The 72089-nt window shown below is 37.2% G+C and overlaps 1 protein-coding gene and 3 pseudogenes across 1 annotated transcript; all 4 read left to right on the forward strand.

The window, feature by feature from the left end:
* Nucleotides 1–342: 342 nt before the first annotated feature.
* Nucleotides 343–9981, forward strand: LOC106800089 (von Willebrand factor A domain-containing protein 5A-like; annotated as a pseudogene).
* A 6465-nt stretch (nucleotides 9982–16446) lies between these two features.
* LOC101399556 (olfactory receptor 10G9-like) lies at nucleotides 16447–17381 on the forward strand (annotated as a pseudogene).
* A 7834-nt stretch (nucleotides 17382–25215) lies between these two features.
* On the forward strand, nucleotides 25216–26147 carry LOC101402595 (putative olfactory receptor 10D4; annotated as a pseudogene).
* Nucleotides 26148–35315: 9168 nt separating this feature from the next.
* Nucleotides 35316–36248, forward strand: LOC101399291 (putative olfactory receptor 10D4). Its single transcript, XM_004427173.2, has one exon. The coding sequence runs from the start codon at nucleotides 35316–35318 to the stop codon at nucleotides 36246–36248; it is 933 nt and encodes a 310-aa protein (XP_004427230.2).
* The last annotated feature ends 35841 nt before the right edge of the window (nucleotides 36249–72089 follow it).

A 72089-nucleotide genomic window follows, 5' to 3' on the forward strand; every position in this document is an offset into this window, starting at 1 on the left:
CTTGCAACGTAAGCTCCAGGTGGGTAAGGATTTTTGTGTCTTGTTATCGCCATAATGCTGATGTCTAGAACAATGCCTTGCATATAGTAGAATCCCAATAAGTATATGTTGATTAAAAGAATGAATTACACATTTATCTTTCAAAAGTTTGATCATTGGGTTCATCAAATAGTTTATATGAAAAGGGTAAAATTATTCATTGTGTTTAAAAAAATATGAATAGACAAATAAATAAAATGCCTTCATATTTTAATAGCTATAAAGATCTGTTTAATTGTGTATATTGTGCCAGGTTCGGAGACTTTTCATATAAGTGTCTTTCCAGTAACCAGCATCATATGTATGTTTCCTGATTCAGTTCCTTCCAACCAAGCCTCCACGTCTGGCCTGTGGCAGACTTCTGGTTCTAGCATCCTTAGTTCAGCTGGAGCAGATGATAAACTCTGCCCACTTTTCCAGCTTCTGCCTGTTGTTGCCCGGATACTTCAGCCAACAGAAAAATTACAGCCAGGAGAAACAATACCAGATAATTTCTACCAAGAAAAAAGAATCATTCCCTCTCACAGTAAGTTTGGTATATGTAAAGAACATGGTCCTAGGACCAAATACTGATAAAATAGAATTTGTGCTTACTTGTGCTTTATTATTTATGTATATATGTGTGTGTGAATATATTTATATACACATCCACTACTTTCACATCCATTAAGATCCATTGGATCTTTAAAAACAACCCAGGGAGGTAGGTATGTCATTATCCTCATTTTACAGATAAGAGAACAAACTCAGAGTGGGTAAATGTGCCAGAATGAATACATCACAGAGACCCAAATCAATCAAGCTGAGTCTTCCATACATATCATATATTCATTACTCTGTATAGATTCTCAACAGCAATATGACTCTTTCTTTAAGCCTCAGATTTAATAGGTCATTTTGAAATAAAGAAAACATAGGAAACTTGATCACTTCTATTGTCCTTTAGCCAGGAAAATGAGCACAAATATTCTCAGTTACTTGCATTGTTACCCACCCCCCCCCAAACTTGGTTTTATGATCTTGATGAAAAATTCCTAAGTGACCCATGAATGGAAGACTTGGCCCCTGTGTGTATTGCCCTGGCTCCTCATCTTCCCTCCACGCTGTAAGGAGGTTACAATCATGTGACAAATGACTCAAATTAGACATGAGGAGTCAATGATATAATGCCCATAAAATTCAGGTCCTGGCAACCAGAATTATCATCAGGGCCTAGTACAGAGTAAGCCCTTGGTAATTAAGTCTATTACAGAAATATGTAGTTTTTGATGTCATTGTCGATGTTACTGTTAAAGCATTTTCACTTGAAAAAAAAATCCCTTTCCATTACCTATCCTCTGATTATTCCTTAGCCAAGACCAGGCAAAGGGAAAAAGCAAAAGTTCCAGGGTAGAAGAATTTGCCTTTGATTCGGAGAACAGTGAATATTAGAATATTTGTTTAAGAATTTCCTGTTGATCTCGTTGTCATATAATGAGTATCTTATAAGGGGTCCCTAGAAGGGGGATGGTCTTCCCAGAAAACTGCAGCTGTTTTCTCTTTGCAGTGACTCAGAGCAGTTAGACCTACAGCAGAAGGTAGGTGACCAGGCTGCGGGCCCTGGGGCTGGATCCCACCCCCTACCTCTGAGGATTAAGACTCACAGATTCTAACTCCCTTTCTCCATCTCCAACTCTGTTGGCGCTTGTTTTAACTGCAAGCCCAAGAGGTGGGGAATTTAGTCCTGGAGTGATATCTTCTGGGATTAGAATCAGGAAAGAAGGCTGTTTCTTTGTAGGAGACACCCCTCTGCTTCTGTCTCCTCACCTGAAAGCCACCCTTGGTGAGTACTGCTGAGCCTTAGAGGTTTGGTAGCCTGACACAATTTCTTCAGCTGTTATACTCCTGCGTCCTGTGTCCTTTTCCTGCTTTAAGCTCCCTGCTGGTGTTCTTAGAAATTCCTCCCTCCCCCAACACCAGCCTGTTCTACCAGACAACTTACCAGTCAAATGTCTGCATGGAAACCCTTTTGCTGAGCATCTTTTCCCCTCCCTACAACCACTACTGCTCTCAATGTCTCTATCAAATGTGAGCTGTTTGCCACACTCAGTTTTGATTCAAATCTTCAAAATAAAAACAGACAGGGAATGAAAAGTCTGATTTATTGGCATTGATTTGTGAGGATGGGGCATGGTGTATAAGACACATTATTTTCATCAAATGGATGAACAATATGGACATTGCTCTGGATTGGGGTGGGGTGTGATGTTCTAAATGGTGATTGGGATTAGCATAGAGGACCAGAAACTAGAAATAGTCTTGCCAAAGGCTTCAGAATCCTTGATGGAAGGCATGTTCTGGGAAGGAAAGTTGCCTTTCTCAAGAGCCCACATGTTTTTCTCGCCTGTAGGATGCTGAGTGCAGGTTGTGATTCCCAGTGACTCATCTGCCCCTGGGACTCTGGATAAGGACATTAGTTTCACTTTTCATCAGCCTTCTTTGTGCACCAGGCAATTCCTTTTTAGCTCTTTAAGGTGTATTTTCAATGAAAATCCCCCTCATTGGTGCTGGAGGTTGCAGCTCAGGTGAGCCTTTGACAGAACAGGGAGAGGCAAGCTCACTAATGATTCAGTTCAGAATGGTCAGAGAGGAGCGTCTAGTGATATTAGGGACAACGACTAGGATGAGACCCACCTGCTGATTCTCTGCATAAAAGCATCATAATGTAAATCATAATCTAAGTACATAAATTTATTGCTTTGTTACCATATCACATGAAATGGTTGTCTAAGACTGTAATAAAATTTGGAAAATATGTTTAGAATGGCCTGATTTAAAGTAGAGGACATGTTGCACATGTGATATTTGTATATATATTAGAATACCTTGGATGGAAGAGGCAAACAGTGGTTTCAATTATGGGCCTCAAAAGAAAAGTCAAAAGGTAGGTGATCTAAGTTGCAGGGTCAGGTAGCTCCTTGTGTGCAGGTCTCTGAATAGCATGATCCAAAGCAACAGCTGAGGTCTATTTAACAACAGTAACAACAATAGCAGGATCAAACTTATATCTGTCATCATTGATTAAATACTTCCTATAGGCCAGGCACTGTTCCTGGGATAGCACATATATTAATTCACATGTGCATATATGACATATAGGTATTCTGGTTTCCATTTTAGAAAGAAAACACTGAGATTCAGAGGGGTTAAGTTAATTACACTTATTCAATATACCTAAGGAGTGGTATATTAAATATACTTTTGAAAAAGTAGAATTGGTGTTTGAACCAGACTCATGGTGTGTCAGAATTCTTGTTTAATGGGTACCTAGTGAATCTTACAGCTTCCCTACCTGGGTTTGGTATTTAAAATGATTCTTATTATTGGCATCTTTGTCCCCTTCTTTTCATCTTCTTTATGCTTGCTAGCTCCATCATTAACCCTCTGAATATATTCTTATGCCGGAGAGAAGCACATAAGGTACTAGTATTTGAATAGATAATCCCTAACATGTCACCTGTTCATGATGTGTCTTTTCCACAGTAACCCTACATCGCCATTGTGCGCCTCTGTGGCCTCCTAACCCACAAAGAGGAGCCAGGTAAGCCTGATTGATGACTCTTACTTGCCATTGCAACTTTGGCACCTAACACAGTGCCTGGTCTGCAGGAGGCATTCTATTAATGTTTGTTGAACTCTTGAACTCTGGTCTATCTCCAGTGCCACTGAAGAGCATCTCTGTGACCTTGTCGATTTGTGAGTTTGTGGCTGGTGTGTCTGCTACCTTAAACTATGAGAATGAGGGGAAAGTTCCCTTGGAGGCCTTCTTTCCCATGGATGGAGACTCAGCTGTCTACAGCATCAAGGCCATGGTGGATGGGAAGAAAATTATGGCAGAATTACAGGACAAGATGAAAGTACTAGGGATGAGTACATTATCTCTTCCCTTCTTATTTCCTTAATGCCTACTCTGTAGCATCCCTAGCAAATGCAGCTTCACAAAAATGCTGATGTTTGAATGCTCTTCCTATTTTCTAACCGCTCTAACCGCTGTTTTCCTAAAATCATTTAGGGGGAGAAATCAATCAGAGGCATTCAGAGTATAGCTGCGAATTTGGCAAGACCAACACGGTCCCTCCCTACCAGTCTTTGTTTTCTGTACCACTCATTTCTTCCTCAGCCATGTTACCTTTAAGACCACCTTTGTTTCCCTGTTCTCCTTAGGCCCACACCAACTATGAGAATGCCATCAGCCAGGGCCACCAGGCCTTCCTATTGGAGGAGGACATGAGCTCCAGGGATGTCTTCTGTTGCAATGTGGGGAACCTTCACCCTGGATCAAAGGTGGCACTCACCCTGAAGTATGTGCAGGAGCTGCCCCTGGAAGCAGATGGGGCCCTGCGCTATGTGCTCCCAGCTATCCTGAACCCTTGATACCGTTACTCTTGTGAGTATCCTCTCCCTTAGAATACTAGTGTTGGATAACTTAATTGGGAAAACCTCATCAAGGTTGTAGGGGAGCTAAAAGATGTGGGAAGGGAAAACAGAACAGGTAACTTTTTGTAGGATGGCCTGAGGACAGTTGCCTTAATATGAAGACTCCTGTAGTCCCTTTGGAGGACCTGCCCTACACACTCAGCCTGGTTGCCACCATCAGTTCCCAGCATCGCATCGAGAGGATCCAATCTGACTGCCCCTTGAGTCCTATTGAGTACCAGGGGGATGATAAGACTTCTGCTCAGGTAATGAGTAAGAGAGCACTGTTGTTGCCAGCACCCCTGTTCTTTGTCCTGACCTTGTTCCTCATTCAGTCTTTCCTAAATGTTCCTTACTTTTCCGTGTTAATCCAGAGGGAATCACACTATGTTCCTTCTTTATCTCTGTTGAATCTCCAGAGCCTTCTCTCCATTCTTGCCCCTGCCCCTGACCATGCTCACTCGTAGAAGATGCCTGTAGCCTCAGCTCTGGCCCCAGCCCCAGGCAGCAAGCGTGATAATTCTAACATGGCTCCTTTGCCTGTTCCCCACTCAGGTTTCCCTGGCTGATGGACACAGATTTCATGGAGATGTGGAGCTCCTGATTTACTACAGTGAGGTGCATAGCCCCAGTGTGGCTGTGGAGATGGGGACGCCTAAAACAAAGCCAGGTGTTTTCTTTCTCCCTTTATGGATACCTCCTAAGCGGCAACTCCTGTCTTGGAATTTCCCTCAGATTACCCTCACTTTTCTTTTTTTTTTATCCAGTAGTGGGTCAAACATTGAAATAGCTTCACTATGGCATGCAAAAATGGTTAGGTTCAATGAATATCATGTAGTTATGTCTGGTAGGCAAATTTAAGTAGATCAGTAGATAATTGGACACAGGACATGAACAAGTAATTCACAAGAGGAAACACAGCTAGCTTACAAACATATGTGACAATGATCAGTCTCCACAAGTGCAAATAAAAATAAAATAAAATAAAAATAATTATGTGACATTTTCACTTAACAAATTATCAAAGATTTCCAAATTTGATAATGCCTCATGCTTTGAAAGATGTGGTGAATTTGGCACTCTCATAGATTGCTTGAAGAAAAATAATCGGTATCAAACTTTTCAGAAGAAATTTGGCGATAGGTGTTAGTCAAATAAATGTTCGTTTTGGTAATTCTAATTTTGAGAATGTTATCTAAGGAAATAAATCTAAATATAAGTAAAAATATGCACTGAAATGTCCTCTGCCATTTTTATTATATTGAAGATTGGTAAACAACCAAAATGTCTTGCAGTAGCTAAATTCACTATGCTAGGTATACTCAATGAGTTATTATGCGGCTCTTAAAATAATGTAGACTACCAGATTGAAGTAATATGGAAAAAAGGCTTGCAATGAATGTTAAGTAGTAAGTTAAAGTTAAAAGAAAAGTAAGTTATACAGACAGATTAACACACACACACACACACAAAACCTATTGCACTGGGGACATTAAAAAACACAGGAAGTATGCAAGTAGTAATTGTGATTAGATTAAGACTAAGCTTATTCTGTTATTTTCTTTTTTGCTTTCTAATAAATAACTTTCATTGATTAATTCTCACACCTGCATGTAATCTCATATGGAGTTCTTTTTTTGTCTTTTTTTTTTACTGTTTTAAAATTTATGTTATATAAAATTTTACATAAATTTTACCACAATAACTAGCTTTAAGTATACAGTTCTATTGCCTTAAGTACATCCACCCTGTTGTGTAACCATCACCACCATCCATCTCCAGAGGTTTTTCATCCTGCCCTCATTGCTTAATTTCTGAGACTAAGTTTAGTTTCTTAATAAGTTTAACTCATTAATTTCTTGAACTTCTCTTATTTTCTAAATTTTCCTTAGTGTATATGTACTTTTCCTTGTAATTGTAACTGGTATATCCCATATCATTCTGTTGCTCTCCTGGGGCCTTCCTGGGCTGCCATGCCCTGGATTGCAGGGACCATGAAGCATAACTGGAGAGATACTGCCCCTTCTGAAGCATTTTTCACATTGGTGGAATGGAAGCATCCTTGAGGACAGTCGTAGTCAAAATTCTATGGCATGGGTTAGGCTCTTATTTCTATAACTACAGCTGCCGTGAAGACAACTCCCTGTAGCTGATCTTTAACAGGCCATTCTTCTCTCTCTTTGTTAATGTTTGGCCAAAGTAGATTCATACTCGAGCTCTCACATTGGAACTCCTTAGTTTGCCCTCACTTGTTCAACCTTTTTTTCTCAGGGCAAGCTGTCCATACTAAAGCTGTTAGAGGGGTTCCCACCATCAACCAGGTTTGCTCCAGCCCCTCTTCCATGAAGCCCCATGCTCTGTCTTGGTACATTAGTTACCTGGTTTTGTCCTTTCCTTCTAGTGTGTTCCTCTCTGAAATTCTCCCACAACAGTGATATGGTCTCCAGTCAGGATTATTTTAAGCCACCAGAGAAAGTTTTATAATGTTGGGTCTTAAAAGATAAGGATTGAGATCTCTGTCCCTTTCCTTCCAAGAAGTTCCTTTGCATTCCGTGCAAATTTCCTTATCTGTTCCCTGGGACCAGCTCTGCAGGCCATAGGGGGACATCAGGGGCAGCCTTTATGAATCTTGTGAATTCCTTCCAGAAGGGCCACTCAAATCTTGCTTTCCAGATCATATGTTTGGTCAAGATGACTTGCTATTCCCATCCATATGAAGAAATAAGAAACAAATGACAAATGGAAGTCTGGCTCACTAAAACTGTTTGGAGTTCTGCTAAATGATGCATACCAAGACATGAAAATACAAAAGATGTTTTTTAAAAACTTAGAATGTACTGACCATATTAAGACCATGATGTTTTTTAAAAATCACATTTATAAATTAATAAAAATAGTTGCATAGAAACAAAGTTTATAAATAATTTTATAAAATTATTATTAAGAGCTTAATCTGAGTTGAGCCCTAGACTGGGTTCCTTAAGTGTGTTATCATCACTTAACCCATAATATAATCTTGAGATATTTCTGCCTTGATTCTTCACATGAGGCAACTGAGGCTAGGAAGCAGAATAGCTTGCTAGGGTTTGAAATGCCTCCTTTAGAAATGAGAAAGCTGAGACTCATGGAATGAAAATAATTTGAGCCAAGCCAAAAGAATTATAGTAGATAATACACATATAGTGGTTAGGATGTGTCTGACAGTGTTCTAAACAGTTTAGATGTATTAACTCATTTCCTTCTCATGGCAGCCTTTCTGCCTTCTCAGCACAGTGCCAGCCCCACCGTAACCAGCTCTCTCAGAATGGAAAGGAATCCACCGTGTGCGTTAGAAAAGCTGCTCTTCTTCCCCCAGGTATCCAGAGATCTGGATTGTGTAGGAGTTATTTTTGAACTAATGTTCTATCAAATATTTGCTGAGCCACACCCATTTTATTTGGAAGCCAGTTTGGTTATTGGGGTGTCCCATGGGTAAAAGACTAAACTGAGCCAAGTCCTGTAATCACTCTGAATCCCAGGGATACAGAAAATTTAAACCTATAATCCTGGCTTTACAAAAATAAGATATTGGAATTTAAATCTGTGTTCTCTTATATTCTCTAAATTGTAAAACTAGGGTTCATATAACCCAGTGATTCTCATTTCATCGCTATCTCAATACTAACATTTCAATTCCTGCATCAGATTTCTCTTGCTCCTCAAAATAAAATGACAGCTATGGGTTTGACAACTTGGTGACAAGGGCCAGGCTCCTGTGGTCTCCTCCATACTATCATTTGAATGATGATATTCGAGTCCAACACACATCCCAGTGCTTCTCTTTCTTTGTTCTGGAGAGCATCGGTAATTGCTTCATACCCAAAGCAGATGGACTTTCCTTGGTGTGTATGACACTTACTACACTCTCAGCTCGTGTAAATTGTAAACATAAGAATTGTCCACATGAGCATCATTTATTTAATTTAATTTAATTTATTTATTTATTTATCCCCCAAAGCCCCAGTAGATATTTGTATGTCATAGCTGCACATCCTTCTAGTTGCTGTATGTGGGACGTGGCCTCAGCATGGCCGGAGAAGCGGTGCGTCAGTGTGCTCCTGGGATCCGAACCCCGGGCCGCCAGCAGCGGAGCGTGTGCACTTAACCACTAAGCCACAGGGCCAGCCCGAGCATCACTTTTTCACAGCTGTAATTAAAGACTTAAACAAGGACCCACATGATAAATTCCCCATTGATTTGTTTTGAAGAGAAGGTATCTCTGCAAATAAAATAGCTTGATTCTTCTGGCAAATGCTGGACCATTTTAACTGAATATATTTCACTCATTTGCCTCACTGCTAGGAAACTAACATTCAATTATGATATTTTAATTATTGCTTGTGCCTGGTAACCTCTACCTTCTTTCTTCTCTTTTTTATGTGTTCCTCTTCTATACCTTTTATATGTTTATAACTCACCTCAAACTCTTTGCCAGCAGATAGGAGTATAAAGATCAAACTCTGTTTTAGATTTGGGTTTTCTCAGCTCCCTATGTAACTCACTACAATTGATTCTTGAGATCTTTAGGATTCTTGAGTTTATTTGTCTTACGGTGTCCTTATCCTTTCTGAGTAGATTGTTTGATGGGAGGTCCATCTGCGACGGTGAGTTTCTACCCAAATATCCCAGAAGCTCAGCCACCAGCTACCTGTGGAGAATTTGTCTTCCTCATGGACCGCTCAGGAAGTATGCAGGGCCCCATGAGTAAATAGGATAAATCTCAGCTGAGCATAGAGGCAGCCAAGGTAAAACTAGTTTCTTTCTTTTTCTGGTCACTTGCTCAAGTGGGGATGAATTTCAGGAGTTAAATCAGGTCCGTCTGTTCCCACCTGAGCTACAGCTAATGTGACCACCTGAGTTTAGCCTTGGGCCACAAGGGCCTGGAGGCACGAAGGAGATGAAGGCCCAAACCTTCAAGAATGAGACGGGCAGGGTCTGTGTGTCTGAGAGGATCCCTCTCACTCTGTCTCCTCATACTCTCTTCCTTCAGGAGACACTGATTTTACTGCTGAAAAGTTTGTCTATAGGTTGTTATTTCAATGTCTATGGATTTGGAACTTCCTATGAGGCGTTCTTTCTGTAAGTTACTAGAAAGGCCATAGAGAATCCACAAGGATACTTTAAAGAAAGGACTAGCTTGTTAAAGGGGTTACTGCAGAATTGACTTTGGCATTGGCGGTTTCAGGTAAGGTTGTTTGCCATGGGCGTATCACAATTCAGGGACTCAATACTGGGGCATGTCCAGTAGCTATCATGTCACTGGCTGTGTTTGTTTTTCTCAGGAACAGTGTGAAGTACAGTCAGTATACCATGGAGGAAGCACTGAGGAGAGTTAAGCTTATGCAGGCTGACCTAAGGGGCACAGAAATCCTGACGCCACTCCAGGCCATTTACAGGGGACCTTTGATCCCAGGTGATCCCCTGCTGGTAAGAATTGAACAGAGCTAATAGAAAGACAGAGAACGAAATCTCTGTTCAAGAATCCATAGCCCTGACAAGAGAAACAATGGAAAGAATAAACAAATGGGAGGACATCAAACTAAAAAGCTTCTGCACAGCAAAGGAAATCATCAACAAAATGAAAAGATAACCTAACAATTGGGAGAAAATATTTGCAAACTGTAAATCTAATAAGGGGTTAATATCCAAAATATGTAAAGAACTCATAAAGCTCAAAAACAAAAAACCTAACAACCCAATTAAAAAATGGGCAAAAGACCTGAACAGACATTTCTCCAAAGAAGATATACAGATGGCCAACAGACACATGAAAAGATGTTCAACATCATTAACTATCAGGGAAATGCAAATCAAAAGTACGAGATATCACTTCACCCCTGTCAGAATGGCTATAATTAACAAGACAGGAAACAACAAGTGTTGGAGAGGATGTGGAGAGAAGGGAACTCATACACTGCTGGTGGGAGTGCAAACTGGTGCAGCCACTATGGAAAACAGTATGGAGATTCCTCAAAAAATTAAGAATAGAACTACCACAGGATCTAGCTATTTCACTGCTAGGTATTTATCCAAAGAACATGAAAACACCAATGCGTAAAGATTCATGCACCCCTGTGTTCATTGCAGCATTATTCACAGTAGCCAAGACTTGGAAGCAACCTAAGTGCCCATCAAGGGCCGAATGGATAAAGAAGATGTGGTATATATACACAATGGAATACTACTCAGCCATAAGAAACAATGAAATCTAGCCATTTGTGACAACATAGGTGGACGTTGAGGGTATTATGGTAAGCAAAATAAGTCAGAGGGAGAAGGTCAAATACCATATGATCTCACTCATAAGTAGAAGATAAAAACAACAACAAACACACAGAGACAGAGATTGGATTGGTGGTTACCAGAGGGGAAGAGAGGAGGGTGGAGGGCCAAAGGGATGACTACACACATGTGCATGGAGATAGATTGTAATTAGTGTTTGGGTGGTGAACATGATGTATGCAGAAGTATGCAGAAATAGAAGTATAATGATGTATACCTGAAATTTATACCATGTTATAAACCAATGTTACTGCAATAAAATTTAAAAAATTAAAAAAAAATAAAATAAAATACCTCAAATATAAAGAGAAAAAGATGTAAATTAAAAAAAAAAAAATCCCTAGTCTTGAGATTCATTGCAGGATTGTTGAAATATGGTATATAATTCAGAATCTTCTTTCATGTAGTAAAAATAAGAAGCATTTTGTAGAATTCTTTTTCCTTAGCTCCATGCTGTAAAGGATGGAAGTTCTTTTTCTGGAGTGCTATGAAAACCTTAGATGAAGCTAGTAGGGGGAGGTGCTGAAAATTCCCAGGTTTCTGAACAGATCATGTGAGGGCGTTAGGGAAGTGGCGTCAGAGTCTCGGGAAAGAAATAGTTGGATTTTTCAGGAGCAAAATCTGATTGTTACTCCTGCCTAAGTCTCAGGCTACCTTGTAAATCACCTGGTGAAAATTTTCATATTTCATCTAATTTGAATGTGAAATTATCCTGGTGATGGAATCCCACTGGTACAGGAGAAATTTCAGAGATATGTTTGTTCCACTGTTTGAGTTCTGATTTCCATGTAGGTGATCATAATAATTCTGTCTCTGCTATTTATTCTTTTCTTTGAAAAAATATAGGTTTAATATAGCCTAAGCCACATTGCCTGGAGATAGGATACATTTTGTCTGGGCTTTGCTAAAAGCAGAGATCCTTGTTTCTGTCACATTGGTGAGCCAGTTTCAGAGTCTTCTCTCATAGATCAATTAATGACAATCCTGAACTTGACAGTATTTTGTATAAAAACAATAATGTCATTTCTGCCTCACTTTTCATTGTACAGATTCCCAACTTCTCTTGACATCTAGCTGACATAGGTTCTTTCCCCATGCATTTATTCCATTTTTCCTGGCTCAGGTAGTAGATGTTACATAAGAAATTTATACTTGATGAAACTGTCTTCTCTAATGAGGAAAAATACAAATTATACCACAGTTGGATACCACCTATTAAACCTACTAAAAGGGCTAAAGTAAAAAAGACAGATGATGCCAAAGGATGGTCATATGTGGAACAACTGGAGACTTCAAGCACTGCTACTGGGAGAAGAAATTGGTGTAAAACTGTGTGGCAGCATCTACTGAAACTGATCATATGCATTCCCTATGATGCAGCAATTCCACTCCTAGGTATATATCTGATAGAAATGTATGTGTGTATGTAAATGCAAATGTGTGTCCAAAAGAAAGGCATATAATATATGGATTTGCCAAAGGAAATTACACACACACATATATACATATATGCAAAATGTGTATTCTAGTTTTTTGCAGCACTATTTTTAACAGGAAAATTTGGAAATTATTCAAATGCCTGTCAACAGTTAAATGAAAAATAAATTGTGGTATAGTCACAAAGTGAATTGCCATACAGCAGTGAGAATGTATGATCTACAACTACATGTAAAAATGGCTCATGCACTTGTAATTTGTGCCCATTTGTTTATGTATGTTTAGATTCAAAGTAAAAAATCAAATACCTATTAAATATCTAGATCAGTGGCTCTCAGCTGTCATTTGACAATGTCTGGAGAAACTGTTGGTTGTCACAAGTACTGGCATCTAGTGGCTAGAGGTAAGGGATGCTGCTAAACATGTCGTAAAGCACAGGACAGCTCCCTTAAGACTTGTCTTGCACTGAATGTCCATAGTGCCAAGGTTGAGAAACGCTGATCTGGATATAAATGTAAGTAAAGATATGTAAGAAAAAAATAATGGAAATTGTAAAACATATTAGAGAGATATATAAATGTTGCTGAGAAAATGGAGGCTTGTAATGTGCTCATGGGTTGAAAGAGTCAATGTTTAAAGATTCTATGTCTCCTCAAGTTGTTTATAGAGTCAATGCAATTCTGAATAATCCCAGCACTTTATTCTGTAGATATGGACACGTGGACCCTAAAGTGAATTTTGAAATAGAACAGGCCCCCCAATGGTCAAGATAATCTTGAAGAAATAAAAACTAGAAGATTCATATACCAGATATCAAAAGTCATTATGAAGGTTTTCCCTACACGCAAGGTTACCAGGTTTACTTATATAATATTTTAGTGGTTGGAGTTTTTCCCCTTTATTTAAATCTTTACTTCATCTGAAAGTAATTTTACTTTAGATATAATGTAAAGTGTTATTATATTCTACATAATTATAATTATAGCTGTAATTACTTCATTAACTGAAGTGGTGTTTAGGAAATTGGTTTAGGTTCCCAATTGCTTTGTCTTCTTTACTTATAATCTGGTTATTAATCTCTAGCTTTGTTAAATATGATTAAGGAAAATTAGCTACAAAATTTATACTTTAAAGTGCAATCAATTTAGTTCAATGTATCATTTCTTATGGTTAGCCTTTTTTGCTTGTTTCTTTTCTTCAAAATATCTTTACCTAACCCCATGACATAAAGATTATCACAATTATATCTATAATTCAGCTGTAGAAAAAAACTGGAAATTTAGATGTTTTAAATCATCTTAAGAAGATGGTGAAAGAGAGACTGATATTGATAAGAGAGTGCAAACAGGTGGTAACTATTTATGGATTCTGGACAATTTTAAGTTGAGAGTAAGCAGTTGTGGACCTGTCTGCATCACTGGTGAGGGAAAAGGGTAACTGAGTCCTTTCGTCTTAGGCATAAATATTAGCTCCAGGAAGAGATCAACAATTCTCAGGAGGGTTCAAATAACAAACACATAGGGAAATATATGCATGATTATTAAAAATCTTTCATTAGACTCTTCCTGTTATTTTTCTGCTCATCAAGGGGCCTGAAGACCCAAGAGTAATCCTATCCCCTGCGACACTAACCACGTTAAGCTCCTACCCATCCAGCCATGTTAATTTCCATTCCTTGTACTTCAACTAGTTGGGTCCTTGACCAGACATGAACTACTCTTTCTCACCAAGAAATCACAGGTGTATCTGTTCTTTGGGTAATAACTTGCAAACTAGTGCCCCGTCATAGTATGCAAAAATTGAAAAATTTGGAGAAAGAAACACCACACATGAGTTTTATACTGAAATGAATCACATATTGTAAGGTAAGTTCTTAGAAAGGTAGATTTCTCTTACTTCCCCCTTCTTTCCTTCTTAAAATTCCATTCAGAGTTAAGATACTTGGGGGTTGTTAAACTTCCTTCTAAATTTGGTTATCTAGTCTCTCTCTCCCTCCGTATACATACACAATTACTAATTGAGGGCCTACAAATAAGGATTAAGTTGTTACAGCACGGACAAACGAGTCAAACATTGACGCCTCTGATTGATACACCTGCCCTAAGTCTCAGGCTACCTTGTTATTCACCTGATAAAATTTTCATATGTCATCTAATCTGAATGTGAGATTATCCTGGTGATGAGATGCCAATGGTACAAGAGAAATTTCAGAGATATGTTTGCTCCATTTTTTAGGTTCTGATATATATGTAGATGATTAGGATAATCCTATCTCTGCTATTTATTCTTTTATTTGAAAAATATAGATTTAATATAGCTTAAGCCACATTATCTGGAGATAGGATACATCTTGTCTGGGCTTTGCTAAGAGCAGAGATCCTTGTTTCTCTCATACTGATGAGCCAGATTCATAGTCTTCTCTCACAGAACAATTAATAACAATCTTGAACTCAACAATATTTTAGATTAAATCAATAACATCATTTCTGCCTCACTTTTCATTGTACAGAAACCCAACTTTTCTTAACATTGAACTGACATATGTCCTTTCCTCTTGCATTGGTTCCATTTTTCCTGTCTCAGGTAGTAGGTTTTAAATAAGAACCATATACTTGATAGAATAGTATTCTCTAATGAGGGCATTGCCTGGATTTGTGAGTATGAGGAGCAGAAGATGGGAGGGAGAGATATTATCGCTAACAAAGCCAATATTAGAAAATATTTACGTATCAAAGATAGAAGAATGTACGTTAGAAACCTAACCTCTACCCAGTGGATTGTGGTTGGAAGAATACATATGGAATTTATGTTCTCAGAGCCTGGTATAGGATAGTCTAGTGTAAGAAAAGTATGAGGCTAGGAGTGCATTAGGCTTGGTATTTTCTGGATCATATGGAAGATTACAGGTATCCTGTTATGGAGTTGAGATTCTTAACCTGTTTCTGAGAGAAGTCTCTTTCTAAGCAGGTGGTAGTGGTAGTGGGACCTTAGTACTAGTACCAGATGTGAAATCTTCCTCAAAGATCTAGCTTTGAAGTCGAGAAGTCTCTATAGCACATACGTTATTTATTATCCATCTCTCTCTCCATATATGTATAATGTATATATAAGGCAATTCTGTAAAGCAAGGCACAGTGTTGTATGATTCACTATCACTTATTGAGCAGTTATTACCTGCCGGGCACTGTACTAAGTACTTTACATGTAGTTGATCTTTCTTAATACTTACAACTTCTCAGTGAATAGGTGATATTATTATTGCCAAGTTATATATGAGGACACCAGAGAATTATTGAGGTATACTATAGACTTTTGAAATGCTCATTGCTTTCAACAATTAAATTCTTGGTTCTTTAAGTTTCTCAATGAACTCTGTAGGCAAAATAAGAGTTCCAAATAGCTCCCAAGATTCCTGCCCCAGTGTACATTTTTTGTTAAATACTTTCCCCTTGTGTGTGGGTGGGACCTGTGAATATGGTGGGATATCACTTCTTGGTCACATTATGTTACATTACACTTTGTCACAGCAAACTAGAGAGAGATTCTTCTGCTGGCTTTGAAGAAATAAGCTTCCATGTTGTCAGAGGGTCAGGTGGTTAGGACTTAAGCGTGGCTTCTGAACGCTGGGAGTGATGCTCCCTGCCAACAGCCAGCAAGAAACCACGGACCTCAGTCCTAAAGCTGCAAGGAAATGAACTTTGTCAACAACTTCAGTAAGTTTGGAAGAGGATCCCGACCCTCAGATGAGATTATAGTCTCAGATGAGATTATAGTCTCAGATGTTTTAACAGACCCAGCTAACACCTTGATTTCAACTTGGTGAAACTTTGAGCACAGAACCAAGCTGATCTTACTCAAAAAACTATAAGATAGTAAATTTGAATTGTTTCATGCTGCTAAATTTGTGGTAATTTACAATATACCAATAGAAATGAATGCAATGAATTGCTCCTACTTCCTTTTGCATACATCTGTGTATGCCTCTACTTGTGTGTGTGTATGCGAGAGACAGATGATGAAATCATTGCATCACCTTTACCAAAGAAGCTTTATGATAAGCAAAGATGAGTATAAATCCAAAATTATCTACCATGAATGATGCAGTCGCCACATAGAGAATGGGTTCTCAGTTCTCATTTAAATGCTGGGTGTTTTTTATATTCTCACAGGGAGAGGGAACAAAGGTGTGGAAAAATGACAAATGTGAGCCTCGTGACAACGTTCATCCTCATGGGCCTTCCCCATGCACCAGCACTGGACACCCCCCTCTTTGGAACCTTCGTGGTGATTTATGTACTCACTGTGGTGGGGAACCTCCTCACGCTGCTGGTGATCATGGTGGATTCCCACCTCCACACCCCCATGTACTACTTCCTGACCAACCTGTCCTTCATTGACATGTGGCTCTCCACAGTCACTGTGCCCAAAATGCTGATGACCTTGGTCTCCCCAGGAGGCAGGGCTATCTCCTTTCACAGCTGTGTGGCCCAGCTCTACTCCTTCCACTTCCTGGGGAGCACCGAGGGTTTCCTCTACACAGTCATGTCCTATGACCGCTACCCGGCCATCAGTTACCCGCTCAGGTACACCAGCATGATGTGTGTGAGAACGTGTGCCTTCCTGGCCACAAGCACATGGCTCAGTGCTCTCTGCACTCTGCTGCCCAGACCACACTGACGTTCTGTTTGCCCTTCTGTGGGCCCGACCAGATCCAGCATTACTTCTGTGATGTGCCGCCCTTCCTCAAACTAGCCTGTGCAGACACCTCCGCCAATGAGATGGTCATCTTTGTCAACATCGGGGTAGTGGCCTCGGGCTGCTTTCTCCCAATAGTGCTGTCCTGTGTGTCCATTGTCTGTTCCATCCTGAAGATCCGCACCTCAGAGGGGAGGTGCGGAGCCTTTCAGACCTGTGCCTCTCACTGCATTGTGGTCCTTTGTTTCTTCCTTCCGTGTGTCTTCATTTACCTGAGGTCAGGTTCCAGGGATGCTGTGGATGGGGTTGTGGCAGTTTTCTACACTGTGCTGACGCCCCTTCTAAACCCCGTGGTGTACACCCTGAGGAACAAGGACGTGAGGAAAGCTCTGCTCAAGCTGAAGGACAAAGTAGCATATTGTGAGAGCAAATAAACGCTCAATGTAGATATGCTCATTTTTTAAAAAATTAGTGATATAAATTAATCTTCAACATATTAATTATTGCATGTGTACTTCCTATTGTTAAATGTTATCCAAAACCACCCACTCAGGAATATTTTTTTCACAGATTTTCTAAGGAATTTAAAAAAATCACAATTAAATTTATTATTTATTATGAACATGCTTAAATTTTGATCTATCGACCCATTTCTCTATAATAGATTTATTTTACCTTTTTTCCAGTTTTATTTACATATAATTGACATATAACATTGTTTTTATCTTTTTTAAGAAAAATATTCTGATTGGATCTCAGATATAGAGGATTGAGTTATTCATATATCTAAGTTGATAATATGTCTTTTTTTGGTTATGTCTTATGCACACTGATTACAAACTTGGGAATTTAGAATAATGAGGATACTGTTCAAGAATAGCAACAAATATCAGATGTCATTTACTCATGGTTGCAGCTGTGCAACTGCCCTTTCAATTCTTTCAGTCACTCTGTGTGTGTGTGTGTGTGTGTGTGTGTGTCTGTATGTGTGGGTCCCAAGGTGACTACCCCTCTTCTCTAGCACATCTTGACCCTCTTAATTGCTCCCACATTGAAAGAGTTCTGAACTTCTCCTGAACAGCTGGCTATCTCTCTAGGTAAGTCTGCTAAGACAAGTTGTGGCTCTGACATGCTCCTTTCAGTAACTGGGAACAATCCTCACCTTGCAAGAGCCCTGCAGTTCCTCAGCTTTGGTAAGTTGAATCAGGCCAAGGTTATCAGCAAATACCTCTAGTCAGCATTACATATTTTCACCTTGAATACCTGTGCTACCTGACCTGCCCGTATTTAGCACAGAACCATTCTATGCTGGATCCTTTTACTACAGATGGTGGTAGCTGGTCGTGTTGCCCAGATAGATCTTCTCTCACCATCTTAGAGTCTTGAAAATTCAGCTAAACCAAACTACAAGCTGCTCTGGGACAGGGACACCCCACATTGCAGGCTGGGGCCAATGGTGTTTCCTATTTAGAGAGTGGAAAAATGAAAATATAATTAAGTAACTGGTTATCATGGGATTTAAACATATTTCTTCTATAAATTTGAAAATTAAGACCCGGTAAAGACAAAACACCCTAATGCATAGCTACATAGCTCATAGTGGTGGCCATCCACATGTTAATGGATGATGTGCTATAATGGCATGCAAACGAAATTGGCTCAAATACTGGCTCAATAAGCCTAGAAATAATTTTATGCTCTGTACCTCAATTTCTCATCTGTAAAATATCCATTTTCAAAATACTGTTATGAAGATTAAATGAGCTACTAGAAATAAAAGTGCTTTGAGTGATACTGATTTATAATAAATTCTTAATTAAAGCTTCTAAATTCACACCTGGGCCCACCAGCGAGATAGCCTGATTCTCAGAATCATTATGTTTACAAATTATTCAATGATCCCTACCCACTAACACAGTATTTTTGGAGATGCACCATGTAGCTTTCCTTAAGTCACTGACCATAAATTACTGTCATGATTAACACTATTATTGACAATGTAATCATTCTGATTAATTAACTATTTTGATAAATTTGGTATTCCCATATTTACTAGTTTTCAAGGAATTTAACTATAATTAAATACATAAAACATTAAAATTATGCCAAATTAAATTATTCCAGAATAATTCAGAGGCAAAAATAGTAACACTATTGAGCTTGGGATATGCTAGACATTTTATAAGTCAATCTTTGTAAGAACGCTATGAGATAGGTAACGTTTTATATGAGATTAGAAAATTGAGGAAGGTTAGATTACTTACTATTCACAGTTAGTGAGGAATATGGTCAAGGTTTAATCCCAGACCATCTGACTTCAAAACCCATGGTGTTAAATTCTACCCTACATTGCTATCACTGAATTTCAGGAACTTTCTGTCTTTGGGGATCAAGACAATATCAATGAACATCAATAATCATTGAAATAACAAAGCACAGGTTTTTCCATTTTGTATCCCAAATATAGGATTTTTTTTAAACTACATCTTTTTCCATAGACTGTGAAAAGTACCTGTCTACTCTACCTCCGACTGAATTAGATTCTAAATGTATCATCCTGTCTGTGTACTTATGTGCTCCACATTAAGCTGGTGAATCTTCAAGGAAAAATCCTGTCTTAGCCCTGTAATATCCACATATATAAATCTTGCTTTGTTTTCTTTAGAATGTTCTCCCTGCTGCAGACCTTTTTCATTTCCAAATATGTCTACTTACTTTTTGAGGGACCCAATTTCCGATCCACACTCGGGATATTAGATCTCATTCCTAAACAGACGCCAACTCTTCCTATCCATGCACTTCCTATATTCCTTATTCCAATCACTAATAACTTTACTTTGTTAGACATTTCAATTTGGAGATAAAACTATTACATCAATTTTTGTATGACTAAAACCAAACTTTTTTTTTCCTTCTTCTTCAACATTTGTCTCTTATGTGCTGTAATTGGCCCAATACAAAGCACTCCAAAACTCAGAAGATCTGCCCGTAATCCTTCCTCATACATTCCTCTTCAAGCAATTGAAAAAGGGGTAACAGAAGAGATAAACAGAAAAAGATGAGGGAGGTAGGATGGTATGAAAAACCTCTGGAAAATAAAGAAAAATGATGGATAATTTTAATACTTCAATAATGAATCCTTTGCATTACCAAATAATAATTGGGACAACCTTATTTTGTAAACACTTCATTGTGTCATTATTATACTCTAAAAGTTATCAGTACTATTTTCAAAAGGGGAAAATAGAAAAGAATAAAATAATTCAGCATTGATGTTTGCATTCCACACAATGTAATCTGACCAAATCTTTCATCACATTGTGCCATATTTTGATGTATTCTCTTTGAAATAGCGGCTCTGGAGTACTGAACTTGTCCACTGAGGCTCATGATTAGTGCTGTCCTTCCCTTGTTGAGCTGAATTTTCAAAATATTGTTTGATAATGGCATGATTCCTTGCAGCTATATATTCTGAATTAACTAGCAGTTGAAAAGGTTCTTAAATTGTAGAAGTAAATAGCTAAATTATAAGAAGTAAATAACCAGCATAGAAAGAATCTAGGTCAAATCTAGCATAAATAGGGTAACTTTTATAATGATCCCAATGTTGATACTTGTTCATCAATTCAATCCTGCTCCCTCAATTAATTAATCAATTCAATAGTTCCTTCAACAAATTTAGTTAAGTGACTACTATATTTAAGGCACAGGAGATACAGAACGTCAAGACAGTATTTGTGTTGCAGAACTTCAGTGTCCAATGGGAAACACATAAGTAAACAAATGAATTTTAGAAGGTCATAAAGTATATATGAAGTACCATGGTAAACGACACGGCATCTAACACAGATTAGGTAGTGGAGTGAATTGCCATCTGAAAATAAATAAAATTACATATACAGATAACAAAGCCTTGCTCCAACTACATAACTCATAATAATTAACACCAAATTCACAGAGCTTATGTTTTCCAGGCCAAATCATAACGCATCTTGAGTCTTTTAGTGCTAATGAGAAGATACTTTGGACACAAGAGACTAAATCCAAAGCATTCCACATTCCTTTTTATTCTCTGATAATCTCAATGTCTAGACCATGCATACATATTGGCCAGGACCTCCCCTTCCCCAACCACAGGCACACCAGAAGGTGCAAGGCTACAGTGTCCCTTGGTGGAGATGAGGATGTATTAGGTGGACAGCATTCAAGTGTTAAATGGTTACAATGTGACTTTATTTTCCTCACTGTGGGAAAAATTAAGACAAAAGCATATCTCCTCCTTCTTGGTAGAATGGGAGGATATTTTCAAAATGGGCATTATCATATCCTTATTCAAAGTTATCATCAGCAAAATGTTTTCAAGGGACTTTATTCTCATAAGGTCATGCATCACTTAACAACAGGATAAATTCTGAGAAATGCATTATTAGGTGATTTTGTTGTTGTGCGAACATCACAGAGTGTTCTTAGACAAACCTAGATAGTATATCCTACTACACATCTAGGCTATATAGTACTAATCTTATGGGACTACCGTCATATATGTGGCCTTTTTTTGACTGAAATCAGTCACATGACTGTATTTGTACTTTGTATTTTGGATACCCATACTATCAAAAGTGACTAGGGGGGCATGCATATTAGATCAAAAGAGACATTTGTGAAACCCTAAAGATTCAGTACTGCTCTATTAGTCACAGTCATCAGGGACAGTAGAAAGCCATAATAGAATTTTGAAAATATGATTGAAATTTGTGCAGCAACAAGTCTGAAGTCGTCAGACACCCTGATGATAGCACTTAAGATCATTAGATATAAATGAAAACAAGGACTCTAATATTAACGGATATGACATATGAGACTTTCTATTACTCCTCTAAAGACTGACACTGGCTGTATATTCACATATTTGATGATGTGGTATCATAATACTTGAAATCATTAATGAAGAGTGCCTAGACATTCCCAGGTGGGAAAAACTCTAAAAATCAAAACAGAGAGCAATTTCATAACAGGCAGCCTGCTGTATATTCATTAAACATCACTGTCAGAGGCTTTACAAAGTTCTACTGAGCACTGAGTGGAATACAAGGATTAGTGATGTACTTTACCTTATGTTCAAAGATGGTAGTGGTAGTCTACGAGAATCCCCTGCCATTACAAATTCACTTCTACCCAGCTGGCATGACTTGAAACTTACCCAAGACTTGTTGGCAATTGGGACAAATCTTGAACCCATAAAGACATTCTCCATTTTCATTACAATGGTTTTTATTTTTAGCATTTTCTTTTGATTCTATATTAGAGTTTTTATCTCTCTGCTTACATTACCCATTTGTTCTCCTGTGTCTACTTTTTCATTAACAGCTCTTAACATATTAATCATAGTTGTTTTAAATTATCTATCTGATAATTCCAACATCTGTGTCATATCTGGGAATGGTTCTGATGAGTACTTTATCTCTTCAGACTGTTTATTCTTGCCTTTAGTGTTCTTGTAATTTTCTGTTGCAAGCTGGTCATGTTGTATAAGGTAAGAGGAACTGAGGTAAATAGGCCTTTAGTGTGAGGATTTATGATAATTTGGCTAGTAGTTGGATTGTGTTTGCTGCTTGTATTAGCTGTGGGTGCCAGAGGCTTCAAATTCCTCTAATGTCCTGTTTTTGCAAGTCTGTTTACCTTAGGCATCCTTAAATGTTCTTCCCCAAAGAGAATCTTTGTCCTGCAACTCTTGCAGGTGTAACGCACTATTACTATAATTGAGCCCTATTAGCATAGTGGTAAAGTTTGAGGGAGGGAGATTATTCTGTAATATTCTGATTCAATGTTAGTGTTTTTTAGTTGCTGCTTGTGCAGCCTCTGTTCTCTGGTGTGTGCTTTGAAACCACTGATCAGGGTGCCCGACTCTAGCCAGGGAAATCTGCATTTTGTATACTATCCCCACTACTAGAAAGACCAGCACTACTGCTTGGGGTAGAGGAGGGGGCTGGGTCACAGGCTCCACTCTGTGTCCTGAATGGTCAGGATGTGTGTGCCACCTGCAACCACCTGGGGGAGGCAGGGGCTAAGCCACAAGTGAGTGTCATTGCTGCTTGTGCAGCCTCTGGTCACTGGTGTGCACTGGTGTGCTTTGAAACCTGATGTCAGGTGCCTTGCTTCAGCCAGATAAATCCACATTTTGGAAACTGTCCTCAGTACTAGAAAGACTGGTGCCACTACCAGGGGAGGAAGAGGGGGCTGGGTCACAGGCTCTGCTCTGTGTTCTAAATCCTCAGGATGTGTGCAGCCACTGCCCCGGGGCAGGGGGGGCCGGGCAGGGGCTCCGCTGTGAGTGCCATGTCTGCCACTGAAGCCTCGGTTCACTTGCATGTGCACCAGTGTGAGGATTCATGTTTTAGATGGGGAGAAGGCATCTCCCCTCATTCCACTGTCTCCCAGAGGTCCAGTCCACCCACTGTCAGATGTATAGATGCATGGATCTCTCAGGTGTTCTGGTGTGCTGTACAGGGAGCCCTTTGTTAGTTAATGGATGTCTGTCTGGTTGTGACTTAGAGGGGAGAGACAAAGGGAACTTTCTGCGCCATGATGCTCTCTCCCATTTTTCAAATCTCACAGATCCCTTTTCATGTCCATCTCTAACTATATCTTCATCACGTCTGCAATGCTTTTGTTGTTGCTACATCATCACCCACATTAGCATAGTCTTATATGCAGCAGGATTGTTGTTAAACTAACATTAAACATTTACTACTGAGTACCAAGCACTAAGCAAAGCATTTTGTGCTCAGGATCTCATTCAATCTCCACAAAGACCTTATGAGGCAGACAGTATTATTATCTGTTTTGCAGGAGATGAGACTCAGAGAGGTTAAGTAAGACGCTTATCGCCCCAGAGGTAGCAAATGGTAGAGTCAGAATCAGGAGGAGAAATCAGATTTATATAACCGTAGAATGAGCTCTTTGAGGGAAAATACTTTATTTTGTTAATCTTTATATTTCTAGAAGGTACAGAGAAAATGACTGTTTGTGAGATTAAATTGACTGCGATAGCCCAATCTCAATGTTTAAATTGCTTTTGGGGCTGGAAAGGAGTGTTTTTGTCTTCCTGTCTATATCTTTGTCAGGATCACCATCTATTCAAACATTTGAGCAGGACAAGCTTTATATAGCAGCCTGGCTATGCATATTGATTTCAAGAATGGTTTGAAGAGCCCCTGTCTCTTCCACTTCTCATTCTTGCTGTTAATTCTGCTTATTGAGATTTTTCTCCATGGCAAAAGCCTTTATCACTATAAAAATGGAAATAACACAGCAATTGGTAACAGATCAGCAATTTATAAATTAGTATGAATAGATTTATCAGATTATTTCGTATGAGCAAATATTGATCACAGGTAGAGGGGAATCAGTTATATCCAGTGACAACATATGGAGGGCTAAGATAAAATGGGATACAAATGAACAGAAGGAGATATCAGCTTTCTAGATATTATAATTGAGATTTTTTTAGGTTTATCTATGACTGACATTAATTAATAAAGCTAAATAACATTAATGTCATTGAAATTTACATTTGTGAGATATGTTGTATAGAAATAAAGTGTAGCTGAGGAGAGACACGTTTCTAGTGGGATGTAGTAGTTATTTCTATTACCTATACACTGCTTTCTTCTAGTTTCAGTCTGATTGCTGTATGTGTATGAGCAAGTTATACATATAAATTGTATACTGTTTAAAAATATAAATGCAACAGAATGGAAAGAGTATTGTTGAAAGTAAAAGTAAATAGGTAAGTGTATATCCTTTCTGTTTAGGTTCACACTTTTATATGCATATATTTGGGTAACTGGACTATTTACCAACTAATTATGACTTGGCTGATATTAAAATGAAGTTGTCACCTGATGACAAATTTTCCATGGAGAAGATGGTTCTGAAATATATGGTTTGTATGATGAAAAATCAGATTGGAAGAAACTACATAAAACTGGCAATAAGTGTTGATGACTGTAAGAGGTTTGCCAACTGTAAAGACACATTATTCTGCTATCTAATTTAACATATGAGAAAACTGAGGCCAAATTTGGCACATTATTTAGCTGCAGAGCCAGATTTAGTACTGGTCTCCTTTTCCTCTTTTGGCCTTCTTTTGCTTGCAACCACTGTCTTAGATGGAAATAACTCTATTAGGAAGATATTTTCTCAGTTATCTGTGAGCTTATATCATGATTGTTGCTTTGCTTTTCCAGGACTGCTTGATGCGTAAACATGCAGAGCTACACTTCCGTGACGGAGTTCATCCTGTTGGGAATTCCTAATACTGAAGGACTGGAGAACATGCTATTTGCCCTGTTTTTTGTCTTCTACCTCATTACCTTGCTGGGGAACCTGCTCATCTTCCTCATCATTCTGGTTTCCTCCAACCTCCACTCCCCCATGTATTTCTTCCTGGGAAACTTGTCAGTGTTTGACGTATTTTTCCCTTCAGTAGTTTCCACCAAAATGTTGCTCTACCTGATGAGGTAAAACAGGACGATCTCTTACCAGGGTTGTGCCTCCTGCATCTTCTTTTACAACTTCCTGGGTGGTACTGAGTGTTTCCTCTGTACTGTGATGGCCTATGACCCCTTTGTGACTATTTGTCACCCATTGCAATACACAGTTACCATAAACCACAAGATGTGTACCAGCTTGACATTGGGTACTTGGTTGGGTGGCTGTCTACATGGAAGTATCTTCACATTTCTTGTCTTTAGGTTACCCTACTGTGGACCAATGAGGTAGACAATTTCTTCTGTGATATCTCAGTAGTACTGCCCCTGGCCTGTGCAGACACCTCTCTAGCTCAGACAGAGAGCTTTACTAATGTGGATGTTGTGACTCTTACATGGTTTTTCCTTGTCCTGACTTCCTATGTTTGCATTTTCCTTTCCACGTTGAAAATCAGCTCCTCTGAAGGTAGGCACAAAGCCTTTTCAACCTGCAGTGCCCACCTGGTTTCAATCCTCTTGCTCTATGGACCTGTGATGCTCATCTATCTGAGGTCCGCTTCCAGCCCCTGGCTAAATTCTGTTATTCAGGTGTTAAAAAATATTGTCACTCCTTCTCTTAATCCTTTGATTTATACCTTGAGAAACAAGGATGTGAAATCGGTTCTGAGGGAAGTATTAACTCAAGTGTTCCACATTTCTAGGGTATAAAGTATAGTGCAATTCCTCTCTGAAACTCTTCGGGGAGTTGCTTCAGATCCACTACTCTTATAACAGGATTTTTGCCAAATAGTGCGCTGGGCAAAGTTACTATCAGGTGTTTCTTGGGAGTCCTAACAGTCACTTGGTGGGGAAGGTGGACTGAGCCACTGATTTATTCCTTCAAGGACGTTTTTCAGATTAACTCAGCTTTTCTCTTTTTGAGTTTGCCAAAACAATGTATCTTTTCTGCCTCACAGCCTATACTTGTTGGAACTCTTTTTCGATCAATTACAATAAGGCTGCAAGTTTCTAGAGCCCATGAGCTGTCTTCTTTCCTTCTCTCCCTCTCCACCTTCCTCCCTCTCCCTCCCTTTCTTCCTCCTTTCCTCTCTCTTTCCTTTTTTTCCTTTCTTTTTCTTTCCTTCCTTCCTTTCAAAATGTATGCCTTATTCTATCCTATTGCAGTGTCTCTCTAGCCATTCAATAAAACTAGATTTTATGGTCAAAAACGTATCAAATTTAAAAGCAAGATTGCACAGTTTGGTAAATTTACGTTTAAACTTATAACTTCTTTGGCTTTAATCATGTCTTCCTATTACAAAATAATTCCATTTGGAGCTCTATTCCTTGGCCCACAGAGAACTTTGGCCTGGATTTTACTCATGTCTCAGGTGAGAAGCTGCCCATTAGTCTATTCTTGTAAAACGGGAGAGTGGATTTCTGTAAATTTGCAGAGGAAAGCCTTTTTGAGCCAGAGTTCTCTATCAATTACAGATTTGGTCTGTTTCTTGAAAATCTAATCTATTTGTAATTAATTGGAATTGAACCAGTAACAATATCTATTATTCATTTTTTGAATTAAATTTCATTTTTAAATTTAAAATTTCAAATTTTAAATTTAAATTCATTTCATAAATTAAATATTCATTTAAATTAAACATTTGATCCAATGAATTTCAGGCCATTATCTATTTAGATTCATCCACTCAAGTACCTAGAATAAGAGCCAATATTTCCTTCTAGATGTATGATACTGTTCTAAGCATTTTACATGTATTGACTAAGTTAACTCACAGAATTCCAAGATGTAAATACTTTGATATCCTCCTTTTATAGATGAAGCAACAGATGACAGAGTAGTATTCACACCCATACAGTCTGAACCTAGAACTAAACTGTTACTGCCTTATAAGAAGAACTGAAGAATCGCAAATTCTATGTGCTAACAGCTATCTTTATATCTTGCTTTCTATATATCACTTGCTGTTCTATTTTGTACATATTAACAAATGTAATCTGAACAACATCTCTATTACGTAAGTACAATTACTCTCCTCAATTATATATGAGAAAACCAAGGCACAAGGATGTTAATTAACTGCAGAATAGAAAAATAGTGATGGCAATGGACATAACTAGGGAAATGTTCTGGGTAACGTTCATAGAAATTAATAATGATGAAAAAATAATAACTTCACTCCTTTTCCACTTTATAGTAATATCCATTCATTCAGTCAGTCACTTATTGGTTAACTGAAAACCATGTATCTGACTGGTGTCAGAGGCAATCTGAGTAGAGTGTTCACTAAATTACCTATACAAAGAGTACAAGGGAAAAAATTTTGGGGTTGGGGGAACATCTACTTGTCTGTGATTCAAATCAAGCATTTATATGCAATCACCTGATTTACTACAACAGTTGTTAATATTACCACTTTATCATTTGAGGGCCACCTTGTTTCCTTTATTTGAAAGTTTTTGCATCTCCTGCACTACCTATGGTATTGTATTAGTTATCTATGGTAGTATAACAAATTACTCTGAAACTTAACAGTTTAAAACAAAATCATTTATTGTGTCACACAGTTTCTGAGGACCAAGGATCCTGGAGTAGCTTAGCTGGGTGGTCTTGTCTTAGGATCCCTCATGAGGTTGAAGCCACCCTACTGGGGAGGGCTGCAGTCATCTGAAGGCACAACTGGGGCTGGAGGATCTGCTTCCAAGATGGTTCATTACATGGCTCTTGGCAGAGGCCTCAAGAGTTTTGTTCGTCATCAGAGATTTCCATAACACCTTCTCCAAATATCTTATTCTATAATGATCCTTTTCTTCTATCAGTAGATAGTTCTTATTGCTTAAATTATTCACTTCGTTATTAAGGAATACAAAGTATAACATTTTTATATCATCATTTTGCATAGTAATATGATTCATAAGTTATTATTCAACATTTTAATCAATGATTGGCCTAAACCAGAATTAAGTCAGAAGGGCAGCCATTAGGGTAACATCAAATAGTTATTGGCCGTTTACTATTTATATATTTATATAATATGTAGCCAAAGAAGAGATGGTAGTGAACAAGATAGATATGATCTCTGTTTTCATGGTGTATAAAACATATTGGAGAAAACAGACATGGAACAAATTCTCAATACATAATTGGGATAAACACTTTGAATACAAGCAGAGGGAACTGTGAAAACCCAGGTTTAGATGAAAGCACCAAGGCCAAGGAAGGAAAGAAACTAGAAAATTTTGCTAAAGAAGAAACTCAGAAGACTTGTCTGGAGACAAGGAGCATCAAATGTATTATTCAGTTTCTGTTTCTGTAACATTAAACGTGGCTAACTTGAACACTATCACTCCTCCTGGCTGGAACTATGAAATGAATTGAAATGACACCCTTGAAATGAATGGAATGGCACCTTAAGAAATAATTCTGATAAAGATGGTTTTAAAATACTTAAAAATGCTTCATACATCAAGATGACCAGTTGCTCAGTGTTCCTGTTTTCTAGGAAAAAGAGGGCTCTCTATTCACAGGAGCCTTCACTGTAATAAACACATTATTTTCAAGAGTAAAATAAGAAACAATTTAGATGAATGGCCTATCTTCTCAATTAATCTGCAGTCTTTCTGAGGTAATAAATTGTACATAATATCTCTCCATTGCTCCAATGCACCTCACACAGTACCCTTTGCATTATAGGTACTTCCCTCAATCCGTTCTAAACTTTAAAAATCCTATCGCTGTTCAAACCAGTGAAAGAGCGAGCAACAACTGTCTTTGGATCAAAGTTCAGAAAACCATTTCCCTTATCCTTGGGAAAACTTTTCTCTATTAAACCTATGAAGGGATGAATAATTCATAACTGCCTCCTCACCTTGGAGGTTGGACTAGAGACTCCCTTCAATTTTTGAACCTCACTCATAATCCTTTATGTCAGCCCCCATACAGTCACACAGCCTGAGACCCATTAACTCAACTCACTGTCACCCAGAAGTACTCACATATTCATCTTATACCCTCATTGATTTTTCCCAGAGCTGCCCACAATTTGATTAATTTCTTATGCAATTACCAACCTGTGGTGTTATCTCCTGTTAGTGATGTTTTAAGGGACCACTAAACAATACTCTTGTAATTCCCTCTCCCATCCAGAAATAATTGAGATAAAAGACAAAGATGTCAGACTACATCAAAATAGCAACTTGATTACTGGTAATTAAATTCTGTAATTACTAATTTAAGGAATATAGTTTAGATCCGTCATAAATATTTTTCTTAATCTTTTCCCCAGTGAATGTATTTGATTTCCTTTTTTTCTGTCTCTGGAATCTCCCTCTAAGAATTTAGATTATGTTTCTCTTTTCCTTATATGCTGACATGGGCGATATATCCCACCGTAGCTGCAGCTGGTTTAGCAGTTTCAAAGCCACATGGTAGCCTGATATCTCAACAGTTAACAAGCAAGTTAGGCACGGAGGCACCCTTGTACACCTGCTGCTGTGGTATGAGGAAATAAGGAGGAGAGCAGGGAGGACCACAAATTTCAACACAGTGATGGCTACAATTTCAAAATGAAGTATTTCAATTTCCAAAGAATTTTTTGGCTTCAAGCTATTTTGAAATAACTTATCTCTGAGAGATATTAGATATGTCCTCATATGTGCACTGTGTATATAAAGTGCTGCAGTAGGCTGACCCAAAGGATCAGGAATAGAGCACTCTTTGAAACAGTATGTAGTAAGAATAAACATGTAAGTGGTGAGATTGGATGTCTACAAAAATCATTCTACAATTTAGTTTATTTTAGGAGGCTTATTACTGACATAAGAAAGAAGATATTATGATAACCTTATCAACATCTCAAAGAAGAATTTACAATCTCTGGTGGTAGATGAAAAAGGTGTGAATGTACACAAAGATTTGTATGTGATTGTTCATAGGAGTATTATTCATAATATTTAAAACTAGAGACATCCCATATGTCCATCATCTAGTGAAAGGATAAACAAAATATGGTATATTCATACTATGGAATATTATTTGGCAATAAAAAGGAAAGACTATTTTTACTTGTTACAGAATGGTTAGACATCAACAACATTATGCTAGCGGAAAGAAGCCAGATTCAAAAGGCTAGATATTGTGTTAACTCATTTACATGAAATGTCTAGAAAAGACAAATTTGTAGAGATAAAAAACAAATTATTGGTTGGTTTCCTGGGGAGGAGAGTAGGAAAGGGAATTGAGTGCAAATTGGTCCCGGTGAAACTTTTGGGGTGAAATAAATGTTTTGAATTTTGACAATGTTTGCACAACTCAATAAATTTACTAAAAGTCATTAAATTGTACACTTACAACTGTTGAATTTTATGATATATAAATTGTACCTCAATAAAACTGTTGAAAAATTATCAAGAAGTGGACATTGAACAAATGGATAGTATATCTTTCATGTCCAAAGGAGAGGAAATACCAGCTGACAGGAACATTTAAACCTGCCTGACAGGTATTCTGATACAGTAAAGAAAAGTGTGTCAGATTATTGCAGGAGGAGAACACTTGGTGATAATCACCCAGTTCACTCTGCTTTTTTTTTTTTGTGAGGAAGATCAGCCCTGAGCTAACCTCCATGCTAATCCTCCTCTTTTTGCTGAGGAAGACCGGCTCTGAGCTAACATCTATTGCCAATCCTCCTCCTTTTTTTCCCCCCCCAAAGCCCCAGTAGATAGCTGTATGTCATAGTTGCACATCCTTCTAGTTGCTGTATGTGGGACGCTCCTCAGCATGGCCGGAGAAGCGGTGCGTCGGTGCGCGCCGGGAATCTGGACCCGGGCTGCCAGTAGCGGAGAGCGCGCACTTAACCTCTAAGCCACCGGACCTGCCCCGCTCTGCTTTAACTTTACACTCCACTAACAGTCACCTGAGAGAGTATTTTGCTTAGAATGAAAAATTTTACTATCTGGAAAAGAATATGTTGACCCACTGACACATGTATTCTAGTGAATACGATGTTTTATTTCTCTTTGCAAATTTATACCTTGATATTCATATATATATATATTATGGATAAATCATATATTCATAAATTCAGGTATAAATCATTTATATTATTCTTTTGAAAGTGAATGTCTTGTGAAATTAATTTAGGCTGGCTGGGTGACAAATGAATTTCTGCAGCAGATACTGAATGAATGAACTAATGATATGGGAAGTTTAGGGATAACACTACTATAAAGACTGATACAATTTGGGGCTATTATGTTGCTTGTTACTTTAGTGACTCTTGAGATTTTCCCAAGAATAGCAGTTCTGGGAAGTGGAAATCAGGCGGTGTATATAGAGGTTCATTATGGCTTGTAGTTTTTCCTAATGTGTGTGTGTATGTTTTAATGAGTCGTAGGGATAGGAATGAGATAAACTCCGTGAAGAATTAATTTTTGGAATTACCTAGATGCAAAGTAAAATACTCAATTTATAGTAAGGGCAATTGAAAATGGGAAGACTGGGGTCCATAACTAATTACCAATTATTTCAACGCTGGGCTGATTTCCACTAATTCAGCACTACTTTTCATAGTGTCTCAGAAGGTAGAAATTGAGATGACAAACTGAAACTAAATAATCAAAGCCATGGAAATATATATACGTATATTCAGAATTTGTACACCAAGCTGTTTAAAACGTGACACAATCATTTTTTTTTTTTTCAAGATTTTATTTATTCAGTTTTTTCCCCCCAAAGCCCCAGTAGATAGTTGTATGTCATAGGTTCACATCCTTCTAGTTGCTGTACGTGGGACTTGGCCTCACGTTGGACGGAGAAGTGGTGCCTTGGGGCGCTCCCGGGATCCGAACCCGTGCCGCCAGCATCAGAGCGCGCGCACTTAACCGCTAAGCCACGGAGCCGACCCAACGCAATCATTTTTGATTGGATGATAGTGATAATGATTTCAGGATCCTCAAAGTGTTTTTAAATATACTAATAATCATTTAGAGGGCTGTAGGCACTAAGAATAAAGTTAGAATCCTAGCCTATGATTCAGGAAACAGAAATATCCATACAATAAAATACTATTTGTCAACGTGAAGGAACAAAATACTGACATATGCAGCAACAGAGATGAATCTCAAAAATATTATGCTTAGTGAAAGAAGCCAGATAAAAAAAGAACACATACTTTATGATTCCACTTGCAAGAAACCTAAAAATGCAAATACACAGAGATAAGAAGTAGATTAACAATTGCCTGGAAGGGGGGATAGGAATGGAAATGCTTGTAAATGAGTATGAGGTTTCTTTTTCGTACCAGGGATATATTCTAAAATTGTGGTGATGGTTGTACAACTCTACAAATACATATTTTTTGTAAATATAGTCTCATTCAATTGTACACTTAAAATGAGTGGATTTTATGTCATGTAAATTATATGCCAATAAAGCTCTTTAAAACATAGAAATCACTGCTACTCAAAAAATTTTAAGCTTTTATGATGATCTGATTTAATATCTTCATTTCTAGAACAAAACTACAGAAGAGAAAAATGGGTAGAAATATGTGACTAAGCATGTTTATTTTTAAATTGACTCAAAATATTTATTCCATTTTGTTAGAATCTTAAATAAGTTTTAAATGCAGACAGACTGAAATTCAAATCAAAGCTCTATGCCTGAATTTTGGAGTAAACTTTGGTAATTAGTTGAACTTTTGAGCCCTGTTTTCATCTTTAAAAGAAAATAACATCTAACTCATGGAGTTGACACGAGGATGAAATAAATGGACCTTGAAGCGTCTGGTTAAAAAAAAAAGAGAGATTCTCAGTAAGCAGTAATTATGATTTCAAAACCATGGAGTAAGTAGTCTCTTCTCAATTCCTTGGCATGAAAAAGGATAGTGATTATTAGGATTTTGCAAAATTACTTAAACTTTACTACAGCTGTCATTTTGTGCCTTTTGTATTATCTCAAAGTGATTTTAACCATAACATTTTTAATGAGTCTATGTGTTTTTTTCTTCAGACAGCCAGTAAAAATAATGTGCTAAGAGCCCTATCAAATTCTCCTCTTGTTTGCTCTGATCTATTCTCTGCACAGCAGTCAGCAGATTGAATTCTTAAAGTAGAAATTGAACAAAGTTACAGTAATAAAAGTATGCTAAGATAAACATCACTAGCAGTCTTAAGGGAAAATAAAGAGAAGAGACTTTAGAAAATGATATATGAATTCAGGCAGTTGAAGAAGTGACCATTGGGAGAATTATAATACAGAATATGGAAAAAACAGTTGCAGGTGTGTTTTGTTTTGTTTTGTTTTAACACCAGATGGAATTGTTGCCTCTTTTCTTTAAGCAGTCACTTTCCTAATCCCCAGCTCTTTCTTCAAACACAGATCTTCCAAGGACAAGATCACTGCGCAACTTCAAATATTTGAACCCAATGGATGGCTTGCCCAGTAGAGGAAAAACATGCCCAAGAGTGACTGATAATCAAAGAGATTTAGAAACTGAAAATAACTAAATACTGCCACATCATTGCATTATAGTCTAAGAAATAATGAGGTAGAGGCCGTAGGGAGAAATAAGGAGGGAGGGAGGGAAGAGGAAAGTCTGAAGTCTAATAGCTCCCTCTGTTCTTTACACTTCATATTGGTGCCCACTAGGGAAGAGGGTCCCAAAGGAACATCAAACACATTTATTCTCTCTTGAGGGAATGAATGCTGCTCCTTCACTCAGGGACCAGAGGCACTATAGGGTCTGGACTTTCGGGCCTGAGTGACTGAGTCTTAGAAAGAGGAGTGTTCAGATTTTCTGTCCTCAGAGCCTGACCTTCATGTTCCACAGCATCTGAAAGGAAAGGAAACAGGGGAGGGTGGATGTGGGGCCTGGTTTTCAGCCCAAATAAGCTGTTTTCTTTCAGTCTGGTCTGTAAGTGCCTTCTCTCTAGAGCGCTTTCTTCTCCTCAAATTCTGATGGGTTATATGCACTAGAGGAAGGTGGGAGAGTATGGGAATTGGCTCTATTTGAGTTTGGGCTAATAGTGACTTAGTTGACTCCATGGTACTTTCTTAAGATATTCTCTGATTAAAGAAGCTTAACCTTAAAAACCTTAGTGGTGATTGCATATATTCAGTCATATAGCAGACATATTTGCTATTGAGAGATTATACTTCATATTGACAGAATATGGTTGGTTTTAATATTAGTAATTGTCTATTGCTTTTTCCTGCATTAACTATTATCTTTTTCATCTGGTTTTACTGTATTACCATTAGACAATTCTCAGTTTTCAGTTGTTTTGCCTGATGATGGAGAAAGCAGTTTCACAAGTCATTCACATCAACAGATAATCTCAGAAATGCTGCAAGTCAATTTAAGACAACCACTGTGTGGAGTAAAGGCTCATTAAATCACAATATTAGTATCTTAAATGGATTTTTTAACAAGGGGGGGTAGCAGTAGGCATTACACTAGCGACTTAATATACCTTAAAGCATTAATCCTCACAAGAATCATAGGCTATTGTTACATTATGTATATAGATGAAGAGGAGATTTTGTCAAAGTTATCCAAAATTACAGAACAGGGAGTAGATTTGACATTTAAACTGAAATATACACAACTGTAAGGTTTATTTTCTGCCCTCTTTCTATTCTGCCCCTCTGTTATCTCTATTTTCCGTCTGAGGAAACAAATGAAAAATAAATAAATGACTTCCTCAAAGTCACACGTTAACTAGCAACAGATTTTGACTGACTCCTATTTAGAAGTTCATTATAGTATTTAAGTATTATCAGTTTCCAATAGGTTCTATGAAGGTATGAGTGTTTTTGTGAAAAGCACATCTCGGTGAGGCCATTCTTTGATCTTCCAGGTCTAAGTAGATGTGAAGATGAGGAATCACACTCCTGTAACTGAGTTCCTCCTCATGGGAATCCCTCACACAACAGGGCTGGAAAATGTGCTGTTTGTCTTCTTTCTGGCCTTCTACTTGCTCACTCTTCTGGGAAACCTGCTCATTCTTCTGGCCATCCTCACTTCCTCCAACCTTCACACCCCTATGTATTTCTTCCTGGGAAACCTGTCAGTCTTTGACATATTTTTCCCTTCAGTGAGTTCCCCCAAAATGATGCTCTACCTGATGGGGCAAAGCCGGATCATCTCTCACCAGGGCTGTGCCTCCCAGATCTTCTTTTACCACTTCCTGGGTTGCACTGAATGTTTCCTGTACACCGTGATGGCCTATGACCGTTTTGCAGCCATCTGTCACCCCTTGCGATACACAGTCATCATGAACCACAGGGTGTGCACCGTCATGACTCTAGGCACCTGGATGGGGAGCTGTCTGCATGCATCTGTCCTCACATTCCTTGTCTTTAAGTTACCCTACTGTGGCCCCAATGAGGTGGACAATTTCTTCTGTGATATCCCGGTGGTGCTGCCCCTGGCCTGTGCAGACACCTCCCTAGCTCAGACGGTGAGTTTCACCAACGTAGGTGCTGTTGCACTCATGTGTTTTCTTCTTATCCTCACTTCATATACTCGCATTGTTATCTCTATCTTGAAAATCAGCTCCTCAGAAGGCAGATGCAGAGCCTTCTCAACCTGCAGTGCCCATCTGACTTCCATCCTGCTCTTCTATGGACCTGTGGTACTCATTTATCTCCAGCCTGCCTCCAGCCCTTGGCTGGATTCTGTGGTTCAGGTCTTGAATAATATTGTTACTCCTTCCCTGAATCCTTTGATATATACCTTGAGAAACAAGGATGTGAAGTTGGCTCTGAGAAAAGCACTAATCCAAGGAGTACATACTTGTGGGGCCTAAGCTCTCGTGTCATTATCTGTCCTTACAACTTTGCCTTGTATTTATATGGGGTAACTAGCCTCTTACAGTTGGTGTGATTGCTGAGTGAGATTTGGGACAAGTAGGTGAGATTGAATAGATTCTGGGGTGATTTATGTGTATATATTTATACAGCTGTTTTTTCAACACAATCTTTTACATTGTGTACTATGTGCCAGCACTATTCTACGCACTTTACAAATACTGACCTATGTTATTATCTTAATTATCATATGGAGTAGATAATATTATTGTCCCAACTTACTTAGAAGGATATTAAGGCGCTGAGAGGTTAAGACACTTCCCCAGTGTCACAGAAAGTTGCTGAGCTAGGATCTGAACAAAGGGTCTTAACCTTGTGCTAATGCTGCCTTTGTATTATAGAGGCATGTAGCATAAATATTTACTTCTATCCAGAACTTCTGTTCAATTTAGGTGGAATATTCTCCAGTTTGCCAAAAAATCTGTGGTCTGTTAAATTTATTTCATTGATTTCTGTCATTTTGTAGTCTATATTTTGGTGAATGACATGTATTTGAGTCTGATATAAAGAAATTCTGTTACATTTTAGAAGCCAGATGATATCCGTGTATCTATTAACTTATATTAGCATAGAGCCTGTACTCTCAGGTAAGTATATTCATTCTTTATGATAATTGTTTGAAGTTTGTAACAAGAATGGCAGATTTCTTTTCATTAAGTCAAAGACTGAATTTGAATTCTGGAATTCCTGATTCTTCAAAAATAATAATCATTTTTTCTCATGTAAATAAATAAGCTTGAATAAAATAGGGAAACTGTAAAAAACTAAAGTGAATAGAAATCACTCACTAATCCTATCACTTAAAGATAACCACTATTAACATTTTGGCATTTCTTCTCTCTCTCTCATTAGTGACTAAATTGGGACTATGTTTCCGACTTCCTGTTTAGAATTATTTCATCTACACTATCTGTATCTTTGTCTATCTATATATGTATAGAGATTTATACATTCGTAGTCATATTTAATCTTGTTTAGTAGTGTATCAAGCATTTTCAATTTCCACAATTTTTTAAACAGCTTTATTGAGACATAATTCACACACCAAACAATTCACTGGTTTAAAGTATACATTTCAATGGTTTTTAGTATAGTCACAGATACATGCAACCGTCACCACAATTCTGGAATATTTTCATCACCACAAAAAGAAATCCTGCACCCTTTAGCTATCATCTCCCATGTCCCCCATCACCTTCAGCCCTAAGCAATTATTAATCTACTTTCTGTATCTATATATTTGCCTATTCTGGACATTTAACATAAATGGAATCACATAATACATGGATTTTTTTGACCAGCTTCTGTAACTTAGTATAATGCTTTCAAGGTTCATCCACATTGTAGCCATGTTACCTTTTTTTTCAATTCTTTTCTTATGTGGCCTAAATGTCCCTAGTTCCTTTGGCCTCCTGAAGTCACTCTTTACTTTATTTAAAACTATTTTTTAGAGTAGTTTTAGGTTTACAAAAAAATTGAGAGGACGGTACAGAGATTTCCCATATACTCTCTGAGCCCACACTCGCATAGCCACCCTCATTATCAACATCACTCACCAGAATGGTACTTTCTTTACCAAGGATGAACCTACATTGACACATCATAATCACCCAAAGTCCATAGTTTACCTTAAGGTTTACTTTTGGTGTTGTACACTCTGTGGCTTAGCGTGTTCCTTTTTATGGCTATATACTAATCAACTGTACTGATATACCACAATTTGTGTATCCATTCATCATTTGATAGGTGTTTGGGTTGTTTCTATCTTTTGGATGTTGTGAAGAGTGCTTCTATGAACACTTGTATATACACTTATATTTGAACAGCTATTTTAAATTCTTTTGGGTCTGTACTTGGTATTGGAATTGCTGGGTCCTATGATAATCCTATGTTTATCTTTTGATGAATCACCAAACTATTTTCCATAGTTGCTGCACCATTTTGCATTCCCACCAGCAATGCTTAAGGGTTTCAACTTCACCACATCCTTGCTAACACTTATTTTCCATTTTTTGATTATAGTCATCTTAATGGTTGTGAAGTAGTAGTTCATTGTACTTTTGAATTGCATTTCCCTTATGACTAGTGATGTTGAGCATCATTTCATGCACTGTTGACCATTTGTATATCTCCTTTAGAAGAAAAATCTATTTGAGTCCTTGGCTCATTTTTAAATTAGGCTGTTTGTCTTTTCATTGTTGAGCGTAAGAGTGCTTTATATATTCTTGGATATTAGACCCTTATGAAATGTACGATTTTCAAATGTTTTCTCCCACTCTGTGAGTAATCTTTTCACCTTCTTGACAGGGCCCTTTATGCACAAAAGTTTTAAATTTTGATGGTGTCCCATTTATCCATATCTTCTTTTGTTACTTTTGTTTTTGATGTCATATTTAAGAACCCATTGCCAAATCCAAGGTTATAAAGGTGTTCCTCTAAGAATTTTACAGTTTTAGTTCTTACATTTAGATTTTTGATCCATTTTGAATTCATTTTTGTATATGGTGTGAGATTAGTCCAAATTCATTTTTTTTGCATGTGGATTTCCAATTGTCTCAAGACCATTTGTTGAAAGACTGTTCTTTCACATTGAATGGTCTTGCCTCTCTTGTTGAAAATCAGTTGGCCGTACAGACATAGGTTTGTTTAATTCTGAAGTCTCAATTTTGTTTCATTTATCTATATGTCTATCTTTATGCCAGTGCCACACTGTCTTGAATATCATTACTTTGTAGTAAGTTTTGAAATTGAGAAGTGAGACCTCCTACTTTCTACTTCTTTTCTGAGATTGTTTTGGATACTTTGGGTGGGTCCTTTGCAATATCACGTGAATTTAAAAGTTAGCTTGTCAATTTTTACAAAGAATACATCTGAGATTCTGATATAGATTGCATTGAACCTGTAGATCAATCTGGGGAGAATTGTCATCTTAACAATATGAAGTCTTCTGATCTATGAATATGGGATGTTTTTCCATTTATCTAGATCTTTTTCAGCAATGTTTTATAGCTTTCACTGTACAAATCTTCACTTCATTTATTAAATTTATTCCTCGGTATTTTATTCTTTGAGGTGCTGTTATAAATCAAATTTTTTTTAACATCCTTTGAAGAGTTTTGATTATCAGTATATAGAAATACAATTGATTTTGTATTTTGATCTTGTATCCTGCAATCTTGACATGTTTCTTCATTAGTTCTAATAGCTTTAGTAGATTCCTTAGGATTTTCTAGATACACGATCATGCCACTTGCAAATAGTGATAGTTTTACTTTCTTTTTTCCCTATGGATGACTTTTAGTTCTTTTTCTTTACTATTACTTCTTTTTCTAGCCTAATTTCTCTGGTTGGAAATTCTAGTACAATGTTGAATAGAAGTGCTAGGAGCAGAATCCTTGTCTTGTTCTTCACTTGGGGGAAAGCATCCAGTCTTTTATCATTAAGTATGATGTTGGCTGTGATTTTTTCATAGATGCCACTTATTAAGTTGAGGATGTTCCATTCTATTTGTAGTTTGTTGAGTGTTTTTATCCTGAAAGTGTGCTGATTTTGTCAAGTGATTTTTTTGCATGTTTTGAGATGCTCATGTGTTTTGTGTTTGTTTGGTTTTTGACATGGCTTATTACATTAACTGATTTTTGGATCAATACAAACTTCCATACTTGGGATAAATCCCTTTCTGGTCAAAGGTGTATAATTCTTTTAATATGTTGATGGATTTGGTTTGCAAGTATTTTGTTGAGGATTTTTACTCCCTGTTCATAAGAAATATTGACTTGTTATGTTTTGTTTTTTTGTGATGTCTTTGGTTTTTGGTATCAGGATAATCTAGGTTTCACAAAATGATTTGGAAGTGTTCCTCTTGCTTCTATTTTTGAAAGCACTTGTGAAGAATTGGTATTAATTCTTTCTTAAATGTTTCATGGAATTTAGTAGTGAAGGCATGTGGGCTTAGGCTTTTATTTGTGGGTAGTTTTTTGATTACTAATTCAAATCTTTATTTCTTAATAGTACTATTCAAATTGTCTATTTCTTTTTGAGTTCGTTTGGGTAGCTTGTATCTTTCTAAGAATTTGTTCATTTCATTTAAGTTATCTAATTTATTGACATACAGTTGTTCATATTATTCCTTTATAATTTTTTTATTTCTTTAAGTTTGGTAATAATATCTCAACTTTCAGTTCTGATTCTAGTAATTTGAGTCTTCTCTCTTTTTAATGGGTCAGTCTAGCTAAAGATTTGTCAATTTTCTTGATCCTTTCAAGGAACCAGTTATTGGTTTTATTGATTCTTTCTATTATTTTTCTATTCTTTATCTCATTAATTTCCACAATAATCTATATTATTTTCTTTCTTCTACTTGCTTTAGATTTAGTGTGCTCTTCTTTTTTCAGAGTTTTAAGGTGGAAAGTTAGGTTATAGATTTCATAACTTTCTTCTTATTATAGGTATTCAAAGTAAAAACTTTCTTCTAAGCACTGTATTAGTTGCATCACGTAAGTTTTGGTATGTTGTATCTTTATTTCTGTCCATCTCAAAGTATTTTCTAATTTTTATTTTGGCTTCTTATTTGACATGGGCTATTTTTATTGTATTGTTTAATTTCCGCATATTTGTGAATTTTGTAAATTTCTGTCTGTTATTGGTCTCTAATTTCATTTCATTGTAGTTATAGACGATACTTTGTATATTTCAATTGTTTTAAACTTATTGAGGTTTGTTTTATGGGCTAGCAGATGGTCTATCCTGAAGAACATTCCATGTGAACTAGAGAACAACTGCTGTTGTTGGGTGGAGCATTCTAGAGATGTCTATTAGTTCTAGTTAGTTTATAGCGTTGTTCAAGTCATTTATTTCCTTGACCTTCTGCCTAGTTATTTATCCATTATTGAAAAAGGGGTACTGTTGAGTTGTCTGTTTCTCCCTTCATTTCTGCTGTTATTTGCTTCACTCATTTTGGTACTGTTCTTAGATACATATGTTTTTGATTGTTATAACTTCTTTATAATTGACACTTTTATCATAAAATGTCCCTCTTTATCTCTAATAACATTTTTTATTTTAAAGTCTATTTTTTCCCATTAGTCTAGCCACTTCAACTTTCCTGTGGTTATTGTTTGCAAGAAATATCTTTTTCCATGCTTTTACTTTTATTCTATTTGTATCTTTGAGTCTAGAGTGTGTCTTCTATAGACAGACTGTATTTGGATCATATGTTTTGTTTTGTTTTGTGTACCCAGTTTGACAATCTCTCTGCCTTTTGATTGAATTTTTGATACATTCACATTTTAATGTTAATATTGATATAGTTGGATATACATGTACTATTATACTTTTTGTTTCGTGTCATGTCTTTTTTTGTTCCTCTAGTCCTCCTTTACTTTTTTCTTTTGCATTAATTTCTAATGTAGCATTTTAATTTCTTTAATTAAATTTAATTCTTTCTTTTTCACTATGTTTTTTGAGTCATTACCTCAGTGATTGTTCTAGGGCTTACTATCTTACATCATAACTGATCACAGTCAGCTTCAGATTTATACTAACTTAATTCCGGAGTGACAAAGAAACACTACTCCTATACAGCTCTATTCCTTTACCCCTCTTCTTGTGGTATTATTGTTAGATGTATTACATATGTGAATGTTACAAATCCAACAATGCATTGTTATAATTGTTACTCTATATAATTTTAAGTCTTTTAAAGAAGCTGGGAGGTGAAAGTAAAGCAAGGGTATACTTACAACTTTTTTATAATAATCTTCTTACTTATTTTTGATTCTCTCCTTCGTTTCTGTGGATTTGAATTACCATCTGGAATCATTATCTTAGCCCAGTACAGTTTTGCTCCTGCCCACCTCCTTTTTACTGTTATTGGGAAATATATTACATTTCTATGTGGTGTATGCCTCATTATTCTTTACGTATACATTAATTTTATAAAATTTATTTTAACATAAGTTCATAGAAATTAGAAAATATACATTTATACTGTCTTTTATAATTACATACCTTTACCAATATTCTTCGTTTTTCATGTAGATTTGTACTACTGCTTGGGGTTACATGTTTTTAGCCTTAAGGACTTCATTTAGTATTTCTTGTAAGGTGCATCTTCTGGAAAAAAATTCTCTCAAGTGTTGTTTTTCTGAGAATGGTTTTATTTCATATTCATTTTTGAAAGATGGCTTTGTTGTATAGAGGATCTTGGTTGACTTTTTTCTTCGAGCACTTAAATGGTTATCCCACTGCCTTCTGACTTCCATTATTTCTCATGAGGAGTCAGATATTTTTTTTCTTGGGACATCTTTGTGGGTAATGAGTCATTTTTCTCTTGATGCTTTCCACATTTCCTCCTTCTGTTTGGTTTTTGGTGTTTTTATTATTGTGTGTCTGTGGATTTTCTTGTGCTTGTCCTACTTGGAGTTCATTGAACTTGCTGGATGTATAAATTATTGCTTTTCTATAAATTTGGTAAGTTTTTAGTCATTATTTCTTTGAACATTATTGATGCCCCTTTCGTTTTCTCTCTCTTTCTTCTGGAACTCCTATTAAGTGTATGTTGGTACACTTGATGGTTCCACATTTCTCTGAGGTTCTGTTCATTATTCTTCATTCTTTTTTCTCTCTGTCCTTTGGCTTGCATATTGTCTATCAATTTATCTTCAAGTTTGCTCATTCTTTCTTCTATTAGTCACTGGTTGAGCCCCTCTAGTAAACTTTTCATTAGGTCATTTTAGTTTTCTATTCTAGATTTTCCATTTGGTTCTTTCTTATAATTTCTATCTATTGATATTCTCTACTTGATTCAACATTGTCATCACATATTTCTTTACTTCTTTAATCATGGTTTCCTTTAGTTCTTTGAACATATTTACAATGACTACCTTGGAGTATTTTCCTATTAAAATCTGATATTTGATTACTCTCACAGGCAGTTTATTTTACCTGCTTTTTTTTTTTTTTTTTTTCTGGTATATGGGTCATGTTTTCCTGTTTCTTTGTAGGTCTTACATTTTTTGTTGAAAACTGGATATTTTAGATATTATATTTTAGCAATACTAGGTCCTGGTTCCTGCCTCACTCCAGAGCATGTGATCATTATTTGTTTGTTTAGTGACTGGCTGAATCATTTTAGTGAAGTCTATTCTTTCCTTTGCAGTGTTAAACCCCTGATGTTCCTCCTCAGAGTGAGGTACAGCCTTGAGTATGCCCACAGACATTCTCAGATAACATTGGTATTGGCAGCGCTCACTTTAATGATCTCTTTCCCTAACTACACCCAGCTGTTCAGCTCTAGTAATTTCTCACTGATTGCTTTATTATATTTTAACAATTCCCTGGGACCTAAATTGCTCTGAAGACTAACTAATCATATTTCAGGTCCTTTTAAGAAGTAGTTAATGAGATCAGGGTTTGTGATTTTTCCTGACCCCAGCCAGGCTCCTTGCGGCTGTCTTTCTCCAGGTCGTCTGCTTCCTCCCCCAGACACAATGTCTGAGCCAGGGATCTGGAGCTGTGAGTGGAGACAATGGTGTGCTTCTCTCTTTGGACACCCTACTTTATGAGCTGAGCACTTAGTGGAAATGTGGGATGGGCAATATCCTCATATCATTTCAGCTTGCCCCTCTAGGTGTGGAACCATTACCTTATGAGATGCAGCAAAGTTGGGCAAGACCCCAGTATTCTCAGTGTCACACCCAAGATAAAGCCTCTGTCTCATAAACGGGAACTGGGTAGAAGAAGGGAGCCCTTGCATTTGGCCACACTCACCTGGAACTCAGCCTCAGCAACACATAGCTGGGGGCAGGATGAAAAATGCTGGCATCCAGCCCCTCCCAGGAAGATAAGCTCTCTGACTGGGAGCTGGGGAGAAAGGGAACTCCGTGTTCTTGGTTGCACCAGTCTGGAGTAGAGTTTCCATCTCACTAGGTTGAACAGGGATGGGAAGGAGAAGATCTCACTTCAAATACCACAGACTTTCTCTGTTATAACTAAATTATTGTACATTTTCTTGAATAAATGATTTTGTTTTTATTTGCTATATATTCTTAAGACCATTTCCGGAGACCTTAAATAGTTCTTTATTATGAGTTTTACCAGTGTCTCTGAGAGGAGTTCCACAGAGATCCTCAAGCTGTTGTGCCGGAAATCCCTCGTTACCGTAAAATGGTTGGGCATATTTTTAAAAGCTGCATCATATCCCATTTTATTAATTAATAAAATCATCATAATGATTCTTGTATTACCAAGCTTATAATTTGATTCATTTTTCTCCATTAGCCATAGCCTCACAGTGAACATCTTTGTGCTTCAAGTTTCTCCCGCATTTCATATATGTTTTTACTTGTGTTATTACTGGGTCAAAGAATATGAGCTTCTTTATTTGTTTGTTTGATGTGCCCTGCCAAAATACTTTATAGAAATGTCTATAACCACCTCTAGAAATATATTTTTCTTTCATTATGTGGAATACCATCACAAAATTTGTTAAATTAATAATTTATTGCTGGACTGTTCATTGTTATTTTAAATCAGGCGGCATAGTTTTTTATATTTATTTAAATATCCTCTTTAGTGAAAACTTAGTCATCATTCTTTGTTGATATTTAGTGGGATCTGAGGGAATTTTCTAATTATTTTGTGTTCTTCATGAATTTTGAATATTAATTTCTCATGTGTTTCATGTTCACTCGCTTTATTATTTATCTTTTCTTTCATTATGTAATCAATTTCTCAATCATTTTTTCCCTTTTTTTATCCTTTTTCCCTATTGTAGGTAAACTCAGAAATTCTTATAATGCCTTTATTACAAATATGTAATAACGAGTTCTAGGTTTTTTTAAAAATGAACTGATTAATATATCTGGAATTTACTTGGTTACAAGGTGGGAATTTAATTTCTGTTTATCATCACAATAGCCAATCTCTTGTCTTATTATTTAATATTTTAATGCATTCCCAATATTAATCTATCTGTGGATTCCTAGAACAAATTAAGTAGCCATTAAGATTTTTACTATTTCCTTGGATATCATTTACTTGAGCTTTATTATGAGATCGAAATTTATTTTAATTATGGATTTGGTGGCATGATTTTGAAGTTATTTTTAGTCTCATTTGTAACCTTTATAAAATAAATCAGATAAATCTACTGATTAAATTTTGTATGCTTTAGAAGAGACAACACAGGAGGATTGTCTATTTCTTGAAATAGTCTATAAAGTCATCTGGCTATAATGTGATTTTTCTAAGTAATTCTTAGAAAATGCTTTTCAGTGTTTTCATGGCCATTAATCCATTCAGATTTTTTTATTTTTTTTCTTGAGTTGCTTGTGTGATGAATACTTTCCTAATGAAAATATTCATTTTATGTAAATCAATGAGTTTCACACTTTAGTTACTTTAAATCATCTTGGGTCCGTTTGATTAGGGATTTTAATTTAAAAATGCAGTTTCATGTGTGTCGTCCTCCAGAGATTCTGATTCATGAAGCCTGAAGAGAGGACCAGAAATCCGTGTTTTTAACGTAAAGAATAATGTGGCATACACCACATAGAAATGTAATGTGTTTTAACAAGCACATTCAGGGGATTAATTTGAGATTTCAAGTTTATCAGAATAACTACATTAACTTTTTTTCTTTGTATCTGTTATCATATTTCCATTTTCAGTTTTTTTTTTTTTTTTTTTGCACTTTCTGCCTTTCTACATGATAAGATTTGCCAAAAGTTTGGCTTTATCCTCTTATTTCCTGAAAAAAAAAAACTTCTTGAATTTATTTATCAATTATCAGGACATTTGGTTTTCAGGTGAAAGATGTCTGGATGTATCTCTGCTATTTATTTCCTCCAATACCACTGATATTTGTCTTTTTTTTTAACTGGGGTCTTTTCTCATGCCTCATATAAAATTGTAAGTACATTTATGATGTTTTCACCCACGTGGTTTATTATAAAGAGTTTTATATATGTTCTAACTTTTTAAAAAATTACTTTTTTATACCTTAGTTGTTAGAAGATATGGATGATACACTTTACATTTTGGAATGATTAAAGATATTTTTATATTCTGACATATGATCAGCTTGTGTCATTGTCCATATACACCAGGATCAAAAACAGGCTCATCATGTACAAAATTTTTAAAACCAATTTAAGCTTTATAATTAGAGGTTTTAAAACTTGACAATTGTTTTTTTGCTTTAGTATTTCCTGATACTATAATATTAAATGGCTTAGTGTCCTAAATTATGATAATATGTAATTTGAGGCATAGAAATTATTAACCTCATAATGTCATTGAGGAGAAAAAAAAAGCCTTTTAATTTTACTATTGTATTTCTAAATGGGCATTCTTTTTTTTTTTTCAATCTTAACCAATTCCCTCATTATCTAAGCCTGTTACCTCCATAACTCCTGTTTTCCTGTTACTAGAGACCCTGTCTTTATCTCATTTACTACCTATAACACATTATTTACAGATTTTTTCTCTTTATTTGTCCTATATGCCTAAGGAACCACCTCCTTTCTCCCTCTATCTCCAGCATCCAGCTATGTTGCATATTAGAGCTGTAGGAAGGAAAACTGATGGAGAAGAGTGTGTATGAGAGGATGGCATAGTCAAGAGCGAAAGGGTGATAGAACTGGGAGTAGACAATGGACTTTCTCTTCCTTATTCTTTCTTCTTCCTTAACCTGCATTTTTGATTAGAGGTCAATTCATGCTTAGGTCACAATTTCCTCTCTTTCTCTCTCTTTTTCTGTTTTCTCTGTTTGAAATCATTCTCATCTGTATTCCTGTTATTGGAAAATTTTCCCAGATTCTGAGATATCTTTTTCAAAATTATTTTATATTTTTGGTTTCTGGCATGATTACAAGTTTTGAACATCTTTGCAGGCATTTTAATGGGCATATATTGTGTAAGATGTAGCTAGTGTGCTGCCAGAACAACTCACAACCTCCCCAAGTGGAAATACATTATCATAAATGTACTTCTTCTTCACAGACTTATTCCCTATTGGTTTTGGAAATTGCTTACACCTGTTACTTATCCTTCCTATAATAACAATTTTGGACTTATTCCATATTGGTTTTGGTGGAGAACTGGCCAATTTTCCATACCAGACTGTAGAACACCTGCTATTGTTGACACTTAGAGGATATCCTTCCTGAGCTCATTACCAGAGCCCCTTTATATACACTATTTATTTAAAGAAAACTCATTTATCTGTTTCTTTAATAAAATAACATTTTTGCATTACTTGTGTTTAGGTTGCATTTCTACATATCAATGAATTAAGCACAAAAAAATGAAATTAAACACACTGTAAATGGTTGATCCATTTTGATTGAAATGGTATTGGAGGAGCCACATGATGTAAGCTAGATTAGTTACCCTTACTCAATTTGTGAGTTTCAGTTTGTGAGATAACTAAGGATCTCAACCATATGTCACTCTTTAGAAAAAATTTATTTTCTTCCTTTTTAAAATAATCATAAGCAAAAACAGTTGCTGAATATAAAAGCAAATGTGTTTTCTTAAGCCATGAGTATTCAAAAACCTCATACTATTTATGCATAAATGGGAAGATTTCTACCTCTGAGAATCACCTGGACTTGGACACTCTAGAAGTTTCAGCTTCTATTAACCTCAGTTCTTCACAGATCAGGCTGTTCTCTCCTAGTTGTACCAAGGCTCCAATATTGCCTGTTTGCATCTACCTAAAGCCTTAGGTCCCTATAATTGTACCATGACTCTCCTCCTAGTTGTTCTCAATCACCACAATAAGTGCAAGCCCTCCCCTGACTCCACCCATAAGCTCTGTACCTTCTCCCATGCTCACGTATTCAAACTGCTCTATGCTTCCTCCACAATGATAATCCCATGTACTAGTGACCTCTTTCTTAATCTTTCTTGCTGTCTTCTGCAAAAATTCTTAGGACAAAGGCAATGCTACATACACACCAAATCCTATTTTATTTTATTTTCCTGGGTACAAAAGAAGAAGGTACTTCTGATTCCTTGATAGTTCTATTGGAGCCATTTACTAGGTCTTGACAAATGAGATGTGGGCTTAAGTGATGCAAACCACTCTCAGGAATAGTTTATGGAAATAACCTTAGTGACCTTCCTCTCCTTTCTCCCCAACACAAGGATTCTGGAAGCCATTGAAGGAATTTCCCATCTCATCTAGGACTTTTCATGAGTAAAAAATAAATCTTTGTTATGTTTACCCACTGAAATTTTGGGTTTACTTGTTACCATGGCATAGCATATTCTATACTGATAAACTTAACTCTCCTTGTATTTTATTGTAAATAAAGACTTGTACATCCTTACTTTCTTTAGAATGTTACTTACACTTCCTGTCTTAACTGAAAGAAGGTTCTTTCTTTCAGCAGAATTTGTATTTGTTTCATCTGAAAATTCCACAAATAGAAAAAATCTAGTTGTGTTAGTTAACACATTGGTAAAGCAAATTAATTGTTGATAGTGCCTCTGATTTTTCAGATAACCTGGAAATGCAGATCTTATGTAAAGTTTACCCATTTTTAAATGTTGCAACTAACAATAAAAAAAAGTAAATTCATTGTCTAAAGCCTACCCACAGAGAGTCAGGTTTGAACTTTAGTTCTCCTATTCTTCTGCAAAAACTTTTCTCCTGTAGAAGTCCAATCAGCTCTTCTATACTCATCCCTTATCATCAGCAATTCTCACAATCATGCCTAAACATTCACTAAAATCTTTGGTATCAAGAGAACCTTCTTTCTCCAACCCAAGTCTACTTAACTCTTAGGTGATCTTAAAGTCTTCAGTGATGAACCATTAATCACCCTAGCCTCAAAACTCTCATGCATGTGCCCTTACTTCCACTTCACTCCAGAATTCCAGCCTGGGACCATTCCTTGGAACCTGCCATCACCCTTACCTGCTCCACTTCTGAACTTTCAAACTTGAGAAGCCCACTTTGAATATAACCTCTTTGTCTTCCAGATTGGTCACTCCATTCTCCCACTAGACTTTCTCTTCTACCTCATTGAAATCTCCTCTCCATAAATTTTTTTCCCACTATTTTCTCCTGATGTTACCTTCTTCTCTATTCACCTTTGAATATATAGCTCCCATGTTTCTACTCTCTATTCTATTCAGCATATGTTTATTAGTGCCTATTCCCATCACCTCCCATGCCCTCAGCCTAATATCCTTCTAAAGCATGCTCTCCACAAGCTAATCATAAGTTTATCACAAAGAAAACTCTGACTTAAGATCAAGTGTTTAAACCCCTTAGGATGTCAATCTCTTGTCTTTTTCTGTTCTCATGCATAATCACTCCTTTCACACACATCCACACTTCAGCCATTGCACAATACTAAAACTCTAAAGGAGCTGTTTTATGATTTGTGTCTCTATATCTTTCCATAAGCATCATTTGCTTCCTTTTTTAAGCTCCCATGTTCTATATATAGTGGGACAATCATATAATATTTGGACACCAGGGATTGTGTTTTCAAACTCTAGCCTCATCACTCTGAATGTCAGTTTCTTCATCTGTAAAACTGGCATAATAATTCATAGCTTTCTGGTTATTGTAAGAATTAAATGAGATAATTTGTACAAAGCATCTTACACAATATCAGGACCATGGTAGGCTTTCAAAAAGAGACAACTTTTTGTTATTCCCATTCTTACTAGCACAGCTCAGTTATTTTCTATTCTCAGAAGCTCTCCCTAATTCAGCCTAATTGCATTGATTTCTCCTTGCTTTGTGCTACCTCTGTGTCTAGTATGTAATTATTGTTGAACTTAAAACAGTGATTTGAAATTTGTTAACATAACCCTCTGTAGCTCACATTCACACAAACATATACCATGAACTCCTATGGACAGAGACTATATCTCAGGTATCTACCACAGTACTTGGAACATAGGAGGAGCTAAATATATTTATGAAATAAATTGAATTAATTTTATCTTTACATAATGATCCAATTTTGTTTTATTTTATCACTTCACATTTTTTCAGGTCCAATAATCAGTATTAATGTTATCCTTAATAACTTGAATTGCTTAATGAGTGTTATTACACAACACACACATTCACACATTTCTTTCATTTAACGGACCAAGTCTTAGGTCTTACATGCAATAGTGTGAATAACCAAAACTCTGGCCACATTCTCCAATTCCAGGGTTGTGTTTCCAGGGCTAGACTCATTGGTTCCCATGCACACATTCAGCTCTGTGTCATAGTTACTATCTGAGGTTTCAGTGAGTGGCTTTTCCCAGTTCCTGCCCCTAACTCAGATATCCCGGGTGTTGGGGCTACATGCTAAGGAAATTAGCTAAATGCTGGGGAGTCTACTTTGATTTCGAAGTAGCGTAGAAGGAAATCATCCATCGTTCTGCAGGAAGAGAAAGGAAATGTGGGTCAGAGATCATGGCATAGGAAATGAGCAGTGGATCCCTGACATATGGGACCAAGAGATGAGTGGTTATCATGAAATAAGGGAAACGATAAGGGGCAGAAGGGAAGGAGGTATAAACAACTCAATCTAGGTATCTAACTTTGTGACTCAATCTTTTCAAGATAAACAAAATCAGATTTTGGGACTCTATAATTCTCCTTCTCTTTCTAAATCTATTAGCTTTGGAAGGAGTATCTTACTTAAAGAAGAAGAAAAAATATGAAATGAAGGTAGGCAGAAAGAGTAGAAAGTTGTGTCAATTTCATTAAGCCATAGCAAGGAGATTAAACTGATTCCTGAGATTCTAAGACCTGATTCATATATCAAAATAGTTGAAAGATATCTGGCAAAAAAACAGCTAAAAAGACAAGAACATGGGAACAACATGTTGAGGGCAAACATAAAACACAAGTAAATTCCAGGATTTTTTCTTACAAGTCAGCTGCACCACAGTACAGTGCATTGAGAGAGGGAGCAGGCTTTCTAGGTCAAGTTTTAAGAACTACGTATAGACTGCAAAAGCTCAATTTAAACTTATCTGTTCATATGGACAAAGAGATGATTCTTGCACCTTGAAAACTTGCCAAGGCACTTACTATGTTTAGAAATTTCTTAAAGACCGGGTAAAAGTTTTCATTTAGAAATTAGATTGCAAAATGCAATCTTCTGGGATTAATAACTAATGTATAAAAAATACAATGATACCTTAGTTGTGGAAAATGTGATATTTTTATCTTATCTTTAATCTAACACTTGCTAGCCGTGGTCCTTGTAACATCCTGATCTCCCTTTTAGAGTGGCATGATTACTATCTCTAGAAGAATGTGTTGGTCAACCACTGATTGTGATTCACAGTTTAGCTCCATAGATTTTATATTTAGAAGATATTCTTTCAAATTCTGAAATAATCTCAGTATCACAGGTATATTTCAGTCTTCTTAGGCATTTTTTGGTTTCTGATTTTTTTCTAGGCACTTATGGAAAATCAGTAAAGGCTAATTTGGCAACTGATATCCAGATATCTTTTAAAATCAGAAAGCCATCCTGAAAATTAATATTAATACAAAGAAGAATAATTTATTGGACATGCTTTGTAGTCATGTGTGATAAATCTAGAGAAGTGAGAGCGATGGAATATTTCCCTGTTGTGACAGGATGATATGCCTCCGCAATTTTTAGTAAAAGGAAAGGAGAAATGGATTATATACTGAAGAAAATCTTTCAGAAGTGTTATCAAATATTTCAAGGCATAAAATAATTCAGGTGCCATCTCATTCTACTTGTTGTAGCTTCCTATATAATACTCATTCCTCAGGTCCTGCCTCCCCACCTAATAAACTGATTTAAGTTTCATCCATAGTAGATTATGCATCACACAGAAAAATGGAATTAAATACTCATATTTAAAAGGTCATTTTTGCTTCCCCCGGAGGAACCCACTCTACTTCACCTCTTCTCTGACGTCTATTTAACCATCTTCCTGAAGCAGCCATCTGAGACCACCAACCTAGTTTGTGGCACAGTTAGTATATTCACAATCATGAAAACTACTTTTTGTTTGAGAACAAAATAAAATCATAAATAAATTTATTTAATTATAAAAAATGAAGTTTAGTTACTTACTTTTTTACTCTGTTTAGTTGTCGAAATATTGGTTTGCTGAAGATTTTAGAATGCTCTTTTCAGATGGAAAAAGTTCCAAGTAAAGACAAGAATTATATTTTTAATAATTTTTATTTGTATAGGCTTTTCAATTTTTAGGATACTTATTTATGGTTTCCCAAAGACTTCTTTTTTTTCCCATTTTTATTGAAAAATGATTGACATACATCACTATATGTTTAAGGTGCACAGCATGATAGTTTGATTTACATAGATTGTGAAATGATTACCACAATAGGTTCAGCCAACATCCATCTTCTTATATAGATACAATTAAAAGAAAAGAAAGAAGGGAAAAAAAGAAAAAAATTTCCCCATATGATGAGAAGTCTTAGGATTTACTCTCTTAACAACCTTCCTTTATATCATACAGCAGATATAGCTGTAGCCTTCATGTTGTACATTACATTCCTGGTACTTATTTATCTTGTAACTGGAAGTTTGTACCTTTTGACAACCTTCCTCCAATTCCCCCTCGCCCACCCTCCACCTCTGGTATTCACAAGTCTGCTCTCTTTTTCTGAGTCTGTTTTTCAGCTTTTTTGTGTGTTTTTGTTTTAGATTCCACATAGGAGGATTTCTGATTATAAGAGGAAAATCCATTTGTGGCTGTGCACGTGGGTGTGTGTATGTCCACACATATTACTATTCCTATTGTGGAAGAATGTATTAATAACAGTGATTGTTCATAGTAGTTTCAGTTGAGGAAGTAGAAAAGAGTAGAAATGTCTTTTCCCCTTATGGTAAAGCGGAAAAATACTTAGGAATCAGAAAAATACCAGGGTTCTAACAGCGATTCCACTAATAATAAGCTATGTGGGCCTGAAAAAGATATTTTGCCTTTATGACCTTGGTTCCCAACATTTGTAAAATGAAGAAGTTGGACTAGATCATCTTTAAGGATTCTTTCACATCTAAAAACTGTGTACCATCATAGGAATTCTCTCTTAGAAGGAGTTGGTTATAGCTTGGGGGAAAAAGACGTATCCAGAAGTCTCTTGATTTCTGATTTTGACGGGTCAATGACTTCCTTTTGCAGTACTGTTCTTGATTTTGAATTCTGCCCTGGAGGTTGGCCTTTGAATCGAGGTGAAATGTCCCATATTGGTGGGCAGATGGCACTATTGGATACTGACAAGCTAGATTCATCTCTGCACTGACTTGGTGGAATAAAGATCCTGGAACTGAATGGATAGGATAAAGAACGGTTGAAATGATGTTTAGAACTGTGAGAGAGGTCTGTGAAGCCCATGGTTTTCTAATGACACTACTGTGTATGAATCTCTTTAAATTATTGCCATTTTTACATGTTGGTGCCACTATACGCACTGTTCTATGTGTGCCATAGAGGTAATTTAGGCAAGAAGTGAGAAAGTCTCGATGGAAATATGTCTGGTAAAGGTCACAGGACCCCACAATGTGTTTACAGAATGCAGAACTACTCTGATGCTAATGCAAGTGTCTGTGTTAGCCCATACATACCCTCATTATTCTTCCTCTTAGCTACTAGAGAAGGGAATTGGATATTTTCTTCATCCTAGAAAGGGGCTTAATCTCCTTTATCAAGTAGCCCCAGGGATTAATTTTAACCTAGAAATTGTGTGATTATAATATGATACCAAATTTTAGTTTCAACAAAAGGAAACGATAGAGGGAATTTCTGATTGAAATTCTGACTGAAAGTTTTACAATGTGAAAGGAAAGAGAGAAGCACCTGTTCTCTTGTCTTATTTAGTTCCAGGGGTAGAAACTGAATTGCTTCTACCTCTCTCACTCTTTTTTGTTTTTCTGGGTTTCCCATAAGCTGTCCTTTTTTTAAAAAAATTTTTTTAAATTTTTTTGGTTTTGCTTTTCCTAAAACATCTCTGATATATATCATTCTCTCCCTTTTCCAAGCCAAAAATGCAGAGTAAGTAGACTTGGGATTGATAGATGTAAGAAACAACAACTTTCTCCCTCCTCATTTTAATCCTTGGTTGCAAGTAAAAACAGACTATTACATTTCTCATAGTTCATTTGTTAAAATTTTTCCTGCCCTTTTCATTTCTCATATTCAAAGTTTTAAGATTCTCTTTACACTAACTTGTTAAATTCTACACGTTACCTTTTGTTGTCGAAAACTGGGACCTTGTCATCACAGCCGAATCAACGAACACAAGGGATTGAGGAAAAGAAAGGGAAAATTTAATAATTTGCTAGCAAGTGCTAGCTTGTGCCCCAAAACCCACTGTCCTCCTGAAACACTAGCAGTTAGGCTTTTTAAAGGGAAATCATGAAAAAGAATGTGCTGCCTACATGACCACAGACATCTGGTGGGGCAATTATGCGAGGGTCCCAGACGTTCTGGCACTGGGACCGCTGTTATCTTCCTCTACAGCAGGAGGTCTTGCTTTCTATTGATCAGTCTTCCAGCTGTTATCTTCCTCTGTAGCAGGTGGTCCTGCGTTCCATCGATCAATCCTCCTGCTTCACCAGAAATTGGGCTCTGGGGGAGAAAGGAAACTGCTGAAGACGATTGTAGGTGATAGTGCATAAAGTTTCAATTAAGGAGAAAAAAAAGGTTACAGGATTTTTTCAGTTTTTCCTCTGTTACACCTTGAAAATTTTGCCTCTTCTATTAGCAATCACTAGTAATAGGAAACTCTGAAAAATGAAAGGGGAAAAATTTTCTTATAGAAAAAGATCCCTATAACCATAGCAATAGTAATATTTTGTATTGTCAAATCCTTTTTGCTAAAATGATAAATGAAAACATTCACAAAACTCTGTCTTGAGAAAATGTATAGTACTGTACTTTGTTTTTGATTTTTATAAAATTGCCTTTTAAAATGTTACTTTAACAATGGAAACTTTTAGAACATCTACCTGGACTGGGGAAATTGTTCCATGTCCTCTAAAATGTAACTTTTAATGCCTAAAATGTCTGGTTTTCTCTTTGGTTGCTTAGTTGATAATTTTTTGCACTAGTTTTTGTACTTAAACGTAAATTTCTTTTATTCTGAAAATACAAATACTCTAAATAGTTATTATAAGGCCGAATTGCTTTCCTCTTTTCCCTGTATTCATAAAGTTCTAATAGGAACCTGTTAGCCCAATATGTTTCTTATTTTAACAAGCAGTTTGAAAGTCTTTGTTTCTTTTCAGTAACACAAGTCATAATAGGTGGCTATTGGGTCTACATCCTTCTCCTTTGCTCTTGGAAGAACATGAGTAACTGTGTAGGCAAAGAGCAGGGGTGAAACTCTGCCTTCCTCCCCACATCTTCTTCTGAAATAAGATGATACCTCTATAAGAAGGGATATCGATAATTTTCTTTCTTTCAGACTGTCCTTCTAGATATCTCTATTTTAACTGCTTGCTTTTTAAATTTGAATTTCCGGGGGGCGGAGTAAAGATGGCGGCGTAGGCAGACTCTGAACTCACCTCCTCCCGTGGACACAGCCAATTTACAACTACTCGTGGAAAAATTACCCCTGAGACAGAACTGAAAACTGGATAAGAGGAACTCCTGCAACAACGGACAATCCTAACTGAGGTGGAAGAGGCAGAGACTCCCTTCTGGAGAGGAAAACGCCACCTTCACAAGCCGCCAGCTTCACGGCCGCCGGGAGCAGCCCACAGGTACGCACCCTCCCTGGAGGCGCGGGGCCCTGAGCCGGGGAGCGCCCCCGCTGTAGGCATTTTGTGGACCCAGCACAATTGAGACCAGCAGCATAATATCTGACTTTGCCTGCTACTAAAGCATTGGGTAGCACCCCCAGAAAACCCGGTTCACAAAGAAACTAAAACTGGCTCTTAAAGGGCCCGCGCACAAACTCACCCGTTCCAGAAAGCATCCTAAAATCACCAGAAAGAAAGGTGCACAGTGCTCCGGTGACAAGAGACTCACCTAATAGGCCCTGAGTGCATCTCGGTGAGGGGTGAGACCTCTCCAGGGACTGGGACATTGGCGGCGGCCATTGTTGTGGCCTGGTGTGAGCGTGCTGACACAGACGCCATTGGAGTTCTCCCTGAGGCCTGCTAGCCCAGGGTCTGCTCCACCCACTAGAGCACCGATTTAATCCAGCTCAGCCAGGGCAGGCAGCCCACCCTAGAGACTAGCCCCACCCAACAACAAGCCCTCAGGCAACGTGTGGGCCTGCATAGATTGGTGACTGGATTCTCTGCAGCCTGGCAACTGAGCTGACTTGAGCGGGCAGGGTGTGCACAAGGAGCGGGTGGAGAGTGTGGGGCAGTGGCAGAGTGTGTGGGGCTCCCGCCGTGGAGAGACTGGGTCCACTTGGGGAGGTCGGGGCGCTCACACGGGGCAGGACTGTGTTGACTGTGTGTGTGGACCTGTGGGCGGCAGGGCTTCTCAGCCACAGAAGACTTGTACTTCTCAAAGACCCACATAGGAGGTTTGCTCCACCTTCCAAAACCTGAAACAATTGGGTGCTCCTGTGCCTGAGGCCAGCCCCACCCAGCTGCAATCCTCAGAGAGCTGACAAGAGACCTAATAGGCTAGAGGCTTACAGCAATTGTAAGGCCCTGAGCCTAACAACCTGCCACGGTGGGGGCCTACTCACTTAAAAGAAATACTGCAACACAAATGTGGTATTAGAACTTGCAGCCAACTGTGCTGGGGATCCCCACAGCTGATAAAGAGACTGAAGGGCCCACAACAACTACAAGCAGCTGAGCATTACAACAGCTGGCCAGGAGCATAACTCAGCCTCCCTGGGCGCCTACAGGGAGAGCAAACAGGCCACAGCAGAAGGATACACGTAGCCCACATAGGGGTCACCCTGGAACATTGAGAACTGAGGAAGCACACTGGAAGCCTCCTAAGCCATCACTTACATAAGGTCACCTATCCAAGAGCAGGAGACGTAGCTGACCTACCTAATACGTAGACACAAGCACAGGAAAGAGGCAAAATGAAGAGGCAAAAGAATACATTCCAAGTAAGGGAACAGGACAAAACCCCAGAAAAGGAACTTAGTGAAACAGAAATGAGCAACCTACCCGACAGAGAGTTCAAACTAAGAGTGTTAAGGATGCTCACTGATCTGGGGAGAAGAATAGATGGACTCAGTGAGAATGTCAACAAAGAAATGGAAGATATAAAAAAGAACCAATCAGAAATGAAGAATACAATACTGGAAATGAAAAACTCATTAGAGGGACTCAAAAGCAGAGTAGAGGATACAGAAGAACGGATCTGTGAGCTGGAAGAAAGACTAGAAGAAATTACCCAAGGTGAACAGGTAAAAGAGAAAAGAATTCAAAAGAGTGAGGACAGTCTAAGGGACCTCTGGGACAACATCGAGCGCACTAACATCCGTGTTATAGGTGTCCCGGAAGGAGAAGAGCGAGACAAGGGGTCAGAGAATCTATTTCAAGAAATAATAGATGAAAACTTCCCTAACCTAAGGAAGGAAACAGACATCCAGGTACAGGAGGCACAGAGAGCCCCAAACAAGATAAACCCAAAGAGGCCCACACCAAGACACATCATAATCAAAATGTCCAGAATTAAAGATAAAGAGAGAATCCTAAAAGCCGCAAGAGAATGTCAAGTTACATACAAAGGAAACCCCATAAGGCTATCAGCTGACTTCTCAGCAGAAACCTTACAGGCTAGAAGAGAATGGCATGATATATTTAAAGTGCTAAAAGGAAAAAACTTACAGCCAAGAATACTCTACCCAGCAAGGTTATTGTTCAAAATGGAAGGAGAGATCAAAATTTTCCCAGATAAGCAAAAATTAAAGGAGTTTGTCACCAAGAAACCAGTGCTACAAGAAATGTTAAAGGGACTGATTTAAGGGGAAAAGAAAGACCACAAATAGGAAAAATTATCTATTTCCACGATTAGAACGTAATGGATACAAATGCACAAAAAAGAGGTTGGATATGATATCAAAACATAAAAGGAGGGAGGAGGGTAGTTAAAGAGTACAGCTTTCAGACAGAGGTCAAACTAAAGTGACCATCAATTCTGTATAGAAGAAGTAAGGAACAGAGAAGGACTACTAAAACACTGAGGAAAAAAAAAAAATTAAAAAATGGCAGTAAGTACATACTTATCAATAGCTACTTTAAACGTCAATGGACTAAATGCCCCAATTAAAAGGCATAGGGTGGCTGACTGGATAAAAAAACAAGACCCATATATATGCTGCATACAAGAGACACACTTCAGACCTAAAGACAGTCACAAACTGAAAGTGAAGGGATGGAAAAAGATACTCCACGCAAATGGCAATGAAAAGAAAGCTGGGGTAGCAGTACTCATATCAGACAAAATAGACTTTAAAACAAAAACTGTAAAACGAGACAAAGAAGGGCATTACATAATGATCAAGGCAACAATCCAACAAGAGGATATAACACTTGTAAATATCTATGCACCCAATGTAGGTGCACCTAAATATATAAAGCAATTATTAACAGACATAAAAACAGAAATAGACAGTAACACAATAATAGTAGGGGACTTTAACACTCCACTTACACCAACGGATAGATCATCCAAACAGAAGATCAATAAGGAAACATTGGCCTTAAACGACACACTAGAACAGATGGACCTAGTAGATATATACAGAGCATTCCATCCAAAAACCGAAGAATACACGTTCTTTTCAAATGCACATGGAACGTTCTCCAGGATTGATCACATATTAGGCCACAAAACAAGTCTCCATAAATTTAAGAAGATTGAAATAATACCAAGCATCGTTTCTGACCACAAAGGTATGAAACTAGAAATCAACTATAGGAAGAAAATCAGAAAAGCCACAAATACATGGAGATTAAACAAAATGCTACTGAACAACGACTGGGTTAATGAAGAAATCAAAGAAGAAATCAAAAATACCTGGAGACAAATGAAAATGAAAATACGACATGCCAGAATTTATGGGATACAGCAAAAGCGGTTCTAAGAGGGAAGTTTATAGCAATACAGGCCTATCCCAACAAACAAGAAAAATCTCAAATAAACAATCTAACAATGCACCTAAAGGAACTGGAAAAAGAAGAACAAACAAAGCCCAAAATCAGTAGAAGAAGGGAAATAATAAAAATCAGAGCAGAAATAAATGAAATAGAGACCAAAAAAACAATAGAAAAATTAATAAAACCAAGAGCTGGTTCTTTGAAAAGATCAACAAAATAGACAAACCTTTAGCTAGACTCACCAAGAAAAAAAAGAGAGAAGGCACAAATAAGTAAAATCAGAAATGAAAGAGGAGTGGTTACAACAGACACCTCAGAAATACAAAAGATTATAAGAGAATACTATGAAAAACTATATGCCAACCAATTCGACAATCTGGAAGAAATGGATAAATTCTTAGAATCATACAACCTTCCAAAACTGGATCAAGAAGAAGTAGAGAATTTGAATAGACCAATCACCAGTAAGGAGATCGAAACAGTAATCAAAAACCTCCCCAAAAATAAAAGTCCAGGACCAGACGGCTTCTCTGGTGAATTCTACCAAACATTCAAAGAAGACTTAATACCTATCCTTCTCAAACTCTTCCAAAAATTGAGGAGGGGGAAGCTCCTAACTCATTCTACGAAGCTGACATTATCCTGATACCAAAACCAGACAAGGACAACACAAAAAGAAAATTACAGGCCAATATCACTGATGAACATCGATGCGAAAATCCTCAACAAAATACTAGCAAATCGCATACAACAATACGTTAAAAAGATTATACACCATGATCAAGTGGGATTTATTCCAGGTATGCAGGGATGGTTTAACTTTCGCAAATCAATCAACGTAATACACCACATTAATAAAATGAAGAACAAAAATCACATGATCATCTCAATAGATGCAGAGAAAGCATTTGACAAGATACAGCATCCATTTATGATAAAAACTCTGAATAAAATGGGTATAGAAGGAAAGTACCTCAACATAATAAAGACCATATATGAGAAACCCACAGCTAATATCATCCTCAATGGTGAAAAACTGAAAGCTATCCCTCTAAGAACAGGAACCAGACAAGGATGCCCACTGTCACCACTCCTATTTAACATAGTATTGGAAGTCCTAGCCAGAGCAATCAGGCAAGAGAAAGAAATAAAAGGGATCCAAATTGGAAAGGAAGAAGTGAAACTGTCACTATTTGCAGATGACATGATTTTATATATAGAAAACCCTAAAGAATCCACCAGAAAACTTTTAGAAGTAATAAACGAATATGGGAAAGTTGCAGGATACAAAATCAACATACAAAAATCAGTTGCATTTCTGTACACTAACAACGAAGTAGCAGAAAGAGAAATTAAGAATACCATCCCATTTACAATTGCAACAAAAAGAATAAAATACCTAGGAATAAACTTAACCAAAGAGGTGAAAGATCTGTACACGAAAACTATAAAACATTTCTGAAAGAAATTGAAGAAGACACAAAGAAATGGAAAGATATTCCGTGCACTTGGATTGGAAGAATTAACATAGTTAAGATGTCCATACTTCCTAAAGCCATCTATAGATTCAATGCAATCCCTATCAAAGTTCCAACAACATTTTTCACAGAAATAGAACAAAGAATCCTAAAATTTATATGGAACAACAAAAGACCCGAATAGCTAAAGGAATCCTGAGAAAAAGAACAAAGCCGGAGCTCTCACACTCCCTGATTTCAAAATATACTACAAAGCTATAGTAACCAAAACAGCATGGTACTGGCACAAAAACAGACACACAGATCAATGGAATAGAATCGAAAGCCCAGAAATAAACCCACACATCTATGGACAGCTAATCTTTGACAAAGGAGCCAAGAACATACAATGGGGAAAGAAAGTCTCTTCAACAAATGGTGTTGGGAAAACTGGATAGCCATATGCAAAAAAATGAAAGTAGACTCTTACCTTACACCATACACAAAAATTAACTCCAAATGGATTAAAGACTTGAATGTAAGACCTGAAACTATGAAACTTCTAGAAGAAAACATAGGCAGTACGCTCTTTGACATCAGTCTTAGCAACATCTTTTCAAACACCACATCTGACCGGGCAAGAGAAACAATAGAAAAAATAAACAAATGGAACTACATCAAACTAAAAAGCTTCTGCACAGCAAAGGAAACCATCAACAAAACGAAAAGACAACCTAACAATTGGGAGAAGATATTTGCAAACCATACATCTGATAAGGGCTTAATCTCCAAAATATATAAAGAACTCATGCATCTCAACAACAAAAAAACTACCAACCCAATTAAAAAATGGGCAAAAGACCTGAACAGACATTTCTCCAAAGAAGATATACAGATGGCCAACAGACACATGAAAAAAATGTTCAAAATCACTAACTATCAGAAATGCAAATCAAAACTACAATGAGATATCACCTCACGCCCGTCAGAATGGCTATAATTAACAAGACAGGAAACAACATGTGTTGGAGAGGTTGTGGAGAGAAGGGAACTCTCATACACTGCTGGTGGGAGTGCAAACTGGTGCAGCCACTATGGAAAACAGTATGGAGATTCCTCAAAAACTCAACGATAGAACTACCATATGATCCAGCTATTCCACTGTTGGGTATTTATCCAAAGAACTTGAAAACACCAATTTGCAAAGGTACATGCACCCCTGTGTTCATTGCAGCCTTATCCACCAAAGCCAAGACTTGGAAGCAACCTAAGTGCCCATCAAGGGACGAATGGATAAAGAAGCTGTGGTATATATACACAATGGAATACTACTCAGCCATAAGAAACGATGAAATCCAGCCATTTGTGACAACATGGATGGACATTGAGGAGCATGATGCAAAGTGAAATAAGTCAGAGGGAGAAGGTCAAATACCGTATGATTTCCTTCATTAAGTAGTAGATAATAACAACAATAAACAAACACATAGGGACAGAGATTGGATTGGTGGTTACCAGAGGGGAAGGGGGGAGGGAGGAGGGTGAAAGGGATAATTGGGTACATGTGTGTGGTGATGGGTTGTAATTAGTATTTGGGTGGTGAACATGATGTAATCTATGCAGAAATAGAAGTACAATGATGTACACCTGAAATTTTTACAATGTTATAAACCAATGTTACTGCAATAAACAAAAAATTAAAAAAAAAAAAAAAAAAACATAGCATAAGACAAAATGGAAGAATTTATTAAACTGAATGTACTTTCTGCTGCTCTAAGTATGTGGTTGTATGATCTGAATATTATGCAATGTTACAGCTTTGCTGGAAATTTAACTATGCCAAGTACAAAACTTAAACTTATGAAAAACATTGTAGAAAAAAATAAATAAATAAATAAATAAATAAATAAATAAATAAATTTGAATTTCCTTTCTTTGCATTTTGGTAAGCTCATGCCCAAATTTTACAAACCAAAGAAATTTTTTAAAAAGTAATAAAATTAGAGATTTTCTTTTTAGATAATGCAAAAATACTCTGGGAAAAAACGTGAGAGTATAGCTACATTACATTCCCTTTCTAAAGTAAGGAAGAAACTGAGGTTATATGCCTATGGATGGAATACCCCTATGAAATGAGTGTCTCAATTGAGAGGATAAACATGACAGTTCATGATAGTGAACAGTTAAGAAAAAATATTTCTGTTATTGGGTTAAGTATGTTCTGAGGCCATAAAATGGATTTTTGGTAGCCATTTTAATTAAGATGTCTATTTATATTTTTTCATGTGAAAAACATGTTTAGGGAATAGGAAAATTAGACTACAGATTAATAATTACAATATTATTTCACTTGTGTAAATTCGTGTATGTGTGGGCATATATGTGTATGTTTGCTGGAAAGATGGCCATCAAATTGTTATCAGTGGTTATTTCTGGATAGTGGGATTTTAGTGGATTAAAAAAATTTTTTTCTTTGTATTTTCTCTACTTATTGCATCATTAGCACCTCATTATAAAAACGTTATGTAGTTTTGGAAAGAAAAAATAATAATACTCAAATGAATCTTGTAGAAATTCTTCGCACCTGATGTGACTGGAATCCACTGAGCCTCCTAGACAAAGCTAGATTAGATGGAGGAAGCTCAATGAGTTCTCAACATACTCCCCAAAGTAAAAATGATGGAATAAAAGGAAAAACTTCCAAGGGATGATGTAAGATAGGAATCATAGGATGGGGGAACAATAGCAAACCTAACTCTAGAATTTCAGAAAACCAGGAAACAACTTCTAAGAGAAAATGTTAAAAATTATCAATTTTTCTGTGTTTTAATTTTTTTTGTGCTAGATGCTGGGTGATTTTCAGAGTTAACTCTTTTGGTTCAGTAATTTATTCTCTTTAGTCTGCTATTCAGTCATATATCGTTTATTGAATTTTTAAATTCAATAATATTATTTTTATGAGATTTCTATTGGTTTCTTTTCAGAACTTTTCTTGCCCCTGTTTCAGAATTTGTTGTTCTTGTTTCGTAATAATATTATCTCTTTAATTACCTCATTATACTCACATTGTAAATTCTTTTAAATGCCCTAGTAGTTTTATTTCCTAATTTGTAAGATCTCCTCATTTTTGAGTTTCTTTAATGTCTTTTCAGAATATTGGTTTCCTTGAATATTTGGTGATAACTGCTATAAAACAGTTCTCAGTTATAAGACCCTCCTGGATGGTGATAATTTTGTAGCGTTAACCCTGCCCTTTGTGAGACGTGGCTCTGGCCTGGAGCTTGCTTGGGTTGTGTGGCTCTGGCCCCAGCCTAGTTTGGACAGGGTACCCTGGTCTCCAGCCTCAGAGGGGTGCTATGGGTGTCCTGACTGAGTAGTTTCTGTTTTTTTGTTTATAGAGAAATACTTTCCCTTTTTTTTTCATCTGTAGTTACATATTTATAGAATTTTTCTATAAATTCTTTGTGTTTAGAGAAAGAGATCAAAGTTTCAGTATGTGCTTACTCTTTCTTCTAGAATCAGAAGACTGAGATTTTTTTTTCTGCATTATAACTTCATAAAGTTGTGATACTTTTGCTTTCCCAACACCCTGTGATGACCAGTGGTAAAACCGTTGGAATTAAAAGGAAATAGTGGAGATGACCCTCTGGAACATAAATATAATGGTGAATTTGCATCTTTTCACTTCTTCTGCCTAAAGAGGATAAAACCTCGATGGGAAAAGGTAAAAAATAAGAGTTAGAAATAAAAGTAGATAGCAGGCTGATTCTATAGGGCTTTTAAATAATTTAAAAAGAGTGTATAGCAAGGAATGTTAGGATCAAGAAGTGGATATGAAGCCAGGTTCCTGAGGGGTACTGTAGATATGAAACCAATTTGCTGTTTTTCCTGTTTAACATGAGAGGAACTCAGGGATCTGGAGGATTTGTGAGCTTGTTTTACAGAAGGAAGAGACTGCCTTTGGGGAGGTTGCAATCACCCGGATGGCTGGCCCTCAGCAGTCTTTGAAGCCCAGAAGTCAGATTGCCCAGGGGCTTATCAGGAGTGACCCCTTTGTCTCCCAGGAGCTCCTCCTGCCAAGCCCCTTAGCTCTATAAAACACACCCTGCTTTCTGTTCTTGGTGGATTTGAGTGAACCCAGGCTCCCAACTACCCATTTTGGCCAGTTTGAATAAGTCTTTCTCCATCTCGAAGCACCGATGTCTCAGTGGGCTTGCTGGGCATCAGGCACAGGAACTTGAGATTAAGAGGTTTCATATCAGATAACAAGATAGCACTAATGACCTGGAGGCCAGTGTGTGTTCCCAAGAGCAGACCATTGGAAAACATAAAGACTGTGCTCCATCACGCAACAGTGAGATAATCTGGTGTGTGTCTTAAAGAGATAAAAGGAGGGCCGGGCCCGTGGCTTAGCAGTTAAGTGCGCGCGCTCCGCTGCTGGCGGCCTGGGTTCAGATCCCGGGCACGCACCGAGGCACTGCTTCTCTGGCCATGCTGAGGCCGCGTCCCACATACAGCAACTAGAAGGATGTGCAGCTATGACATACAACTATCTACTGGGACTTTGGGGGGAAAATAAATAAGTAAATAAAATCTTTAAAAAAAAAAGAAGAGCGATAAGAGGAAACTGACCCACATTTCAATTCCACGTTCACTGTTTGACAAGATATCTCACTTTCCATCATATTATCATTTATCTCTGAGGACTTTTAGTGCCCTTAATGTCATTTAGGATTAGCTAATTTTCATTTCTAACCATCTCTCTAGTTATTTCATTCCTATATAGATTTTGCTGCAATAATGAAGTGTTCTTTGATGATTTGCTGCTGTTGACCCAATAACTGTCATTAACAGTATCTGATTTTTCACTCTTTCTTCAGTGGAGGCAATCTAGTTTCCTCTGAGAAACTCTACTGACAAGGTTTTGACTGGATGATAAGAAGAGGGAAAAAGGAGAATTAAGGGCATAGAAGGTCTAATTTTGAAGTCCTTTCCCTGTATCGTAGCTCTGTGTGCCTTAGGCATCAGCCTTCCTTCTCCTTTGTTGGGTCATCTTCCTTACTACGTACTGGGAAGACAAGGCTTTATCTAATACCTCTTCTCAATTATCCCCCTGGAAGTGGTCCCCCCCAGTACTGGGTGTCCTTTCTGCTGCTGCTGAGTCTGTTATGATCCTCTGGTCATGTCAACACCTGGAACTCCTGGACAGTCCCCTAGAGAGACTGTTTCTCTTTCAACATGGGCGTTCGTGGAGGAAAGAATGTGCATGAGCTGCCATCAGCAGAGCCCTAAGGACTTCACAGTTTGATAAGCAAACTCACAGAACACCTTAATTCAACACCAAGCTTATCTAGCTTTAAACATTGATGCAGGAGAGGAAGTACAGCAAGCACAGCATATGCATTCCCAGTGAGAATTTGTAAAATAGTCCATGCAGAGCTTCCAGGCCAAACCAATGCACCGGGCTGCACTTGTGTGTAAGAGATGAGGGAAGATGTGTGAGGATTACTTAGCACAGGGAAGCTGGCGTCCGTTGTTAATCATGGTAGTCTTTCATGAGTGTGTGGCTTGTTCTCAGTTTTCCAGCGGCTGGATCACATTAGCTATGTTATACAATAGAGAATCTCAATAACCAGATTCTGGTTGCTCTGAGAAACATTATGATACCAAATCTCTTAATCTCAAGTTCGTGTGCCCAATGCTCAGCAAGCCAAACACTGAGACATCAGTGCGTGGAGATGAGAAAAGTTTATTGAATTGGCCAAAACGAGTAGGTGGGAGCCTGGGTTCGCTCAAATCCACCTCCCCTAGAATAGAAAGCAGGGGGATTTTATAAGCTAAGATACTTGGCAGGAGGGGCTTCAGGGAAACAAAGGGGTCACTCCTGATAAGCCTCTGGGCAATCTGACTTCTGGGCTTCAGCAGCTGCTGAGGGCCGGCCACCTGGTGCTCGGCCATCCAGGGATCGGCCATCCGGTGATCGCAACCTCCCTGAAGGCATGCTCTTTCTCCTGCAACACAAGCTCACAAATCCTCGAGACCCCCGAGTCACCCCTCAAGTTAAACAAGAAAAGCAGCACATTAGTTTCATTTCTACAGTACGCCTCAGACACCCGGCTTCAATTGCACATAACTGGAAAACATTAGAAACATGCCTCATTTAAGATTAGTTTAGTTTGTTCTTTATGTAAGTATTCATTTTCATCTTTGGGCCTGGAGGGGAGTTTGACAGTCCAGCTGTTAAGCCTCTTCCCTCCAGTGGAACAAGCCACACTTCTTCCTGTTTCTTTTCCTCTGTTCTTTACAGTATATCCCACAAAGTTGTGAAGCCGTTTGCAGAAGAGTCACCTCCTTTTGAGTGTTTCCAGTTCTTAATCTTGCTTCATCCCCTTCAGGCCCAAGTCTTTCTGAAAAATCTTCTTCTAAATCTTTGTATAACTGGTAATCAAATTTCTAAAAGCCTAATTCCTACACATAGGAATGAATCTTGCCCAAACATTCATCACCCTATCTCCAGCAGTACTGTCTCCCACCAATCTGTTTCAAACATTCCTCCTTGCTTATTCTAATGCCTATAAGCTAACTGTTGAGTCAGAACCTTACAAATCTCCCATGTGAAAACATTAATTTTCAGACTCGGTGTAGTCTATTTGATGAGAAGGAAGAAACATATATTGTAAAATGTGATAATTTGCAAGATAGTCTCTTTCACAATAGAGTTAGTGTTTTGCATTATTAGGCAGAAAAATAGCAATTTTTTTCTACATCTCCCTTTCAATTCTGCCTCATATTATTCATAAAAATAAGCAACAGGCTTAACACTACGTCATACAATTTTCAATTTTCTCATACTGGCTCCTTTGAAAGTACATGATTAAATCCTCAGACATCAGTGGCTAAATTATTATAGTAATTGAGTCAGTTTGTATAAAAAATAAATTTTATTTAAACAATATTCCTTCTACTATACTCTTTTTAATAGAGAAGTGTTGGATAGAAGATAACATAATTTCCACCCACATGAGCATAATAGATGCTATCCTTATGAAGTGAGTTTTTCTCTATATAAGTTTGGCTTTATAAGAAACAAGAATCCTATATATACTTTTGTTTCATGTACAGGAATTGGAAAAAATTTAATTTTTAGTAATGTCTCTTCTGAAAAATGTTTGGAAACCAATGTTGTAAGGTGAGGGAGATATGCATTTTAGTGAATGTTTTGCACTGATATAGTCTCCCTTCCCAGGCTTTCTCCACAGAAATGACAGAAAATTAAAAAAAAATATTTAGTTTGGGGGCAAATCAAATGATAGATAGCAATTGAATACCTGCTATTCACATAATAAGCTATATTTACTTTTAAAGCCTGAGTACTAGCAAATATCCACACTAAGACTTGGGGTTTAGGAGTGAAGTTAAAGTCAGAGTACTAGTTACTGCACAGTTCCCTGAAAGCTACTAAGAAAGGAATAACGATTTGTCTAGTAGTTCTGAGTCTTCTCATTTATTTTCATGAATAAAGTTTGGCCTTTAAATATTTTGTTTGGAACTGGTTTCACACTTTTGTTTATCAGACTAGAGATCAGGGAGTTCAACAAGAGGGTCACACAAATTCAGTAGCAAATCATAAAATAAAGGAAGACTCTGGGTCTGGGCTTCTTTCCACGGCTACGAAGAATTGCAGTCTGGTGGGCAATGTGGGATGAGAAAGCTCCACGCGTGCTCTCTACTGATAGAACTTTTGGAATGGCAATTCCATTGCAAATATAAGAATAATGGAATTAGAAGAGAGAAAAAAAGGCCAGTATTAGGAAAACGTACCCTCTGGGCATGGTATGTGTTTGCATAGGCCACAGGTTAACTTCAGGAATGTTCCAGCAATCATAGCCCACTCTTTGGCTCTGTTTTAGGGTAACTGTAGGTGAAGAGTCAGGAGACTGACATGTAACCAGCCTTCTATTCTGTGACAAACAGCTCGTGCTTCTTCACGGTGATCATATATTGCAGAGCATAAGCAACGGCAGAAACTGGTGGCACTGCGTCACTGTGTAGGGGAAAATCTCAGTACAAGAGAAAGAAAATATGGGCAGAAGAATCCTGAAAATAGAGGACCTGTCTCTGCCTGAAGGTAAAGCAATCATTGAAGACAAACTCATGTCAAACACAGAGACGTTTTTCAAGGCAAAAGAAAATTACATGGGGTGTTAAGTGTAAAGAAAGAAACAATAACATTGAATATAACATTTCCCAAGAGGATACACATTACTAGATAAGGATAGGATAATAAAATAATTAATACGTAATTAAAGATAAGAACAGGGCAATAAAATATAGTTGCCAGCCCTTAGCGACTCCTCGTAGGATGAACTCAGACATCACTGTGTGACTTTGCATTTTAGAGAAGAGTCAACAGAAAGACATCAATGAAAGAGAAGTTCCTTAAAATAAAGATTTTTCTAAATAAACAACTTTTAGATACAAGAGTAGAAAGGCCATTCAAAGTCTTGTTGACATATTATGGACTGGCAGGCTGTTCTTCTTACAGTATCTATCTCTAAATTGAGGTTTCTTATTTCAGGTAATCCTCATTAGCAATTTCCCCAAGGAAAGTCTTTGAATAGAGTCTTACATTCATTTTTTTCCATATGTTTCATTTTATAAATCTTCATAAAACCAACAAATAACATTCTTCGCAGTTCTCCCTCCCTTTACCACCCTGGACCAGCACGGTCCATGCCCCTTAACTTCTGCCTACACTCTCGGCACTGTTCTAATATCTCTGCTGATCTGATTTCATTAAAACCATAGACCCTTCTCTGAGAATAATAAAAACATACTAACACAAGGACAAGATACTCATTTCATTCTACCTCTAAATTCATCTCATTACATGGGAGCATCAAAGATGGTGGAGGAGACAAGATCACCGTCTCAAAATGTGATGGCAGGAAAGTGTCATTATTAGAATCCACAAAACAGAAAAGTCTCTCACCAAACATCTCATGCAGATTTTTTTAGATATCCCAATTTCTACTTACTTTTGCTTGGAAAGAAACATATCTCTCTAAGTGTATGAGAATTTAAATAAACTTTGTCCTGATTTACCTTTTGAGATTTTTGGTTCTCCTTAGTCATAGTTCCTGTTATGGAAAGATTGATTAAGTAGTTCTTGTTGTAGACTTTGACAACAATAAAACACTTAATTCTTGGATGAAAACTGATAATGATTTCCTTGTAAGATCAGTTTTAATTGGAGACCATGACTGTTATGGTCAGAACAATTTAGTTGATGTGTGTCATAATAGAAGATTTATGATTATTTTACATGATTCTTGTTTCTCTGAGGCTAATTTTAAGTTGCTTTGTATTTCCTAAAGCACACAAATTAGTTCCTTGAATATCATAGATAATAAATGTTTGTTAATTGACACTGTTTATGTGTATTTACTAATGACATATTTCATTATTGACTGAACTTTTATTGAATATCCCATACGTGAAGGCATTGCACTAAGTGCTTAAGACTTACAGTTGCATCAAGGAGGCTTTACAACTAAGGGGGGAAGGAGAGGGAAGAGGAAAAAATAATGAAAAGTTACTGTTTTAAACTCTATGAGGAAGGATTATAATGGGTGCTTAAAGAATATTGTCTACTTCTGACAATATCCACATAAGGGAAGTGTTATTTAGGACTGAAGGGGAAGAAACTAAGGCCCAGGAAGTTTAATAGGCCCAAAGTCACACAGCAAGTAAGTAGTGTTTCTTGGAATTCAACTCGAGTCTGTATTTCCCACTGTCTCTAAAGCGCACTGCTAAAGGAAATCCGTCAGTAAAAGTGCACACAAGCTAGAAAAACAGAGGAGAAATCAGCTTCTCCAGGTTGTCATCGCGGAAGAGATACTATTTGAGAGGAGGCTAGATTGAAGAGTTGAGTGGTGGTTTATCAAACATTCTTGGACCACAGCAGTGTGTTTGAGAAAACCACAGCTCAATTTCAAACATGGGCATGTGAATAGATAGGTCTGCAGGAGTCAGGCTGCAAAGGGCCTTATGTGATATGCTTTAAATTTTGTACTTCATACTGCAGGCTGTGCAGATCAAGTGGTATTCTAAAAGGGAACTTAAGTCAGTGTGGACAGGAGGCTAGACTCAGACTGGAGTAGTGGCTGGGATTCCCTTTAGGAGGCCGTCAGGGTGTGATTAGGGTGTGAAAAGAGGTGGTGGCCATTAGGAAGGAGAGTGGATGATAATTAAAAAGAAAAATAATTAAGAAATAGAGTGGTAGGACTTAATGGACAATCTGCTGAGTGAGAGTGTGAAAAAGTGAAGTTGTGCTCTTAGTTTCTTGGGCATTTGAGCATGTTCTAATGTCATTACTCAAAAGATGGGAGGGAGGAGGGGAGATACTAATTTCTCTTGTGTAGTATCTTAATTGCTTGAAAAGTCTCTGCTGATTGATAGAGAATTACTCTGTCGTGTGTTCTGTATAAAGCTCGGCTTGGCATGCACTTGGAGAGTATTTATGGTGCTTCTTCACACATATTAGGCTGAAGTTAGGAAGAATTTTAATCTAAGTTATTGAACCATATTTCATAAATCCGTCCATTCATCTATAAGCACCTTGGGCTGAGTGAAGTATCATAAAAACCTGAGGATAGAACAATGTAATAATGTATATTGAGGGAGCCTAATCAATCACCTTTCTGCCCACTTTCTCATCTCTGAGTGCTAAACATCGATGAATAAACATGAGGATCCAATTGAATCCTCATTTGTTAGTTTTATTAGTTAGTTAGTTTTATTACTAATAAAGCTGGATTAAGAATGCCTGAGAATGCCCTATCAATCTCCTGCTAAAACCTTGGAACCAGCAGCATCTTGATTCGCCCTCCCCCTTCTGCTGGGGGGAAACAGGACACTGACTTCAGCCAGCTGGTTGCTACACAACCCAGGGAGAGCTGCCTGCATCAGCCAGCAGACTATCCTGCTGCTCTCTCTTCAGAACAAGAACATAAATTGATTTAATATCAAGGACACAGTGTACCCTCAGCCAAAAATGCATTCTCTAATCTATTTCTCATCACAAATTATGTCTAGCCACGTTTTTCAATATAGCTCAGCAGAAGCTATAAAATGAGCACTCATAACAGTGTTAAAATGCGCCAAATAATATAATACCAACAAAGTTAAACTGCATTTGACTATCAATTCTGAGCATGCATTTTCTGAAATATGAATTTCAGAAAGAAATTAA

This window comes from Ceratotherium simum, chromosome 7, assembly GCF_057802395.1.
Source record: "Ceratotherium simum simum isolate JZ-2026a chromosome 7, ASM5780239v1, whole genome shotgun sequence".
In the NCBI taxonomy this organism is placed as follows: domain Eukaryota; kingdom Metazoa; phylum Chordata; class Mammalia; order Perissodactyla; family Rhinocerotidae; genus Ceratotherium; species Ceratotherium simum.

Bases quoted from the DNA above. Each gene is read 5' to 3' on its own strand.
- LOC101399291 (XM_004427173.2), top strand. From the start codon at position 35,316: ATGAGGAATCACACTCCTGTAACTGAGTTCCTCCTCATGGGAATCCCT.